The sequence below is a fragment of the Nuphar pumila genome, chromosome 2 (genome assembly GCF_984573655.1).
Source record: "Nuphar pumila chromosome 2, dmNupPumi1.hap1.1, whole genome shotgun sequence".
Taxonomy (NCBI): Eukaryota; Viridiplantae; Streptophyta; class Magnoliopsida; order Nymphaeales; family Nymphaeaceae; genus Nuphar; species Nuphar pumila.
This window is the reverse complement of record NC_143250.1, coordinates 4915000-4987088: the sequence shown is the minus strand read 5'-3', so window position 1 is coordinate 4987088 and position 72089 is coordinate 4915000. Positions and strand designations below refer to the sequence as shown.

The window sequence follows — 72089 nt, the reverse complement described above, 5'->3', positions numbered from 1 at the left end:
AAGAGGTTGGGATGACTACCACACACACACGCTCCCGCTCGCCGTGCCGAGCCGAGCTGAGCCGGGTTCGGGTTCGGGTAATTGGCCCTTTAGGGCCATATCCAATTAAGACCAAAGTACCTTCCACGCTTTGTAACCGTTCGTGGGTTATAAAAGCGTGGTTAGGGCTGGGGTTACGACAGATCGGAGACACTCTAATTTCTGAAGAAGAGTCTGCGATTTTCTATTTTCCTGTTGCTCTCTCTCTCTTTCCTGTGTTATTCCGAAGGGATGTTTTCTGCAACTTCGGTTCGTGGAGGTTGTTTTCGAAGGACGATCCGTCGGAGTGCAGCGGTCTGATCGTCGAGGCTATTGTATCCTGGGGGAAGGATGCCGGACCCTGTTTGCACTATATGTGGGGAAAAATCTTCTCTAAGATGAGTACTTTCGTACGCCTTAGCCGTTTATACAGTATTAACATGCATCTGCTGTTTATATTATGTTCTATGCATATGTTTATTCATTTGCATATGTCTGGATTTTGGTATATGGTGGAACCTGACATGCTTGCTCCTTGTTTATGTTTCGATCTGCTCAAAATCATGATTTGTATTCTACTGCATATTATGATGTATATCATGTTTTATATCATGATTATGATTGTGAAACTGTGTGATTCGAAAATCAGTCCAAAAGAATGGACCTAAAAGGATTGAGCCAATTGACCATGTTGGGAATGTCTATAAGAAATAGTTTGGCATAAGAGCATGCCTTGGGGCATCACTTGGTTGCATCTTGACTGGTATCGGACCATATTTGACCCAACAAAGCCAGGCATGAACCAAAGCTCTTAATGGATTAGAAAGGAAGGATCTTCATCTGAATAATAACCTGGTTCAGGTATCTTTATTCAATTTGCATATGACCTGAGACGTGAAAACTTATTGATTTATATACGACACATGGAGAAGCAGAAATTTAATCCATAATGCTCAAACTGGAAATAGTGACTTTTGAGAATATATCCTAATATGTGAGACACATACATATAGTCATTTGGATATAGACTCAGGGTGCATGTAGATCCGGTTTAGGTTACCCTTTTATTATAAAAGGTAGGTACCTTATGACCCCATCCCTTTTGTCGGTCATCCCCAACGCCTTTCTCTCTTCACAAAAAGATGAAGAGGATGGAGGAGCCAGGGAGGACCCAGCCCCACCTCTCTCTACGAAGAAGAAAAATGAGGAAAAGAAGAAGAAGACGGGGGAGGAGGAGGACCCAACCCTCTTTGTGTGGTCTCTCTCTGACATGTTTGTTGCACCAGGTGCAATGACCCGTTTGTGACATAGGGTGCGATGAACTGTGTTAGATGGTTGATCGTTGATCTGAACTATTGATTTTAGTGAGCATAGAACCATAAAATTTTACCACTTTCCCTTTAAAATTTTCGGGAGAAAGGGCATTCATGGTCAGTTTGCAAATTAATTCAGGATTGCAAGTTTAGATCAAACATTGTATTGACGAGAATTGTTGGTTGCTGAAGTTATGTTGTTCGAGTATAGCATATATCATTCTAAAGTTTGGATAAAAAAAGACTTTTGGAATAATGGTGGCCATAGATGATCAAATGGTGATTTAAAACTAAGCTGCAAATGGTATACTGACACATGAGTAAAAGAAAGGGATTTCAGGGTTAGCCAAGAAATATGGCATGGCTCTGGTATTTAGACCGTTAAAACAATTGATGGACTTGATTCAAAATGCTATTGAGGAGGCACTGAATGATTTTTCTTTGGAACAACTAGCCACACCTTCCTCCTAAAGGAGTTCATAAACGAACAAAAAATTATGTGCTATTCAAAATTTAGAAATTATGAAAACTTATCTTTGATGTATTTAAGTCATCCAGAAATTCCTAGTCCGGTTAATGGGGAGAATCAAACCAAGTGGATGTGTTTACTTACATACATTATGTAGTTGTGCTTCAATATCACCAGTTGTTAAGCTATACTTGGGAAGCAAGCATATGCAACTCTTACCAAGATGGATGTTGAATGGAACACCATCATCAAGATATCATGATTAAATGCGAAATTTGTAAGACGTTTTTGCTTTATTTTTTCTCATATTATAGAAGGGATGCAGAATTAATGTATGCTTTTACCAGAATTTGTAAATGCAATATGTTGGTACCATGTATTGAGGAGCAACACAATTCCCAACTACAACAATTATTTTGTCGAACTAAAAAAGAAAAAAAGAAAAGCTGAATAATTGTTGAAATGACAAGACCATGATTTGGAGTTTGATCAAATATTATGGGAACTTTCTTTTAAGATGCTGACTATGGTACATTATTAGGACCTGTTAACTGATGATACGACAAATGTTGTGAAGGAACTTCTTTCAGAATATGCTGAGGGCGATTTTGCTTCTCTCTTTTCTTGGTCATGGCCATAATTGGCATTAGAATGGTCCTTTATATTATATCGATACACCAAACTTTAAATGCAACTATGAATATTGCAGTATGTATGATTTATTTCATAAAATATTTATCTGTGTTAGACTAGCTGTAATCATTTTTTTCTATTTTCTTGTTATTGTTCCTTATGACAAGGTTTCCCAAATCCTGACATTTTTGGATGCTCTAAGCCATTGTTTTTCGAAGCCTTTAAATGGATAAACCACCAAATGTTTTACTCAATGCATGTATGATGTAGTTCTTTCTTTTCTTTGATGTTTTCGTTCGAGTTCTGGAAATCGTTATTTGATAATTGTATGGCTATTGTATGACTATCAATGCCTTCTTGCTTCTAGTAGGATGAATGCCCGCCTTTATTTGTGCAAGAGATTGCCATGACTATGCTGGAACAAAAGTCAGGTGTGTTGTTGGAGCAATCTACAACTGTACACAACACCTTGTAATTATTTACAAATCTAGAAATTCTAAAAAATCTAGAAAAATCAGAAATTTTAGCATAAATTATAAAAAAAGCATATCACATAAGACAATGATAAATTACGCAGAATACAAGCATGAATTCACATATGATGATGACTATATAATTTAAATTAATAACAAACCATGCAAATGATAATTAATAATGTAAATAAAAGACAACTACATACACAATTAAAGCCTTACATTTAACCAATAAGAGTTCATGATAACTAAAAACAATACATTTAATTAAAGTCTTGCATGTCAATCTTCATCTTTAAAGTTCTAAAGGTCTAAACTATAAAGATCTTAAAACTAAACTATCTTCTAGAGCATATTTGTCAAACATCAGCATAATATTTTCTCAGTTCTCCATTCAACTGGCACTCAATGATCTTTTTATATTGGGCGATTTTTTTTGGCAAGTGGGTCATCATCATCATCTTTAGAATCTGAAATAAAGGTTGGAAGTTCTTCATCTTTGCATTTTTACAAAATTCTTTTTCTTCAATTTTTTTTCAATTTCAGCAATAACATCAGCACAAAAGTTGTAGGAATGGGTTAAGAAACATATGGGTGTACATTTTGTTCTTGACCTACAATATATTGTTCACCTATAATAATAGCACCATAAAACAAATATCTCATATTCAATGGTAACACTAGTCGTGGTACATCATAAATGCTTGTGCAGTATTTTCATGCAGGATCATCTCTAATATAACATGAACGTAAAAATGACATCAAAAGATCTAAAATAAAATAAAACCAATTAAAAAACTCAATAAGAAGCAAAAAATAATAAGCACCAAATACAAATTTTTCCCAAAAACACTCAATAAGAAGCAAAGAATAGATATTTTGTACCTTAATCCACTTTCTTGATTTGAAAAATGGTGAAAATGAACTATTACTTATCAAATCGCAAAAGCCCTCTCTTTTGCACACGAATCAACCCCCAAATCGATCTCATGAAACTTATGATGCATGGTCGGGTTGCCTTCTAACGAACTCTAGACATATGAAGAATTTGGCCCTCAAGAGGCCTTTTAAGCCCAAAATAAAAAAAAATACAACTTTCAGCCTTTTTTAAGTGTACCAATTACTTTTGTATCATATGATACATATTGTATCGTATGAGGTAGTACGATACACACGGTGTGTATCATACCATATTGTATGGTACATGTAACCATGGTCTCATGTATGTTTTGCATTTGTTGACTCAATGAAGCCATGAATTCTGTGTGTGAGTACCAAATAATAGCATGCTTAGTTGCTCATGTTATATCATATTTGGTTATCAAGGCGAAATAGCTACATGTCGTAGTGTTTGGCTGAAAAATTAGAAACTAATAGAGGGGTGATATGTATGTTATGTAAAAGGTGATGTATACATTTTAAGGCTCGTTCAGTGGTTAAAGGTCATAAGCAAAAAGATGGATTGGATTCGAATGAGACCTTTAATCTGGTTGTTAGAATGAAAATTAGTAGATAGATGATTTCATTTTGAGTTAGTTTTGGGTAACATGTATATCAGCTCAATGTTAGAAATGTTTTTGATAAGGTGGTTCACTTGAACAAGGATACATATCCTCAAACAATGGTTGCTTGCTAGAAAAAGTCCACGTATGGATTAGAACAAGTTTCTAGACTGTGGTTTGATATTTTAATAATGAAATTAGAAATTTTAGTTTTTGGAGAAGCCAAACGGATTACCGGTGTGGATGACTGTCATTATAAGCAGCAATGACCATAGAATATAGTATCTCAAGAATTTTTCTTATTATTTGTTCCAAATGCAAGATTTAGGTCAGTTCCAAAATTTCCTTGGCAGTGAAGTGTAGAGAAAACAAGATTGTCATCTCCTAACATAAATATGCTTATGATTTGCTTGAAAGGATTGGTATCTGAGTATAAGCTCTGCACATTTGTTTTGTGGGGACTATATCAAGTGGAGTTGTGAATTCTTTTCATCAATTTTTATTGTTAGATTATTTTATTCCATAATAGTAAACTAGAATTCGTGTATCATTATTGCTTGTTTTCTGCTTTCTCCAGGTATGGGTAGGGGTGGCAAAATCTGACACGACCCGCCAACCCGCTTCTTAGCCGGGTTCGGGTTTGGCTTAAACGGGTTCGTGTCATAAACAGGTCAACCCGCCTAACCCATTTATTAAGTGGGTCGGGTTCGTGTTAGGGGTATGTCAACCCGCCAACCTGTTTGACCCGTTTAATAAATGGGTTAGGCGGGCAGATCAACCTATTTACACGAACCCGCAACCCGTTTACACGAACCCGTCAACCTGCAACCCGCAAAGGGTAAGGCAAACAATCCTACTCTTTTTTAACCACACAATACAATGATACTGTTAATAAGATGGGATTGTTATTTTTGATTGCTAGTCGATATCATGGTTACTTCATGAAATACAAAGAAGTAAGAACTTGTGGCACAATCTAAAACAGCCAAAATCATTTTCTTGTCAATTGTATAATAATATATTATAGTATTGATCTTTTATGATGATCTTCCCTAAATTAGTAGCATTCAACAATGTATTGATCCTGCAAGCAGCATCTCCTACTGGCAAATGGTGCAGCTACTGCCCAAGAAGATTAGATAATTGTCATTCTTATGCATTCCATAAAACTTTCCCATTGACAATGCCATATCCAACGCTCATTTTCACTTTACTTCTAGGTACCATTTTAATTCTCTATGCTTTTTTAGACGGCCAAATAGTTAATATTTCATTCTTACCTTTGGAACCATTTGGCATACATGTGAGTGTCTGTGCATGTATTTGCAGGAGCATGTATATATATATATATATATATATATATATATATATATATATATATATATATAGAGAGAGAGAGAGAGAGAGAGAGCCGAAAGTAATTCAACATTATCACTCATGAAGATCAACAAAATGTTGAACCCATGAACTGAACAAGAACAAAAGCCAAAACAAAAAAAGAAAGCACAAGAGAAAAGAACATTAGACAGATAAAGTGAGCTCACGCCGGAGCCGCTTGCCCAGATTGCGACAAAGGATAGGTAGCATCAGCAGGAGGGAGTGGAAGATCACTAAGATGCATACGCAAGATCGCATAAACATCTACCAAGATTTTATGCACCAGGTTTTGAATGTTAACTCGAATATGACGAAAATGAGCATCATTTCACGCCATCCAAACAAACCACCAAGAAGTAAGCAACCACGTCCGCCAGATGAACCTCCACCTCTTGCTGCGCCTAATACAAACCGGCCCCAAGATCAGATCTAGCGCAAAGGACTCCTCCTTAACAAATACTTTCGGATGCCTCCAGGTACTGCTAAAGATTTCCATAAATATTGGGCAAGACCAGAACAAGTGAAACGTAGATTCTTCTGCAGCTTGACAAAGCACGCACCAACTTGGGAGTTGAATGCCCCACTTCTTTAAATTACTGTGGGTCTGAATCCTATCGTGCAAAATTAACCAAGCCAGGACTCGAGAATAGGGGGAAGGACCCTTCGCCCAAAGCACATCCTCGGGCAACCAATCAGCCCCTGGCGGTAGCAACGATCTATAGACTTTTTTGGTGACAAACTCTCTGCTTGGTGCCAACGCCCACTGCAACCGCTGACCAAAATTTCCAGAGACCTCAAAATGGTCTCTAAAGCAGGCTAAAGCCCTCAACCACGATTTACGCAAGTGCTAGAGCGCCAAACTTCGGGTTCCCAGACGAACCAGAATAAGAGTTGGATCCCCATATTTAGCAAGAAGAAAACTAGCACAAGGGTTATCCGGTTGGTGGGCCAACCAACATTGCTTGGCGACAAGAACAATGCTTCGCAGTCTGGGCACCAGAATGCCTAAACCACCCATACGTCGAGGTAGCACCACCGAACGCCAAACAATCAAGTGACGCTTACCTTTGAGTTTACACCCAGACCATAGAAAGCCTGCCAGCAAGCGCGTCAGCTGCTTCTCTACTCCCACAGGCATCACAAACAGAGACATGAAAAATTCTGGAATAGTTGAAAGAACATGTCTGACTAAGGTTAGACGTCTAGTGCTAGAGAGATAAGACGACTGCCACAAAAGCAATTTGCGCTTCACTTTTTGAAGTGTCGGAGCCCGAGCCGCTGAAGAGAGGGGCTTCACTTGTAACAGCAAGTCAAGGTACATAATAGGCAAGTCAGAAGTAGTGCAATTAAAAATTCTCTTTCCAGCTGCAAGCATATTGGCATTAACATTGAACATGGTAATAAAGCATTTGGTCTCATTTAGAGAAAGCTCAGACATGGAGAGAAAAAGTGAATGATAAGCTTGAACCTAAGCATCTGTTGAACATTTGCACGACCAAAAATGATCATATCATCAGCATAAGTAAGAATATGACCCGGGACGTCGGAAACCTGCAAAGGATCAATGAAACCCAATACAACAGCCCGCTTAAGCAAGACCACAAGACCCTCAGCAACTGCATTGAACAACAAAGGTGATAGGGGGCACCCTTGCCGCAAACCCCACCCTAGCTTGAACCGGTCTCCTCTAATACCATTGATATTTAACATGGCCTGGGCATTTGAGACCAGCTCTCTCACCCAACCAGAAAAACGACGACCAATACCGAAATTTGCTAACATTTGAAATAAGAATAGCCAATGCACAGAGTCAAAAGCTTTATGAAAGTCTAATTTAAGGACAAAGTAAGGTTGACCGCTATGCTGCAAGGAATGAACCACCTCGGACGCTATGATGAACGAGTGTTGGACCCTCCTATTACGGATAAAGGTAATCTGAGAGTCTGAAAAAATCTGGATAGCCACCGATTTCAGCCTATTCGCCAAAACTTTGGCAAACATTCGATAGAGAGCACTCATAACTGAGATTGGTCGGAATCGAGAAATATCATTGGCCTCATCATCTTTCGGAATGAGCAAAATAATAGCAACATGCAAATGATAAGGCAGTCTGGAGTTACGATAAAACTCATCAAACATACTCACCACGTCTGATTTAACACAGTCCCAAAAGATTCTAAAAAAGTCAACATGAAACCCGTCAATGCCAGGCGCTTTCCAACCTGACAGATCCTTAATGGTCGAAAAAATCTCATCTTCAGAGAACCTTTTTTGCATAAATCTGGCTTGCCTTGGCTGAATTGAGCCAACTAGGATATTACCAAAGACACCCTCCGCAGTTAACGAAGTAGAATATAAGTCCTTAAAGTATAGCGAGACTGTCGGATTAACGTGTTGATTGAGATAAGAAACACCCTCAATGGAGATAGAAGGAACAACCTTCCTCCTATGACGATGGGAAGCATATGAGTAAAAAAATTTAGTGTTGCCATTACCAGCCGCAAGCCATTTCACCCTAGACCTTTGCTTTCAACAAATTTCCTCTTTGATCCTCCAGTTTTTCAAAATCATAGTTAATTCTAAGGACCTGGCCTGAAGATTGAGAAGTTGCAAATCAGAAAGAGAGTCAGGAGAAGACATAGACTGATACAACTCAGAAATCTCTTGATCCCATGCGGCTATTTGCTGAAATTTCTCCACCTTACGACTATGAAGCCAAGCTTTGATATCCTTAGCTAGACAAGAAAGCTTATTTTGAACACGTAGCGCGGCCCAATACTCATCAACAGTTTTGTTCCAAGAATTAGTAATAACCGTGAGAAAATCTGGCTCCTGAAGCCACAATTCTTCAAACGCAAAGCTCCTACTGGGTTGAAAGTCATCCCCTCAATGAGTGATGATCTGCCCATGATCTGAGATAGAGGGAGCAAACAACACACACTTAACGTCGGGAATGAGGTCTAATAAATTAGGTGTGACAAAGACCCTATCAAGGACCCTACAGCACGGACAAGACCGCATATTCGACTAAGAGAAGCGCTCCCCGGTTAAAGGAATAGGGTAGAGAAAATGACGGTGAACAAAATCTTGGAAACCTCACATAGAGGGATTAGGAATTACGAGGTTATTAGAGTCATGGATAGATAACAAACAATTGAAATCCCTCATAAGAAGGTGACAATCTGCGCTGAAAACGACAACTTTATCCAAATCATCCCAAAAAGCGGGCCTCATGGCGGTGAGATTAGGTCCATAAACAACATAAATCACTACTCTTCTATCAACTGCCTGCAAATTGAAAGCAACAGACAAAGAGAAAAGACCCACATCCAGCTATGATAAATTTAAAGACTGCTTTCCCAAGATAAGGATACCTCCTGCATGATTTACCGCTGGCTTATAGAAATAGTCAGCTCCCTGTCAGATGCTAGAAACGACCACGAGCGAGATGACCACTATTTTAGTTTCACATAAAGCAAGAAGGTCAGACTTTTGCTCCCTAACCCAATTAGCCAGAAACAGGCGTTTAGTGGGACAATTTAAGCCCCTAACATTCCATATATATATATATATATATATATATATATATATATATATATATATATATATATATATATATAGAGAGAGAGAGAGAGAGAGAGAGAGAGAGAGAACTGAACTTATTAGGCCCTCTTTTCTTGTTCTGCCCATTAGTTATAATAGATCTTAACCGTTAGATGTGTTTAGCATGCTCAATTTAGTGGGAATCGACTCTTCGATCATGTTTTTTAGACGCAAAATGTATTTTTATGAGCCAAGAAAATTTGATGCCTTCATACCCATTGAGTTTGGATCACCGAAAAAACCTATATACAGGCCAGAATATGGTGATCCAAAAGCCGGTTTCCACTTAAAAAACCTATACATCACATATATGGTGTTGGTTGTGAGAAAAAATACGAAAAGCTATGATTTTTTAATGGGCCTAATGGGGCAGAATGGGCCGCACAGCTAATGTGCAGTATCTCAAAGATGGTGGGTGATAAGGTGCTCCAGCACATTAAAAGTGTACAATCACACGACACCTAGGGGGTGTCAATGGGTCGGGTTTGACCGGGACGCATAGGGTCAGGGTTTGGTGATAAAAAAAAGGTCCTATTAGAAACCAGTTTGAACCCAAAAGGTCTGATTAGTATATGGAGTTGGGTATGGTCTGTGAAATTTCATACCAGACCCGGGTCCGACCTCAGGTCCGATTAAGACCCATGATTTTCAATGTAAAAAGATTATATATATATATATATATAATTTTAACAGGTATGGACCGGATCTGGTTCATGTAATCCTTATAGGTATGGTTTTTCTTATAGCAGACCCTGTCCGAATTGGGTCCGGACCTGGTACCCGTGCCTCAAAACAGATCTGGGTTAGGACTTACCAGGGTCCGAACCACATCCTTCCCGTTGACAAACCTAATCGCACCTGACCCTCCCTCCCATGTTGGTGGCTGCTAATCTCTAGATTGGAAAATGGCGATGTTAGAGCATTTCCCCACTGTGATTTGGCAGATTATCTCATCACGTTCATTATCTAGCTATGCATATGCATATTTGTACATGTAATTTCCATGGGTTTCTGCCTATCAAAAAACAAAACAACAAAAAAATCTTCATGGGGTTGCTATGCCCTTGTGGGAGAACAGTGATCCCCATCATTTGAAAATATGATGGGTTCCATCATACATTCAATCATAGGCATCCAATCAATGGCTAAATGGTCCTGTTGGATGGCTAGGATTGAATGTATGTCCAAACTCATCCTACCTGTATGATGAGATCCGTTTCCCTTGTGGAACATTTCTTATCTTCCTTTTCTGTACATCTCTTATGTGTGCTTAGCTGACGTTTTGATGCTCATTATTTATGCATGAATTTATCAGTATGATGCAGATGCTTACTTCCATTCTAGACTTCCATTGGTGGAGATGAGGCTGGCGCAAGAAGGTGTGCGTCTCGCTGCAACTCTCAACAGAATATTCTCACCCTCAATAACGCTTTATTCCACTGTTCAGAACTCGAGCCACATTATATAAATCTCTGGTTGAACCGTTCCGAGTCACAGCCCAACTCAGTTCCAGCAAACCGGGTGAGTCACAACTTGGTTCGGACTGTGCATGTTACCAATCAGTTGCCCATTTGTATATATAACATATCTTATGGACCATCATGCTCAAAGGTCAAATAAGACTTGCCCGAGTTGGCGTGACCGATTCGATTCTGTGATTCAGATCCTGTCATTGCTGTTGAAGAAGGGGTTTCCTGACGATGTATAAAACCTTTCTTCACGCCATGCCCTTCAATAAGTAATTGACAAACCAGTCGTCTAAAGAAAGAAAGAATTCCAAGTATTATCTCATCTGTCCTTGAATCACCTATTATTATATTATATAAGTTTTTTACTTCGGGCTCATCTTCTTAAGAGTGCACCCTTGCTCGGGCTCAGTTAGTGAGCTTGTCATAAGCCGAGCCGATCACAAGGTGACTCATTTAAAAAATATATTTTAAGTGTTTTCAAAGTTTTATAATATATATATATATATATATATATATATATATATATATATATATATATATTACTAGTTAATGAGCTTATACGAGTAGGTCTAACCAAGAGACTTGTTCATGTTGGGCTTGCCACGCCTATTGCATAAGTTCAAATAAGTTCTCTAAAAGCCATATATGAGTCGAGCCAACAGCTATTTGTATTTAAAGGTGTGAACGGGTCGGGTTTGGTTGGGACCCAAGCAGAACCAGATTGAAATCTTACTTGAGATGATGGTATCGGGTCTGGACCCAAGTATAATCGGATTCATCATAAGTGAAACCATACCTAATCCTATTAGGATTACATGAACATACCTGGATTATGCCCCCATAAAATAATATTTTTTTTATCATTTTTACGTTAAAAACTTATGGATCTTAATGGAAACTCGGGTTGAGACCGGTTCTGGTATAAAATTTCTCAAACCATACCTGGCTCCATATATTAATTTGACCATTCAGGTCCGACCTAGACTCTAATCGGGCCTTCTTATTATCACCAAATCCTGACCCTATAGGGTTTGGTATGAGTTGGGTCCCGATCAAACCCCACCCATTGACACCTCTACTTGTGTGGCCTCCCAATCCCACTGGAACCTACCACTAAGTAAAACAAAACTAGGATAGACTCATGGAATTGTGCAAATAATGTATTATAAATACCATTTAGTATGAGAAGTTTTTATATGATAAGCAGGAGATTAGACTAGGGTGATGTGAGCCCATACGCTTACCTGTTTCTGCATTAGACTCTCACTGCATAAGCATGCCAAATTTAGTTACAAGTGGAAGAAGAGATTCCTGAAACTAAAAGCTAGACACTTTTAAAACTTTAAGAAGCAGCAAGACGACTTAGAAGCCAAATATGAATAGTCTCCGAAAGCAACCTAAGAAGCAAACCGAAAGCGACCTAAGAAGCCAGATGGAAACGAAAAAAAATAAAAAGACATTGAAAAAAAGAAGATAAAGTTAGCTTTCCCTAAATAGGAAGCATGTTTTCCCTAAAATTGGGAATGAAAAGCGCGCTTCTCTGCATCATGCTTCCCCTTATGGTATACCACTTCCAGTAATCCTGTTATGCCGTATGTTTACAGTAGGGTGTTAATGAGTGGGCCTCAATATTATTATTTTTTTTCTTGAAAGAGACGTGCCCCCAGTATTGCATTACCCATTTTGAACTAAGGTTTTGGATCCGGATAAAATATATATTCATTACCGGAAACCATATCGTTTTACTTTAGTGTTATTCAATAGTGAGTACTGAGTGGGTAAAGTAATTATAACTGCATGCTTAGATATCAATTCTTAAATGGCAGCACCTTCACCATGAATGTACATAAAATTTCCTGCACAAAAGCTGGTGGAATATGGTACGGCAGGCACTGGACTGGGCCCAAATTTTGAAAATGAAAACTGAATTGGGCCTAAGGAGGTAGGGATCGGATTTTATCCAATATGCAACCGGATCTATTATAATAGGATGCAGATATGGTTTTGATTTTTTTGCTACATGCCAAAGTTGATGGATAGCAAAAAAAACTAGGATTTGGTATGAGCTTTAATTTCACCATCCAAATCCAAGTCCATCTGATTAGTCGGACATAGTATTAACCAAATTCGACCTGAATCTGAATGGTTTATATACATCATTGGATTCCAGTATGGCTGCCAATGCATTCGACCATCATATTGGCAAATGTGGTGAATGTAAAAATGACATCGAAAGATCTAAAATAAAATAAAACCAATTAAAAAACTCAATAAGAAGCAAAAAATAATAAGCACCAAATACAATTTTTTTCCAAAAACACTCAATAAGAAGCAAAGAATAGATATTTTGTACCTTAATCCACTTTCTTGATTTGAAAAATGGTGAAAATGAACTATTACTTATAAAATCGCAAAAGCCCTCTCTTTTGCACACGAATCGACCCCCAAATTGATCTCATGAAACTTACGATGCATGGGTTGCCTTCTAACAAACTCTAGACATATGAAGAATTTGGCCCTCAAGAGGCCTTTTAAGCCCAAAATAAAAAAAGAATACAACTTTCAGCCTTTTTTAAGTGTACCAACTTTGTATCATATGATACATATTGTATCGTACGAGGTAGTACGATACACACAGTGTGTATTATACCATATTGTATGATACAGTATGATACATGTAACCACGGTCTCATGTATGTTTTGCATTTGTTGACTCAATGAAGCCATGAATTTTGTGTGTGAGTACCAAATAATAGCATGCTTAGTTGGTCATGTTATGTCATATTTGGTTATTAAGGCTAAATAGCTACATGTCGTAGTGTTTGGCTAAAAAATTAGAAACTAATAGAGGAGTGATATGTATGTTATATAAAAGGTGATGTATACATTTTAAGGCTCGTTCAGTGGTTAAAGGTCATAAGCAAAAAGATGGATTGGATTCGAATGAGACCTTTAATCTGGTTGTTAGAATGAAAATTAGTAGATAGATGATTTCATTTTGAGTTTGTTTTGGGTAACATGTACATCAGCTCAATGTTAGAAATGTTTTTGATAAGGTGGTTCACTTGAACAAGGATACATATCCTCAAACAATGGTTGCTTGCTTGAAAAAGTCCACGTATGGATTAGAACAAGTTTTTAGATTGTGGTTTGATATTTTAATAATGAAATTAGAAATTTTAGTTTTTGGAGAAGCCAAACGGATTACCGGTGTGGATGACTATCATTATAAGCAGCAATGACCATAGAATATAGTATCTTGAGAATTTTTCTTATTATTTGTTCCAAATGCAAGATTTAGGTCAGTAACAAAATTTCCTTGGCAGTGAAGTGCAGAGAAAACAAGATTGTTATCTCCTGACATAAATATGCTCATGATTTGCTTGAAAGGATTGGTATCTGAGTATAAGCTCTGCACATTTGTTTTGTGGGGACTATATCAAGTGGAGTTGTGAATTCTTTTCATCTATTTTTATTGTTAGATTATTTTATTCCATAATAGTAAACTGGAATTCTTGTATCATTATTGCTTGTTTTCTGCTTTCTTCAGGTATGGGTAGGGGTGGCAAAATCTGACACGACCCGCCAACCCGCTTCTTAGCCAGGTTCGGGTTTGGCTTAAATGGGTTCGTGTCATAAATGGGTCGACCCGCCTAACCCGTTTATTAAGCGGGTCGGGTTCGTGTTAGGGGTATGTCAACCAGCCAACCTGTTTGACCCGTTTAATAAACGGGTTAGGCGGGTGGGTCAACCCGTTTACACGAACCCGTCAACCTGCAACCCGTCAACCCGTCAACCCACAACCCACAACCCTCAACCCGCAACTCGTGTTATCGGGTCGACCCATCTAATAAACGGGTCGCTGTGTCGTGTAATTGTGTCGAGTCGGGTTACCCGTTTAATAAATGGGTCGGGTTCATGTTGAGGTGTTCCGACCTGCCGACCCGACACGATTGCCACCCTTGGGTATGGGATAACATGATTAGGTGTTCTATGACTCCGAACTTACAATAATGACAGAAGGCATCCAAAGGAACATCACGGTAAGTATTTGGGAAAAGTTTCATGCAAAATATAATAAACAAGCACGCCTGACATAAAAAGAGAAGGGTAAGGCAAACAATCCTACTCTTTTTTAACCACACAATGCAATGATACTGTTAATAAGATGGGATTGCTATTTTTTACTGCTAGTGGATATCATTGTTACTTCATGAAATACAAAGAAGTAAGAACTTGTAGCACAATCTAAAACAGCAAAAATCATTTTCTTGTCAATTGTATAATGATATATTATAGTATTGATCTTTTATGATGATCTTCCCTAAATTAGTAGCATTCAACAATGTATTGATCCTGCAAGCAACATCTCCTACTGGCAAATGGTGCAGCTACTGCCCAAGAAGATTAGATAATTGTCATTCTTATGCATTCCATAAAACTTCCCAATTGACAATGCCATATCCAACGCTCATTTTCACCTCCATATATTTGTATGCTAATTACTTCTAGGTACAATTTTACTTCTCTATGCTTTTTTAGAAGGCCAAATAGTTAATATTTCATTCTTACCTTTGGAATTATTTGGCATACATGTGTATATATATATATATATATATATATATATATATATATAGAGAGAGAGAGAGAGAGAGAGAGAGAGAGAGAACTGAACTTATTCGGCCCTCTTTTCTTGTTATGCCCATTAGTTATAATAGATCTGAACCGTTAGATGTGTTTAGCATGCTCGATTTAGTGGGAATCGACTCTTCGATCATGTTTTTTAGACGCAAAATGTATTTTTATGAGCCAAGAAAATTTGATGCCTTCATACCCATTGATTTTGGATCACCGGAAAAACCTATATACAGGCCAGAATCCGGTGATCCAAAAGCCGGTTTCCACTAAAACACCTATAGATCACATATATGGTGTTAGATGTGAGAAAAAATATGAAAAGCTATGATTTTTTAATGGGCCTAATGGGGCAGAATGGGCCGCACAGCTAATGTGCAGTATCTCAAAGATGGTGGGTGATCAGGTGCTCCAGCACATTAAAAGTGTACAATCACATGGCACCTAGGGGGTGTCAATGGGTCGGGTTTGACCCAGACGCATAGGGTCAGGGTTTGGTGATAAAAAGGAGGTCCTATTAGAAACCAGTTTGAACCCAAAAGGTCTGATTAGTATATGGAGCTGGGTATGGTTTGTGAAATTTCATACCAGACCCGGGTCCGACCTCAGTTCTGATTAAGACCCATGATTTTCAATGTAAAAAGATAATATATATATATATATATATATATATATATATATATATATATATATATATATATATAATTTTAACAGGTATGGACCGGATCTGGTTCATGTAATCCTTATAGGTATTGTTTTTCTTATAGCAGACCCTGTCGGAATTGGGTCCCGACCTGGTACCCATGCCTCAAAACAGATCTGGGTTAGGACTTACCAGGGTCCGAACCACATCCTTCCCGTTGACAAACCTAATTGCACCTGACCCTCCCTCCCATGTTGGTGGCAGCTAATCTCTAGAATGGAAAATGGCGATGTTAGAGCATTTCCCCACTGTGATTTGGCAGATTATCTGATCACGTTCATCACTACAAGAAAATCGTGGATTAGCGACCGCCTATATCCATCACTAATCCGTCACTAAAGTGTTTAGCGACGGATTAGCGATGGATAGAGTCCATCGCGAATTTTTGCTCGCTAATTAGTGAAAAAACTTATCTGTCGTTAATTCCGTCGCTAATTTACGACAAATTAGCGACGAACATTATCCGTCGCTAATCTATCGTTAAATTAAAAAAAAATTGATTCATGTCGGGCGGTATTCCGGCAACAATAAGCCAGACTTATACAGCACCCGACAGGCATTGCACCGAACGATCGCGCTGCCTCGTCGCCGGACTTGTATCGTCTTCCATGAACCGGTGCTCTCCGGCATCGCCGTCCTCCGTGAACCGGCGTCGTTGTCCTCCGTGACCTGGCGTCGCCGTCCTCCGTGAACCAGTGCTCTCCGGCGTTGCCGTCCTCCATGAACCGGCACCATCATCTTCCGTGAACCGGCGTCGTCGTCCTCCGTGAACCGGCGCCGACGTCCTCCAGCGATCGCCGACCGTCCTCCAGCGTTGCCGTCCTCCACTCTTATGTACATGCTCTCCAACGCGCTCTTTGACGTCGTTGTCCTCCGAAGAAGTCAGTTTAAATCGAGCGCGATTGATTTAAATTTCGAACGAGGAGAGAGGAAAAATTTCGCGCTCGGTTTAAATCGAAAATTAGCGAGGGAATTTTTTCGTCGCTAATTAGCGACAGAAAAATTTCCTCGCTAAATCCCTCGCTAAAATATTTTTCTTGTATTGAGAATTAGCGACGAAAAAATTGTTATCGTTAATCTGTCGCTAATTAGCGACGGATTAGCTATGAAACAATTTTCATCGCTAATCTGTCGCTACTTAGCGACGGATTCATGAAGAAAGTTTTTTCTGGCTAATCTGTCACAAATTTGCGACGAAAAAAATCCATCGCAAATTTCCGTCGTTAATTAACATTTTTCTTGTAGTGAATGGATCAGAATAAGCTGGACTGAGATCCTATCATTGGATGGATCCTAATGGCTTTGACCCAGGTCCAATCTAATATATATTCTTGTGGGCTAGCCCGAGCCAACTAGATTCATGGGGATTAATGGGCTGGCCTAATGTTGTCAGTATCGGGTGCTTATCGGCATGTATCGGGTAGAAAATCGCATCACCCCTGAATCGGCTATTTTTAATAAATGAAAAATGATTAAAAATTAATTTTAAATTTTTTAATATTAATCTAATAGGTTTAAAACGTGTCACGTTCTGATTGACATGTGATGTTTTATTCTTATTTTTTATCCGATACAAAACAATTCACTTGAGTATCGGTATGGGCCGATACAGCTGAATTCGTTGGTCAAACGATTCAGGGCTGATACCGATACTGACAACACTGGGCGGGCCGCAGTCTGGCTTTCGGAGCCCAAGACTGGCCCAGTCGACCCAGTGCATTTGCAGGTCTGCCCACCCGAAGTTTTTGGTGGGTCACGGATGAGTTGGATCCGTCAGGCGCAAAGGAGCATGGATTCGGACTGGGTTCAGCCGACCTGATGTCCGGTGGGTCCCCTATACCCACTTGAACCCAGTAGTAGATAGTGACAAAAGTAAAAAAACAGCAAAATCTCGACAGCTAAAAACTCGCAAAAAATAACATTTTTTTTTTTGTAAATCTCACATTTTGGGGCAAAATCTCGACAATAAAAAGGTAAAGCACAAGCGATTTTTTACGATAAACAGCCGATAAAAACATAAATATCTTGTTTAAAACATGATGTTTATGTGTCTGATAAAAAATCGCTAGAAATTACTGTTTTGTACTTTCAGGTAATTTCTCGCGATATTTTTATAAATCTCTCTATATTTGTCACTATACCACCGCTTATGGGTTGCGGCCCAGTTGGCAGCCAAAGCAAGATAGACGGGTAGGAACTCCCCACGATATCAATTTTCTCCTCCATCTCCAACCACGTGGAAAATCAAGAATATCATGAACTTATGCTGGTGTCGAAACCAACACTAAGGATGCCACCACGTGTAACTCTAAACAATCTGAGCCGTCGATTAAATTCCCAGATCCCCCTCCTTCTCCCTATATAACGAGAGAGATGCGGACGGCCTTCCCCCAAACGAAAAGCGCGAAAAACATCCCTACCTCTACCGCCGGAAAACGTCGCCGGGAAAGAGAGAGAGAGAGAGAGAGAGAGGATGGTGTTCTTCTGCTGCCTGGTGGACCAGAAGAAGACGGTGGTGGGGAGGAGCAAGCCGGCGGCGGGGATCTGCTCGCGGTGCGGGGCCGGGGCGCGGGTCGCGGACATGAAGACGTCGACCCGGTTCTGCAGCGTCCCCTTCTACTGGCACACCTGGAAGGCCATCGTCTGCTCCTTCTGCGGCGCCACCCTCAAGTCCTATGCATGAAATTGCACAAATCATCTTCGTCTTCTTCTTGATCATCATCTTCCTCCAGCTCGAATTTCATTGGCGATTTCTTCGGTCGCTCTAAGAGAAATTTTGTGGCGATTTTGGAGATGGATCATGTGTAAATATAAGCAGCTCATCTGTGAAGGTTTTTGGGTTTTTTTAATGCAAATATGTTGTTTCAAGGCCGTGCTAAACCTGTTTGCATTTTTAAGAATGTGTGAGTGTTTCTTCATTGTTATTCTTCCTTTTCTTTGTTTTTTTTTATTTTGAATTTTGGATTGTTAGAATTGATCAAACACCATGTTTTGCAAGTTTTTTTTCTTCTTATATATGGTTTTTGGATGCACCAACTTAGCTAGAAATGTAGGACAGGTTGGGAAAGCTGCATTTAGTACAAGAAGTTGAAAGTTTGTATGACATAATAATGCAGTTTCTCAATTTATTTGAACTTTTTCAAGGTAAGTTGATTCATTGATAATGCAGAAATATAAACCATGCAGATGGATGAACTGATAAATGGTAATAATAATAATGGTGAATCGTTTTCCCTTCTTCTTTCTTTCTTTTTGTTCATTCTTTTAATACATATAATTACATGCCCATTTTATAAATTTCCCTTCTTTGGCATGTCTGATCTTCAATTTGAGGCTTTGAGCGAAATTGATTGTACAGAATAATGGATTTTTGGTATGTTCTTGGATCATGCAAGAGGGAGGAACACCAACATTTGAACATCATGATCTCTTTTGTTTGGTAACTGTTGCATTAATGGGAGGATCATATGTTTTCATGATAGAGAACCAAACGTGTCGACAACATGCCGAATTGTCTAATCAAGTTTTGCCGTCATAGTGCACCGAATTGTATTCATTGCGACACTTAAATAGTGGTGACCAAAGTGAGGACAGGTGGAGCAGAGAAAAAAAAAATTATCCTCTTTATTTATTGTGAATGAAACCTCGACCGCAAGCCTACCAGCGAAACTCTTTTTCCCGTGTGCAACTTGCAGGATTCACTCTTTAGTTCAGGCCACAGGTTTTTAGTGTTTCTACATGCTTGGACACAAGGATGGTTGCTGCTTGTCATTAAATTTGTACTCTTTGATGGTTTTTGGAGCTGGGGAGAAGGGTGATGAGTGGGGCATGTGAAGTGAGTAAATGTGGCAGCAGCCATGACTATTTTTTTGTTTTTTTGGATAATCCAACGAAAAACCTTTCGTCATCGTTCGTACATTAATGGTTGGCCTGACCACTGGGTTTTGAATTTGTGACATCCCGTTAACTTGGTGGCATTCATAAGACGCTCCTACCATATGAGTGAAGGTGAGTCTTTACTTTTTTTTGAAAAGCTTAGGCAGGCTCCTACCAGTTATACAATGATACCATTAGGATTTGAACTTGCAACATCCAAACACAAGGTGACGTGAACTAGCTGATCCTGCCAAACAAGCGGAGTGAGTCTCTTATGTCGCAAGAGAAAAGAAGTTGGTCAAAAGAAGGAAATTGGAAAGTGGGGACAAAGATCTGGATGGGAGTTGGGAAAGGGGAAGTTGGGAAATCAAGAGGATGGTTGGTTGGGGAGCTGAGGTGCAAACGGGTTGGATATGCTTGATCCAAATCGAATCTGAATAAAACCATTGGTCCCAGTAGGATGCAAGTGAGTCAGATTTGGGTCGGATATCTGTCCCAAGTAAAGGTATTTTGAGAGGACAATGCCTGTTTTCTACACAGGATAGACTTGAAACAGATAAAGACAGACTTAATCGAATTCTGGTCATAATCAAGTAAATAAGTAGGTTGAGAAACAGGTCTAACCTAACTCGTTTTATCGTGTCAGATTTGGATTTAAAATTGGTTCCATTCATTTAAAGTCTGATCTAGTTAACTGTGACCTTACCCATATCCTACCGATTTCCTAGGTCTAAGTATGACAGCACCCTCATAAGATCTCATAATTAACTTAGAGTTCAATTCGGATCATAACTTGATTTCCCAATACTGGATCTATTAATAAAAGAAGTTGGAAACAAACTTTTTTGCATGAAAATAGTGAAAATAGATAGGTTTTGATCTGGATCGACATAGATAGGAAAGAGAGCATTGAGTCTTAAAAAAAGGAAAGTTTGATTAAATAAGTGCCTAATCTGAATACACATTTCAATCATAATTTTAAGGTCCACATCAAAGAACAAGGTGTTTGGATTTGAGGTTAGACTGTAGCTCATCCATTCGCACATATATTTGGGACACATGGGGGAAATGGAAATAGTTTGGAGCTGCCTGGTTTTGTCTAAACAGTTGGAAGATCCATGTTGACCCGTTGGGTCAAGGAAGTATGCTTGCCAGCAGTGGGTCTGGTTCAGCTGCTGGAGTCCATGAATATAAGAATTCATGGACCAATCAACATGGCTGCAAACCAGCGGTGCATGGTAGCCATGCGGGCCCCACACGGCTGCCATGATGTGGGATCCGATTGGCCTTGATCCGACCCAGGCCAAAACTCCAAACATGCGATGTGTTCAAGCATATCAGGGTAGTGGGAGTCAGTAGTTTGGTTTGGAAGTGCTTATCAAAACATAACTTTGATGGCATACTACACTGCACCTGACAATAATTGATGTCATTTTCAAGATATATGTATCACTGTGGTGCATGATTACGAGAAGGATGACCTTTTTTTTTATGACGAGGAACCTTTATATGGACACGGGTAACTTAATGGGCTTGCTCCTATACAAAATAAACCCCTGGCATATTGACAAATATTGAGATATGTATTAAAAATCTTGCCATAGCATTGCGAGAATTATGAAAATCTCACAATAATCTCACGAAAAATTATCTGAAAGTTAAAAGTAGCAATTTCTTGAATCAAAACATAAATATCATGATTTAAACACCGTATTTACATTTTTAATGGCTATTTATCATGAAAAGACTGTGTAGTTTTTATTTTCAAATATTTTTGTTCATATTTCTTATAAAAATTAATTTTCATAACTTGAATTTTATTTTATTACAGAGATTTTGCCAAAAAACATGAGACTTTCGAAAAAAATTCACATTCCAACGAGTTTTTGACTGCCTATATATATTTTGCCGTTTATAACTTTTGTCACCGATAACCCTGAGTACTCCACTGACCCTCTTGACTAATGGGGATTGATCAGAAAAAAAAAAGCAATGGGGGTACATCTTGAAAGCAATAAGATTTAATCTGGCATCCTTTTTATATTGAGTGTCTTCACACACCCTTTACTAGCCAGGTTCTCTCAACACATGCCTTGAGAAAGATGACATCATTGTTATTGCTAAACTGATGTAGGAGTCCGGGTTTACTTTATTTATTGGATCATTATTATTTAGTTTAGATATTTTAATATTCAGATCATTTTGTGATGAATCTTAGATCTGATATTCATATTTAATTAGATTAGAATAATTAATATGTTTTTTTATTTTTTTTAAAGTTTATTAAATTAAGTAGTTTACTTGGATTGAAAGTTGATAGACATTATCTATAAAAAATATGAGAGCAGTAGAATAGACAGTTGATAATTGATATGAGAATCTCATATACTTGCTTAAGTTATCTGTTATTTCATTAATTTTTAATTATTTCTTATTTTTTTCAGCAATTTTCTTGAGTTTTTCATATTTCTAGATCTATTTTTTGTCTTTTCTAAATAATTCATAGTTTGAGTAGTTTTATCATAAATCAAGCTCTTTCAATTTACATCAATTGGTATCATAGCGCTCTCTCGTAAATAAAGTTCTTTCGATTTACATCAGTTTGTATCAGACTGAAATCTTGATCGTGTTTGTATATTGAACGTACGCTTCACAAAATCAAGGGCAGCCCTTGATGAAGTGATGATCCTTATGATGCAACATTTTTTTGGATATGTCATGCCTACAAGGATATTGACGCAGACCTGTAAATCAAAAAACGACAACAACTATTCCCATGCCTCGTGGAGGTGAGTTGCTGGGTTGATTGGTAGACAGGCTACCACTTGCCCGATGTGTTTCAGGAAACCCTCCTATAATTTCCTAAAATAAGTGGGGCACCCTATGAAACAGTGGGGTGAACTGGTTCTTATAACCGGTTCGTCTCTTGAATCAATACCCAACCCAGTTATCCATCAGAGAACCCAGTTTCGATCTTTTTGGGTTCGGATTCGAGTTGGTTTGACTCGTGTTCAATATGAAGTTCCACCTGGTTATGTGCTACTCCAACCATCAGTTGATGTGATCTTCATTCTACATGTGTTCAAAGATTTTTTGAATCGGATCACACTAGTGTCCGTGGATTTATGCCTTTCAAAAGTTTCAACAGTTCATTATTTCGTCAGATTATAGCGCAACTTTGGGTCGACTTCATTTATTGGATCATTAGAGATCTATATTATTTAGTTTAGATATTTTTACTATTTAGATTATTTTGTAATGGATCTTGGATCCAATATTCAGATTTAATTAGACTAGAATAATTAAGATGAGTTTTATCTTTTTAAGAGTTGATCGAATTAGGTAATTTACTTGGATTGAAAGTTGAAACCATATCTATAAAAGGATAAGAGCCCTAAGTAGAATAAATAATTGATATGAGAATCCTAGCTACTTTCTTAAGTTTCTAGTTATTTCGTTAATTTACAATTACTTCTTGCTTTTCTAAGCAATTTCCTTAAGTTTTTCGTATTTCTAGATTTATTTCCTATCTTTTCTAAATAATTGATTGGATGTTTTTTTTCATAAATTAAGCCCCTTTGATTTACATCATAAACTCATATAAATTTTATATTGTTGTGTTTATTTCTTCTTCTTTTTTAAGAGGAGATCAGGTCAAAGGCCCCCGTCGGAGGTGCTTTGGATGTTGTTCATCCATGTGATGAGCGGCAGTCAGAATACCATCACTTTTGCTTTATTTTCAGCCATTCATTCTTTGCACTGTAGATACCGCTCATCTAAAACATCAAGTGCTCTGAAACAAAATTTGTGGGACCCATTTAAAGAATAAGATATCGATTGTTGAATGCCTGGTTGCCATGAACCACCAGAGTGAGTTGCCTCTCACCTGACCCGCTCTCTTTTAAATTTTGTTCTTTTCATGTAAAGTCCACCAAGAACGATAGATTCTCAAACGCAGAGATTGAAAGCATCAAATCATGCAGCATAGTCGGTGGTTAACTCCTATATGAACTATTAGTTAGGTGATATATCATTTTTTTTTTATCATCTGTTAGTGTATTTATTATTAATGTTTTTTATGATCAAGAAGTAATGAAAACCCCGGGTGGAGCCCAACGACTATAGCAACAAAAGTTTAAAACGTCAAAATCTCGAGAGATTTTGAAAATTTTCATAAATCTCGCATATTTTGGCAAAATCTTGGCAATAATAAATAAATTAAAATATATATAAAAAAATATTTTTTTATAGAAAATTATAAATAAAATACATTTAAAAATGAAAATCTCGTGATAAATACATGCTAAAATGGTAAATATTGTGATATTTGTCACGGATTGAAAATCTCGTGAGAAATTGCATTTTAAACTTTTAGGCAATTTCTTGTGATATTATCGCGAGCTTTTTATAAATCTCGCAGAGCCCACGACCACACTGTCTTGCATTGAGTATTTATTATGATTTTGTGGTGGTGGTGATATGGATATATTTTGCATTCATTCTTTGTGCGTGTTCGTTTATTAAGGTGTTAAAGTTAAAGGATGTAAAACAATTTGATATTTGGAAGACGAAGCCTACGAGAAGTTATCGTTATCCTCCAAAGGCAAAGGGAGCACTCATGCAGGTTTACACTGCTGACACAAAAACAGGACCATGGTCAATGTGGTGGTATATATATCTCCATTATTAAAGAAATACCTTATTCGACTAATCAGATGTTAGCTAAATCGGTTAGAATTTGGATTCGGATTCTAATGGTGAAAAGCTCATACCAGATTCACTTTTTTACATGTAAACGAATTTGAATATCCATCCAATATATATATATATATATATATATTTGTTGGATTCAGTAGCAAAAAATCAAAACCATATCTAGCATTAGATTATAGTCAATTATGGTTTTCTTAATGCAACTAAATGCAAAGTAATTTAATCAGGTATCAAATAAAATCCCACCCCTATTCCCTAGACTCAGATTTCTTAAGTTCAAACTCCCTTAACTTTTGTTTTTTGATAAGAAATCTTTCTGAACTTTGGTCCCAGAGGATGAGCAGGTGAAACCAAAAATAGGCTGTGTTTCTCCCTAGCCCATAGACTCTACATATATACGGGATGGGCGATGGGTCAGCTGCACCTGATCCATCCCATCTTCTATTGAGCCCCACAGCTAACAGGCTGTACCCCAGAGATGAAAGGCGGGTCAAGCAGCGGCACACTCAAAGTGTACAATGTCATTGCACCTGATTCGCTTTGTATTGGATGTGCCTAAGTTTTGGGAACATGTGGTAGGCAGGCAACTAATATATCCCTGTAATTGACAAGAGAACATCCGTTAACCTGCTAAATCACTGTAGGAAAATGCCCTAACATCCGTGTCGTCCATTGATCTCATCTAACTGTCCTTAAGCAATTGGTGGGCCCATCATAAAGGTGCTGAAGAGTCTCATCATTGGCAGCCATCATAGTGACAGTTGATCACAATAATGGACGATGGGGTGTTTGGACTATCATAAGAGAAACCATACCCGAATTTTATATGGATTACATGAACCAGGATCATACCCGATAAAACAACATTTTTTAATCTTTTTTACATTGAAAATTTATGGATCTTAGTTGAAACTCGGGTCGGGCCTGGGTCTGGTATGGAATTTCACAAACCATACCAGGCTCCATATTTTAGTTGGACTCTTCACATCTGACCCGAATTCTAATCAGACCTTATTTATCACCAAGCCCTGACCCTACAGGGTTTGGTATGGGTTGGGTCCAGGTCAAACCTGACCTGTTGACATCCCTGGTTACCAACTCAGCATTTACGAAACTTTACATGTATGGATTATTTTAGAATTTCCATTGGATTGATCTCAGTGTTCTGAATTGGCTCTTTGTTTAGATCCAGATCTAACCCAATCTGTTTTGCAGTTTTTACATGTAATAACTTTGATTTTGGTGTTATTCTACTGGATCCAGTATGTCCATATGTAGATTTGGATCTGGATTCAACATTACACCATCGGGTCATATTTGGATCTGGACTCAAAATCTAGTATACAAAAATTAGATTTAGATTGAGATCAGGCATATGAATTGGCCTGTATCCTATCAGTTTGCACCCCTACTGCTGAAGGATTGTGAAATACTTACTGGCTACAGAGAAAAAAGACTATTTCTACTATAGCACTGAAATGGATGTTCGTGGCTCTGTAGGGAGTAAAAAATCTCTAAACTTCTCGAGGGTGTGTTTGGCAGTATCCCACAACTTGTCAGCACTAAATTAAATATATCATGATTTTATCACAATATGCTCATAAGAAGATGAGCTCTTGATAAATTTGTCATATCTCAAAATATCACTTTTTCACAAATATCATGATAAAATTTTCATATATCTCTTTATGTTTTTATATATTCTTTTTTAAATTTTAGATACACCATTTTTTTTTTTTTTTGTAAATTTATCACAAGCCTGGATGACAAAATGCCCATACTGGGGATCTGCGACATTGGTTCGGTATCAGGTGACATAACTAAGTTTGTGAGTTCTAATGAGATCTCAGAGTTCACAAAGAGCCCCTTTTATTATGGCATGGTTGCGGATGGATTAGGGTCTATCTTGATCCAATTTGACCATGGTCCATGGGGAATGCCCACAGTGATAAATTTCATCACAGGTACTTTCATATCTTGAAAGCGAGTTTCCCAAAGCTTCCCCTTCTCTTGAAAAAGCGAAGAGTTTTCTGCTTTTGAAGCCAGCTTTCGAGGAAACGAGTTTCTCCATGTAGCAAAAAGCTTCTGGTAACTATGGACCTACCCAAGGAATTGATCAATTTTGACTTGAACGTACCATGTCCAAATGGACCCTTAAGTTTAGGGCTCTCTAAAGGATCTATATCCAATGGTAACAGGGTGGTGATATGCGGTCTCCAGGAAACATATGATGATTTTGAATTATTAGTGATTTTGTTGTGATATTTCCAAAGGCAGATATAGTCTTTGTAAATTTTGATACTTTCAAATTATTGCTATTTTGAAAATATCATGATTTTATCACGATATTAGCACAATTTGAACATTTTTTCTTATACTTCTACATTTTAGATTTTCCTTATATAATTTTATGTTAATGGCATCATTTTTTTGGAAGGAAGCTAATATCATCATTTTATCACATTATCACAATAAAGTCACTTTTTATGCATTTCTATGTCTTATTTTTGTTCTTACAATAATATATATCTTTGTTTTATTTTTCATATGTTCTGATATTTTTGACTAATAATAGCTGGGTTTTGATGCATGCTTGGCCCGGCTTCATCCAGATAATAGTTTCATACTTTCATGTAGGAATGAAAACAATATGGGTTTGGATCAGACATTGGATCAAACCTCAGTCTGCTTAGTCGGGTGCAATTAAGAGAATCAATATCATAAATCTCATATCAGATTTTCTCAAAGTAAAATTTGGCTAGAACTTTTTTTTTCTTTTCTTTTTTTTTAATGAAAAATTCTTGGGAACATATCAGTAAGCGTAAAATAAAAAAATTATAGAAATACCATGAAAGAAAAAGTACATAAAAAAAATTAAAAAGTAACTTTTATCTGTACATGTTGGGTTGACATCGCGATATTAAAAAAAGTTTTAGGAGTTATTTTAAACAATATCATTGTATTTTGTGACTTGGAGATTCGATTCGATTAGTTATTTCTATCTGAATCGGTTTTGTTTTACCACCAAGATCCCTCTAAATCTGTTTCCAAATACGTGCAAGTATAGCTCCAAGGATTAAAGAGATCTGTATTTGTTACGGGCTTTCTCCATCCAGATCCAAGTCCAGACTCGGGTCAGATTAGGTTAAATCCAGTTATATTCGACCTGAATCGGACCCATTTCTGCTTTCATGCAAGCTGAAAGCCTGGCCAGGCCAACTAGTGATGTAAACAGTTCCGATTCGGATCAGATGTGGCCAATACCAGATTGGTCTAATCAATATTGCACAAATGGATTCAAATTGGATTGGGGGATTCAGATTCAGACTCGGATGGTGAAAAGTTCATACAGAATCCGTTTTTTTACATGTAACCTGATTCGGATATCCATGAGATTTGGATATTCGTACGATAGCAAAAAATCAAAATCATATCCACATGCGATATAATCGGACATGATTTCCACTTACCAAATCCGACTAAACAAAGTCGGATTCGGTAAAATCCGATCCATTGACATCCCTGGCTATGGCCAGCTAACGGGCGGCAGTGGATCTAACCCAATCCAGACCCGATGTCCACCCCAAATTCCTCACACGACAACATCTCCCTAAAAGTTTAGGGTTTAGGGTTTTAACGCCCAAACCATTGGGCAAGCGAGTAGTAAGAGAAAAACCCTTTCCCTATACAACGCCCTCAGAGACATGAATCCTCCTCTCTCTAGACCACCACCACCTTTCTCTCTCATTGCCTACCGACGATGGCCGGACTCCCTTCTGCCTTCAAGGCCAGTTTCCGAGAGCCCAACATCTCACAATCAGATCCTTCCGACGTACTGAACCTGTCTACTGGTCGTCTCTCCCCTCCCCTAACCGAGCATTTTCCCGATTTCGACGTTATCGACGAGTGGATCCTGGAACCAGACTCCTCTGGCATGCCGTCCGACGGAAACCCTCCCGCAGTCGTCGAAAACCTGATTGCAGCGAACCCCATTTCAGGTTCTGGAGTTAACTGCACTCCGGCAGGCGAATACCATCACGAATGCGCCCGAAACCCGTTTTCTGAGGACCCAATTTCGGGTTTTGGTGTCACCGGCGAGCTGGCAGGCGAAAGCCCTCATTTTGTGGCTGAAAACCCAGTTGCAGAGAAGCTGATTTTTGGTTCTGGAGTTGGGGATGGAGGTGGTGGGGACAACTTTGGGGTGGTGTTGAGAGCTGATGAGGTTGACGGGTTTTTGAGGAGGATGAAGATTGAAGACGACGCTGAATCGGGTAGAGGTGGTGAGGTTTTGGTTCGCGTGAAGGAAGAGGCGATTGAAGAGGATGGTGGTGGTGGTGATGGGGTTGGGGTTGGGGGTGGTTTCATTTCAGTGGGTGGAGATGTGAAGAATCGCGTTGTTGAGTGTAGTGATGATGGGGTTGGGGGTGGTCTCATTTCAGTGGGTGGCGATATGGAGAATCGCGTTGTTGAGTGTAGTGATCACGGATCATCATCATCGTCGTCTAGTTCGCATACGTCGAGCAGCGATAAAGAAGAAGGAGAAGTTGCTTCATCATCCACAACATCTGTTGAGGATGAGGATGAAGAGGATATAGAAGTTGAAGAGGGTGAAATCAGGGATTCCAAAGCAGAGAAGAGGGGGGAGATGTTTGGGGACAGCGACATCGACGAGGAGGAAGAGATGATGAAAGAACCAATTAAGTCCAAGAATGAACTCGCGCCCGAGGTAATTTTCGTTTGGTTTTTCTTTTATGCCTTTGATTTTATTTCAAATTGCGGGCTGGCATTGCATAGATGGGTTGCTCTCGATTGAAGAAATGATCACTGGAAGATTAAATAAACAGTGAGACTACTAATTCATAGGTTTCAGTTTCAATTTTTCACCTGCCCCTCCGTGGCTCTGCTCATGTGGAAAAGATATGCTAATGCACAAGCTGTGTACAACTAAAATCTAGCTCTTCTTTTTTAAGTTGTTTTTTGGATGCAGCTAGTCATGTCGATGAAAGTATGACACGTTGGATAAATCAATTTTTCCCAAACACATTGATGTGTTTCTGTTTCCTAGTTTTCTTTTTCTACGGGTCACAGATTTTTGGATAATTTAAACAACATAATCAGGGTTAAAGGAAAAAGTGAAAGATGACTTCTAAGAATTTCACAGAAACCCGAAGTTTAAACAAAATCCTTGGCTTTTTATTTTAAAGCTCCATTATCTTGGATTTTTCCATGATCCCAGCTGGATATCCATCAAGTTTAATTGAAAAGGCTGCTCCTTAGACTTTGGAATTGTTCCCTTAGCACTCAGCATCTGTCTTTGCAGAATGCTGATTAATTTCAATGATTTTCATGGTATCACGTGATACCGCTGTAACAAATAATTTATTTTTGTGGTCGTTAACTGAAATGCTGAATTCTGATTCATGTATTGGCCGCATGTTTTTTTTTTTCGCACGCATCTGTATCGAGCTTTATCATTATACTGCAGAGTCTGAGTGCAAGCTTAGTTTAGCTTATAGCCTTATTTATCTCTATGTTGATGAAAATTTCTCCTGTTCTCTCAATTAGTAAGATGTCTAATAGACAGGCTCTTTTCCTCTCGTAAAAAAGTTATTATCACCATGCAGTAAAATTAGCAGTTATTTATGGAAAAACTTTTCTTTCTTTGCAGAATCTTCCTCCTGTACCACCAGTGAATGTTGTCTTGGAACTGCAACATAGCACTTCGCCTGTTGGTGTGGTTTTATCAGTAAGTATCCATCAAGTTGTAACATTAAAACCCCTTTGTATGGCTGAATATACATTGCATACGGGGGTAGGCATGGGTCAGGTAGGGCTGGTCTTGGATGCCTAGGCCCAGGACCACCAGAATGTAGCCCAAAACTCGGGTTGAAGCCTGGACTGGCCTGATGTCCACATTTAATCGCATGTTATATAATACCCAGGAACTTCTGAGGATGCAAGAATGTAATTTAAGTACTTTTTCCTTTCTTGGTAGACAGTATGCATTTCACTGCTTAGAAGAATATACGACACATAGTTTAGGTAATGTGATATGAGGGTTCATGCTGTGGTTCTCTGGACCATCTATTCACAACAGGCATTCAGGCTATTTTTGTGTGTTATTTATGGTTACATCTCATTTGCCTTTGTGAGCACAAATAAAATCTCGATCCGACATTTCCAAATTTGGCATTCTTAGTTTTGTTTAGAGTAGTATATATTATGGTAAAGTCTCATGCTTACACCACCTGATATTTTTTGCATTTATTCTTTTTTTTTAATCATACTCTGCACAGTTATGGTGACATGAGTTAACATGATTTATGTTCCTCTTTTTCACATTCAAATGGAGCAGATAATTGACAACAAAGTAATTGTCGAGGGGTCAGATAAGCATAACCCATTGACTGAGGGCTCCATCCTTTGGATTACAAATACAAGGTCACCACTTGGACTGATCGACGAGATATTTGGACCTGTAAAAAATCCTTACTATGTAGTCCGATACAACACAAGCAAAGAAGTTCCCCCTGGAATCCAGGAAGGAACCACCATCTCTTTTGTTCCAGAGTTTGCAAACTATGTCCTTAATAACAAGGACATCTACAAGAAAGGCTATGATGCTTCTGGAGAGAATGATGAAGAGATCTTAGATGAGGTTGAGTTCTCAGATGATGAAAAGGAAGCAGAGGTTAAGAAATCTCAACAGCGGAAGATGAAGAGACAAACAAATGATAAGAAATGTAAACAACGGGAATTTATGGATAGAAAGAAGGTGCAAAACAGAGGTGGATTCTCAAATAGAAATAGACCAGCCGAGTCAGCTGACCACCAAGCTTCGGCACCACAGGCTTTGCCTACAGTTCCACCTCGTGTTCCTGACCACCAGCAGATGCCTCCTCTGGCTAGCCAATTTGGTTATGGCAACTCTTTATGTTCAGCCAGCCAACCACCTTTGCCATCATCAGCAGCCCCTGTATACACACCTCATATCGCCAACAGCCAGCAGATGCCAAATGCTTCTATCCAATTTGGATGTGTGGGCTCTTCATTTACTCCTACCCTGGGACCTTTTGCCACATGTGTGTCTGTGACAAATAATTTTGATCCTCATGGTCTGCGTGTACCAATTACTCATGGGGTGCAACAGTCTGGTTATTCTGGAAACCCACAAAACTTTATGCAGCAATCAACTCCAGTATGGACAAATATACCATCATGTCCACCAGTATTTGGTGGTATGCAAAACAGTCCCTGGAGATGTGAATCAGCAGGTCAGCCACAGCTCGGTTTGCTTGGAAATCCTTTTCAGGGTTCACAAAATTTCATATTGCCTGGTGGATTGCAACACCAGCCAGGGCCGCAGATATCTGGATGCATGAATTGGCAAGGATTCACAAGCCAGGCAAGTTTGAATGGAGTCCCTTTTCCCGGAGGCCACATGCATGGCTATCATGCTGGAAATGCTGGACAGCAGGTGAATGCAATCGGTGGATTGAATACTGAACAGGGTGGACAACTTAATGGTAACCAGAGTTTTGGGCAGTTTGTGCAAGGAATTGGTGGCAACTTTCCAACCCCACAGCAATTTAATCAGGTCAATGCACCAGATAACAGAAGAAGGCAGCCTCCAAAGGGAGGTAAATTCCATGGGAAAAGGGGGCATTGGCAGCGACCTAGGCAGTGAAATCTCTCTCTCTCTCTCTCTCGTTAATGTATAATTTTCGTGTTATGCTGTTCCATAGACTATTGAAACCGATGCATGTTATGGTGACTCAAATTTTAAGTTCTTTTTCTTATTTGTTCTTCCTGATATTGAATCATTTAGAACTTTTGTGACATTGAGGGTGGAATTATTAGAGATCAGAACTATGGTTACTGTGTTCTTTAGTTTGGACAGCGAATGGCAGGCCATGACCCAGCCTTCTGAGAGTACCTGACTCCTTTTTATTTCAAATGCGTGCTACACCATGAAAACTGAGGTTTTTGGGCCTTTGCCAGTTGCCACCTATTATGTGTAGCAAGTGAACCTGATGCCCATGATAAAAAAGCATATAGGAACTAGAGAGACCAACTTAGAAGGGACTCTGTAAGGATCCAGAGTCACTGGGTTATGCAGATGTATTTGCAGAATGACTTGGACTCACCTCAATTTTGCAAGTTTACATCTCAGCCTCTAAAGATGCCAACCTTCTGGTGTCTAGCAAGTAACTTTGAGTTTCATGTTGCACATGGATCTTATGGAGTTGGTGAAAGTTGGTTTTTCCACAGGGGTACCCTTTTAGCTGTCTACTGCGCATAACCCTCATGTTCCCATCTTATCCTTTTAACTCAGTCTTTATCTCATGGAGAAATAAATTAGTGCCTGAAGTGAATGCACTTTCTAGCACAATTCATGTAGTTGCATATTGTTGGATGGAAATAACATCTGCTATTCTTGTTCATTCTACTGAAGAATTGAATGTGATTACATTAATACATGAATACAGCCATACATGGTGAATATAGTACTGTCGAGTTTTGTTCAAGCATGATGTATATCATGTTTAAGATTCTGTTCAGGTTTCTGCTGACTCATTGTGGTGAGTGCCAAACACGTGGTTCAGGGTCATGGCTAACCTCACACCACCTTGAGCTATTCTTTTCTTGATAATAGGTAAACGACTTGTGAAATACTCATCTGAAAACAGAAGAAACTGGTTGATAACGTTCTTGGAAGTCTTAAAATATTTCTTCATATTGTGCATGAGAAAGAAATATAACCTGCCAGGGTCACTCCATCTGTGACATCTTTGTACCCCCATTTGCATGCTAGGCTGATGCTCTCTTCAGCATACCTGGCAGCATAAAATTGAGGAAAATCCATTAAAAATATCGTGTTTCTATGAATAATTATTATGTCTAACATTATCCTTGCTCAGTGGCTAGATTGTATTTAAGTTTCTGATTAATTTTTACTCACTTGTTTGGGCAAGTTGGCCTTCACAGTCCTCCCATGATTGCACATCATCTGTCCATGTGCCCTGTTTCACAAAATGCAATAAATTTGCAATTCAAAACTGATCAGGTATCTTGTGCTCATCCTCTTACATCACTGATATTTATCTATATGTCTTGAAGGAAAGCCTCCATGTCTTGCCCATACATCTCTTTGGCTGCTGTTAGAATTATCTCCGTCCCAAACCTAATGATCAAAGGAACAAGAATAGTCAAGTCTTCCCTTCTTTTACAAAGTTCTTTAACATCATCACAGTGCCCCAACTTTTACAACCTGTTTTTCCCCTCTTGTCACTCACCCACAGGCATATAAACTGTTACCATGTCAAGCTTACGGATGAGGAAAGTGTCAGAAACATTGTTGTATCATTTGGCAGATCGTGGTTTTGTTTCTCTTGGCAGGTTCATTAGTTGGGTTTCGTTAGACGTGGATGCAGATGACAGATAACAAGATAATGCTAGGATGATGACTCAGGCCGTGCACAAGCCTAGGTTGAGCAGCCTAACCTGGGCTGTTCAAGCTTGGCTCGTCACATGTGAGCAGGTCTGGGTCAGCGTCAGTTTTTTATTGTTTTGCCAACGTATATTATATAAGCATAAGATATGAATACACGCATCGAGAGAGAGAGAGAGCACAAACCAGCTTGATCAAGCGTAAGCTTAAGCTTAGCTTAAACTTCACTCGCATAGCTAATTGAGCTCTGCTTGTTTATTTAGCAAACTGAGCTCAAGCCAGGCTTAAACTTTTCATGGGCTCTAATTAAGATTAACCAGATCTGGCACTTACGTGATCAAGATTGGATGTCTAAACCAGTTTAAGTTTATTGTGTTCCCGCCCTCATCGCTTGTGAATCCAACATGCAGAGGCTGTGCAAAGAAAGAAAGAATTACATATTGTTGGAGAATTCCGATCTATATCTTTATTGTATTGTTTCATTAAGGAATTACCTGATGGATATCCCCCATGAAGTGAGACAAGAATAGCAATGCTTCAGTGAGGTTATCTGCCAACAGAGAAAATTCAAGGGGAAAACAGCAAGCAGGGTGTTCTGAATTTGGTTGAAAGACTATATTCCTTACATCTGCGGTTGGAGGACCCTTCATTGTAGTATGATAGCTGAGAAGTGACGTTTTGAATCGCACCGGCAACACACGTCCTTGTCTCCATGTTGGTCATGGCAATCCCCTATTTTCAATTCAGTTTTTCATGAAACTTCAAGCTTATGGTAAAGTTTGATCATGGTTATTAAGAAATTCTCATTGCTACTTCTATCTATTTCTTGATCCATAACTAATTGAGCAAAACCCAAAGCAGAACCAATTGAATCAGTTGGGGTTTAGGTAATAATGACCAAGGATTTATTAGGATGAACAACCACAAAGATAGTATCATAATATGGAACCATACTTGAGTAGTCGTAGGTGCAAGCTTTATCTGGTGTATCTATGAAGTGAAGAGAACTGGTCCAACGATGCTTGTACCAATGCCTGATCTGATCTGGCCATGTGCAAAGGGCTGATAGGTCGCCATCAACGTAATCCGGCAATAAGTTCCGGACAACATGAGAAGCCTCTCCGTTCAGAAGTTTCTGTAAATTCATTTATAGTATACATATCAGATATCATTCACCGCTAAATAGGTAGAGCACAATACTGTATATTGTGTAGGTAAGATCAGGTGTTTTGGGGACTGTTACCAACAACCAGACTACCTCACAAGGAGAGAACCATCTGGGGTTCAGAGCAAAACTCAGATGAGAAGAGATGCCAAAACACCGAGAGTGGATCAGGTCCATGGAACACTGAACCGAAAACCATCCAAGACACCCTGGATGCCGCTCATCATCAAGATGAATGGCACAGAAAACTTTCCAAAAGTTTCATGTTTGAACTATGTTTAGCTGCCCATTTTTCAGCTGATGACGACATTCATCTAGAAATTGAACGGCATCACAAATTCCTGTGGGGCCCATCTAGATGTGGACCTGTATTTTTTTATAAGTTTCGGGTGCCGTTTATCTTGATGATGAATGGCATCCAAGGTGTCTTGGACGGATTTCTTGGACCTGATCCACTCTCCCAAAATACTCATTGCTAAATTCCAATCAGCATCTCAGCATCAGAAAATCAATGGTCTACAAAGTAATTTGTCAATTGTAAGCCAGAGAGAGAGAGAGAGACAGACAGAGAGAGAGAGAGAGAGAGAGAGAGAGAGAGAGAGAGAGAGAGAGAGAGAGAGAAAGAGAGGACCGGATGGTGCTGAACCCCTTAGAAGTTGGGTCTTTGAAGGCAGATTTGGCGATTTAATCTTTTAGTGGATCTTGTAAGTTGGATCTAATCAATTCCTCTACAGTTAATTCAATTAAGTTAAGTAAATTCTATACTGGATCGAGGGCCTCATCCAAATGCATTTGATATGAGATCCTCTGTTTTCAAAAGAAGACATTAGACCAGCACCTGTAGGATCCAAACCCGCTCAGATTTAGGCCAAATTTGTAAGCTCAAAGAGGCTATGTATAAGGATTTACAGTAGTCATCCAATTAGGTTTAACCCAGGTGTGCCCAATTGGATGTGATTTGGCTAACTGGATTCAGTCTAATCCAGGCACAGTTGGGCAAGGTGTTGGAGCTGGACATGGAGATTGACCGAGTACCAGTCAGACAAATATTGACCTGGCAAAGCATGGCTGGACATAGTTTAACCATTAAGTTGATTGCCTTACAAGGGAGGGTCCTAAGGAAACACCATCACCTACTGAACCTTTCCTTAGGAGAAGGATAAAGTCCAAGAAAGAAGCGCAAGATCCAAAAGGAAGATCATCTGCTTTTTATACATCAACCATACGGACACGACACCGTATGTTGGACACACCAACAATACTCGTCACTTGTAGTGCGAGCAAATGAGTAGAGCTTCCCTTGTTCAAGTTCGTTTATTTTGGCTAAACATAAGCTTGTGCTAAACCAAGCTCAATCGTTTAAATGGAAAACATCCTAAGAGGGATAAGGAGAAGAAAAACAATTTATTTTGCACTCCTCTGCACGTGCACACACACACACACACACACACACACACACACACACACATATATATATATATATATATATATATATATATATATATATATATAGCAAGCAGTATTGGGCCCTAAAGGGGTTTGGCTTAGTGAGATGGGGCTTAGGCCACTAGGCAGGCGGTCTAGGTTCAAATCCCATGGGCGTCATCCCTTGCACAAGTAAGCATAGCGACTCCCCAGGGCAAAGGGTAAGCAAACAAAGTTTTATGTTGTCAGGACAGTGATTGTAAGTATGGGAGGTAGAGCCAGTGCTGCTAGGTCTCTGAGCCTGGGGGTGGTTTTTTCCATATAAATAAAAGAAAAAAACTGTGTTTGGGTTGCCAATTAAGAGTCCAAACGAGCCAGACAAACCCACAATCAATTTATTTACCAGCCTCAACCACTCGATTGAATAGTAATCAACCTTCAGCTATTTCAAGAGTTTGTTGAGCTTCTTGCACATCAATGTCACTACCCTTCTCAGCATCATTTACTAATATGATGATTTCATTATTGCTTATTTTGGCTCACGATACTTGTACCACTACAAAAAAAGCATTAATTAGCTACAGAAATTTGTGAAGAATTATTTTCGTCGTAAATTTACGACGAATAAGCTAGAGAAAACAAGTCATCCCTAAAACTGGAATTAGCGATGTATTCGGAGATGGAAAATTTACGTCGATAATCCATCTTTAATTAGCGTCCGCTGCTAATTAGCTACGGATTAACGACATAATTTTTCTCTCTCAAAGTACGTCACTAATTTTTTATTTAAACCGACCCATCTAAGCCACAAAATTCTCCCTCCCTCGCCTCTTTCCCTTCCCCATCTGCAGTCTCGCTGGAGTCGGGCTGTCGTCGACTGCCGTTGGCCGACGCCATCTCTCCCTCCTTCCTTCTTCCCTCACTCCATCTCTGTCGCCGCCCTGTGCTGCTGCCGTAAACCTCGTCTGCGGTGCCACCTCCTCCCTCTTCTCTTTTTCCTTTCCCCGTCTGTGGCCTCGCCGGAGCAGCGTTGTCACAGACACCCCCAACCGACCCGTCTCCTCACCTTCTTCTCTTTCCCTTTCATCCGAACGTCTGCCATCACCGACGCCCCTCCTCTTCTCATCTTCCTCACCTTCTTTTTCTTCTTCCCCTTCTTTCTTCTTCTCCCGTCTTTGATCTGTCGCCGCGTTCCCCCCTCTTTGTTAGTTATAATTGTTTCTTTACTGTCCCCTGACACACCTGAAAAGTAAGCCCCCTTCAGGCATTGTCATGTGCACTTGCATGCATGTTTATGTCATGATATCCTTGACATGGTATCTAAATGTAAGCTCTCATGATCTCTTCCTCTCTGTTTTTTAGTTGTTTTGCATACTATTGCTTCATGGCTAAGTGTTTTTTGTTTTTGCTTTTATACTCACCCTCTCTCATGCTTTTGTATCTCAATGTATACATCTGTCCTTATGGTGGAAGGGATATGGGGTCATCTAATCATTCCCTGCTGATTCCAAGATTCGAACTTACTGGTCATTATCTATCCCAAGAAAGTGGAAGAGGAGCTGAGCAATGAACTTGAGTTGCAGATCCAAGGTGCAGAAAAGCCCTTCATATGGAAACTTATTGGTGCTCGATTTATCCTGTTCCCTTATACCCTGGGCAAGGTTAATAGTGATATTGAGTAAAATTCCTGTACATATAAGCTTTTTCTTCTCAATCCTTTTCCAGCCTGAATTTCTTCAGCTTTATGCATGTATACTTGGTGAATTCAAATATGCTAAAAGCATTCAAAGTCTTAATGCTAAGAACTGCAAAGTGTCTCTTTTTTTTTTTTTCCAGCTTCTATTCTGGAGGGCTTGCTGGTTTTGGAGGTACCAGATAAAAAGGGCTGCCTACTCCTGGGATGATGCTTGTTGACTCAAACATGCCTGAAAGTGCCTGTAGTTGTGTGGAGGAATATGGGTAATTTTTTTGCTTATTTCTTTTTCTTTGTTCATGTTCAGGCAAGAGGTTTATCTGCTGTATATGTAGTCAATTGCAAACTAGGCAGTGGCACCTATAAATTGGGGCCAGCCTTTCGATTAATCCACCCCAGATTAGTTGGTTAGTAAGTATTCAGGTCACATTTGGTTGTCAAAGTAGACTTGTCCATATGAGAAAAGGACAGAAATCTCATGAGGAAAACCTATGCTTCAAAATCAAATTTATCATAGATTTTGTCAAAATTGGAAAATCTTTTCAAATAACCTTCTCTTGGTTTGAGAGTCTACTCAAGGTTGTAATCATGCATTTGTTTGTCTAACGAGTGGCTGGAGAACAAGACTGCTTCTCCACTCCTTGAATGCCCAATTCTTAGGCCTAGCAGAAAGCACTCATCCTTTCAGCCTGAAACTGGCAAGATCTTTAAAAAAATCCAAATGTTTCATTTCATGCCATATTCATGAACTGTTGAGCAAAAAATGCAGTCCCTTGAGAAAAGGGAACACTGCTTTCATCTTTCATATTGATTGTGTTACGGCAATCACAATTCTTGTGGTTACAATTAGTGAATATCATGTGTAGATTGCTAATCATTGTGAGCATAGACATAGGTGCAAGGTTAAACCCTGAAATGAAGTTCTGAAAACACTAAAGGGAGAGAAATAAAAACAAGAAAAAGGAAGAAGAAAAAACAGATGGACCAGTGTGCCAGGTATATATCCCACCATAGCTGATGCTGATGCAAAGATGCAAAGATGCAAACAGACTGAAAAAGTTTGTTTTAATGCATTTGAAAGCCACCGACTATAAGTGTTGTCAAGTTTGCAAATGCATGCAAAAACATATTATTTTTATTTCTGGTAAAAGATCTACTCTTGATTGCTCAGGACCACTTTATGAAGCAATAAAATTTTCTGGTGTGAATGGATTTCTGTGGTTACTTTTGTGCTCGTACAACTGCTTCGTGAAGTTAATTCCATTTTCCTGTATCTCATCTAGTTGAATCAACCCTAATTTTGTGGAATCTTAGATGAGCTAATAGTGCATCACACATATTGGTCCTATCTTTATATTTGAAGTTCCAAGACTGGCAACATTGTTGACAACTGCAAACTATTTGGATACTTTATGGGAAATTGTCAATCTGAAAGGAAATCTGCATTTTGGACTGACACATTGCCTCGATTGGCTGTTGTGCTCATCTTATGCATTTGATGTTTTGCTGCTGGACTCTTCTATGCTCATTTAAAACCTAAGTAAAAAGGAAGATATTGAATTTTGAAGTAAAGGAAGAACATATTTATTTTTATGCCGTTTCTTGCATTTCCATCTGTGTGCATGTGTGCACACATGTGATGCACTACTCTTCTGATTAATATTAGAAAATGCAGGTCCTCACCAAAGCGAAACAAAAATCAAAATATAAAGCCACCAATGAAAGAATGGTCCTTTGTGATGGACTTATATTAAGCAATAAATTGCGCATGACTTTTGATGGTCATAATGAAGATAGTTACAATTCATAAACATAATGCAGTAATGATATTTAATCATATAACCATTAAAGACTAGGAAAAAGGTCCAGCCAAAATAAAGCAAAAATAATTGCTGCAATACAGGATGTGTCGATATGGCGTCGTGATGCACCCTATGTTATCATTTGAGGGGTTGTATCATATCTCATGAACCAATGATACATTGATAAATCATTGTATCATATACGGTGTGTTTCATAATCATTGTTAAAAGGAATTAGCAATTCATGTTAAGGGTATATTTACTAGAGAGAAATTATTTATGCACAGTGCAGCTATTTTGAAGGACTCTGATAATAAGGAAGTTGACAGGGCAGAATGCCAATTCACCACAATAGGGACAATTCTTGACACTGGGACAGGTTTGTTTTTTGAAGCATTATATATCTTGAAATCATACATCAACTTCATATTAAATTTACTTTGCAATTGGTTTAATTGACTGCTAAGAAGATATTGATAACAAAAGAGAGTTATCATCCCTTATGTATATAATATACCCAGATCCCTTCCGAAATTAACTCTGGTCAAGAAGGCTTTTTTGGAGAAGTTAAAAGCTTGTGGCATTCAATCTGGGATAACCTGGTTGGCTTTTTCACTGGAAAGACATGCAGGTACTAAATCCTGGACATCACGTCTTTCATTATGCTTGATCTGCTACTTCATTTGGTCTTTTGTCTATTTAGTTACCTTTTCTCGTGGTCTTCTTGCGTTTCCGGCGTTTCCCTATCACGGCCAGAAGATTCCGGCGACTCCCTGTTACGACCAGAAGATTCCGGCGAGGAGAGGGTTGAACGACACTCCGAGGGTTTTTCGGAAGAGAGAGAGGAAAGAGAGAGAGAGAGAGAGGGTTTCGTTTTTTAAGAAAAACGAAAAGGTGTGAAAATGAAGTGAAACGATGCCTTTTTTTTTTTAAAAAAACGAGTGTTAAAAAATCCAAGGGGTATCAGGTCCCTTCAGTTAAAATTTAAAAAAAAAATTAGTCGACTAAAATTTTATCGGTCGACTAAGAATGTGCGACTCATTCTAATTTTTTTTTAAAACATCAATCGACTAGAAATATATCGGTCGACTAATATGGTGTGATTCATTCTAAAATTTTAAAGCATCAGTCGACTAAAATTTTATTGGTCGACTAATATAGTGCGATTTTGAGATTTTGTTCAAAAATCAATATTTTTATAAATAAAAAAACGAGCAAATACCTAGTTCTCTCCTAATTCTCATAAAATCTTCATTTTTAAGAGGTTTAGTGAAGATATCGGCATGTTGTTCTTTAGTGAAAATAAAATTTAACGAAATATCTCCTTTTAACACATGATCTCTTAAGAAATGATGTCTAACTTCAATATGCTTAGTTCTTGAGTGCTGAACAGGATTTTTCGAAAGATTTATAGCACTAGTGTTATCACAATAAATAGTTGTTGTGAAGTAATTCAAACCAAAATCTTTTAGGGTCTGTTTCATCCATAGTACTTGTGAACACGTTAAACTAGCTGTTATATATTCTGTTTCAGTTGTTGAGAGTGACACTGAATTTTGCTTTTTACTAAACCAAGAGACTAAGGAATTTCCTAAAAAATGACAAGTTCCGCTAGTACTCTTGCGATCAGATTTACTTCCTGCAAAATCTGCATCACTATATGAAACTAAATCAAAGGAAGATGATTTTGGGTAAAACAAACCGAAATCTGAAGTATCTTTCAAATAACGAAGAATTTGTTTTACCGCAGTTAAATGAGATTCTTTTGGATTAGCTTGAAATCTTGCACACATACAAACACTAAACATAATATCAGGTCGACTAGCAGTTAAGTATAATAGAGATCCGATCATACCTCTATAGAGCTTAGTATCTACATTTTTACCATTTTCATCTTTATCAAGAGAAGTAGTTGTACTCATAGGATTCCTTCTTGATTTTGATGAGTCCATCCCAAATCTCTTGAGAAGTTCTTTTGTATACTTAGCCTGATTGATGAAGATTCCTTCTTCAGTTTGCTTTATTTGAAGTCCAAGGAAGTAGTTTAATTCGCCCATCAAACTCATTTCAAACTCTTCCTGCATAGCTTTAGCAAATTCTTTACAAAGAGAATCATTAGTAGAACCAAATATTATGTAATCAACATAAATTTACACAATAAGAATATCTGAATTAAGATTTTTAATAAATAAAGTGGAGTCTACCCAACCAATGGAAAAACCAGATTGTTCTAGAAAATTTCGTAGTCTTTCATACCACGCTCTTGGTGCTTGTTTAAGTCCATACAAAGCTCTTTTCAATTTGTAGATTTTTTCTGGATATTTCTCATTTTCAAAGCCTGGAGGTTGCTCTACATAAACTTCTTCATTGATGTGTCCATTTAAGAATGCACTTTTAACATCAATTTGATATAACTTGAAGTTCATGTAACTAGCAAAAGCAAGCATCATTCGAATTGACTCCAATCGAGCCACTGGTGCATAGGTTTCATCAAAATCTATGCCTTCTTCTTGATTATAGCCTTGTACTACTAGCCTTGCTTTGTTTCGAATGACTTCGCCATTTTCGTCCAGCTTATTTCGAAAGACCCATCTTGTTCCAATTACCGGATGATCCTTTGGTCTATCAATTAGATCCCAAACATCATTCCTAATAAATTGATTAAGTTCTTCAGACATGGCCAAAAGCCAAAATTCATCATCACAAGCCTCATTGATATTCTTTGGTTCTATTTTATATATGAAAGCAACATTTGCAATATATTTTTCTAATTGCCTTCTAGTTTGGACACCACTTTTTATTTCTCCAATAACTTGTTCATGTGGATGATTGAGAACTTCTTTTCAAACCGGTTGAAGAATATTTTCTTGAGAAGTATTCGCTATCAAGGGTTCTTCTTGAAGTATTACTTCTCCTTCGCTTAGAGGTATAATCTACTTACAATTCTCATCAAATGCAACATGTAAAGATTCTTCGATGCAAGATGTTCTTTTATTAAAAATACGATAAGCTTTACTTTTAGAGGAATATCCAAGAAATATTGATTCATCTGATTTTGAATCAAACTTATCAAGATTATCTTTGGTATTTAACAAGAAACATTTACTACCAAAAATTTTGAAATATGAGATCTTTGGTATACGATCATAATACAATTCAAAACATGTTTTATGTAAGATTGGTCGAATAAGAACACGGTTTAAAACATAACATGTTGTATTTATTGCTTCAGCTCAAAAGTATTTTGGTAAATTTTTATCTTGAAGCATAACTCCGCCTGTGTATAACTGTTTAGTTATACACTGCCGGTCCCAAGCCCGGATAAAGGAGGAGGGTTGCGGTAGGCCTGTGACAGCCAGCATAAAAACTTAGTCATACCCTATGAAAATGAACCAATATGAGCGACGCGCTGTACTCTCTAGGCTCGGAGGCAGTGATAAATGGGCAAGGGTTGCTAGGTTGTCGCCCAGAAGCGACGCATCACACGGGCGCCCGGGTGTGGTGTCAAATAGGCAAGGGTTCCCTCACTTTGTTGGACGGGTGGGGGTAAAGAAGTTAGTCCAAGACCATAAAATTAGGTTAGCCACTTGGAATATAGGGTCTTTAACTGGTAAGTTGGTAGAGCTAGTAGATGTTATGTGTAGGAGAAAGATTGATATTTTATGTCTACAAGAGACCAAATGGGTAGGTGAGAAAGCAAAAGTGATAGAACCTTGGGGATATAAGATTTGGTATACAGGAATAAATAGGAATAGGAATGGAGTAGGGATTGTTATGAGCCGTCAGTTTATAGATAATGTAGTTGAGGTCCGTAGGAAGGGTGATAGAATTTTACTTATTAAATTAGTATTAGGTACGGATATTATTAATATTATTAGTGTTTATGCACCTCAAGTAGGTTTAGATGATTCCATTAAGCATCAATTTTGGGAAGATTTAGATGGAGTAGTACAAGGGATATCTTATGGAGAAAAGCTTTTCATCGGCGGTGACCTTAATGGACATGTAGGCATTAGTAGGGATGGATTTGAGAGTATCCATGGAGGCTATGGTATAGGAGAAAGAAATGAAAGTGGAGAAAGGATTTTAGATTTTTGTTTGTCCTATGATATGATCTTAGCAAACACTTGGTTTAGGAAGAGGGAGTCTCACCTAGTAACATTTAAAAGTGGGGTTAATACGAGTCAGATAGATTTTTTCCTACTTAGAAAGAGAGATAGGGGTTGTTGCATCGATTGTAGGGTTATACCGGGAGAAAGTGTAGCTACACAACATAGAGTCTTAATTTTAGATCTTAGAATTAGACAATGCCGCACAAGGGATAGACATAGGATAGATCCTAGAATTAAGTGGTGGGCACTGAAAGGAGCTAAACAAGGAATGTTTGTAGAGCAGGTAGTTAAAGAAGTTGATTGGTGTCTCGAGGAGGATTCAGAATCAATGTGGAATAAGATAGCAGGTGGCATGAGAAAAGTGGCTAAGGAGGTATTGGGTGAGTCTAAAGGCGGTGCACTACTAGGTAAGGATACATCATGGTGGAACGAGGATGTCAAATTAGCTATTAAGGTTAAAAGAGAGTGTTATAGAAATCTAAGTAAGAGTCGTGATAATGAGAATTTGGAGAAGTATACGATAGCAAAGAAGGAAGCTAAAAAAGTAGTTCGAAACGCGAGGGCTAAGGTATATAAGGAGGTTTATGACAAGTTGGATACCAAAGAAGGCGAGAAGGATATTTATAGGCTTGCAAAGATGAGAGATAGGAAATCGAGGGATTTGGGTATGGTTAGATGTATCAAAGATGAAACGCAAAGGGTTTTAGTCAAAGATGAGGAGATTAAGGAGAGATGAAAAGATTATTTTGATAAGCTATTTAATGATAGTCATGCTCAAGATCTTGGAGACTTCTTCATTCCTTTTCATGAGATAAATTGTGACTTCATGCACAAGATTCAAAAGAAAGAAATTGCAGAGGCTTTGAAGAAAATGAAATCAAGAAGGGCAGTTGGCCCAGATGGTATACCTATCGAGGCTTGGAAATGCTTGGGAGAGAAAGGTTTAGAATGGTTGACAAATCTTTTTAACTTGATTTGGCGAACAAATAAGATGCCTAGTGAGTGGAAAAAAAGTACTTTGGTGCCTTTATATAAGAATAAGGGTGATATACATGATTGCACAAACTATAGTGGTATAAAACTCATGAGTCATACTATGAAACTTTGGGAGAGGGTGATTGAGTCTAGGTTGAGAAAGGTTGTCATGATACCAGAGAATCAATTTGGTTTTATGCCTGGAAGATCAACTATGGAAGCTATACATCTTCTTAGACAACTTATTGAAAGATATAGAGAGAGGAACAAAGATTTGCATATGGTTTTTATTGATTTAGAGAAGGCATACGATAGAGTACCTAGGGACGTTCTCTGGTGGACAATGATGACGAAAGGTGTTTCTCTCAAGTACATTAGTATAATTAAAGATATGTATGAAGTAGTAACCAATGTCCGCACTTGTGGAGGGGTAACAACCAATTTTCCGATAACGGTTGGGTTACATCAAGGATCAGCTTTAAGTCCTTTTCTATTTGCGATAGTGATGGATGAGCTTACGAGATCAATTCAAGAAAATGTACCGTGGTGTATGTTGTTTGTTGATGATATTGTTTTGATTGATGAGTCTAGAGCTGGGGTTAATGCTAAGTTAGAATTATGGAGACAGACATTGGAAGGTAGAGGTTTTAAGTTGAGTAAGAGTAAGACTGAATATATGGAATGTCGGTTTAGTAAGCAACGAAGTAGTGATGGGAGTGTAGTGAAGCTTGGTGAGCAAGAAATACCGGTGAATGATTATTTCAAATATTTGGGATCTATCATTCAAAAGTATGGAGAAATTGATGGAGATGTAAATCATAGGATAAAGGTTGGGTAGATGAAATGGAAAAGTGCAACTGGAGTGTTGTGCGATCGTAGAATGCCATTGCAGTTGAAGGAAAAGTTTTATAGGACGACTATTAGGCCCGCTTTACTATATGGTACGAAATGTTGGGCTGCCAAGAGACATCATATTCAAAAAATGAGTGTAGCTTAGATGCGGATGCTTAGATGGATGTGTGGAAATACAATAAAAGATAAGATTCAGAACGAGGAGATACGTAAGAAGGTAGGTGTTGCACCCATTGAAAATAAGATGCGAGAGAATCGTTTACGATGGTTTGGACATATTCGGCGAAGGCCTAATGATGCTCTAGTTAGAAGGTTGGAGAAATGGGAAAATATATTAGTTAAAAGAGGTCGGGGTAAGCCTAGGAAGACTTGGATGGAGATGATAGGAAAGGATATGAATGCTTTGAACCTCACCGAGGACATGGCATTGGATAGAAATGATTGGAGGAAAAGGATTCATGTGGAAGACCCAAAATGAATTTCTTTTTTGGTTCATATCGCTGACCCCAATTGTTTTGGGATGAAGGCGTAGTTGTTGTTGTTGTTGTTTTATCTTGAAGCATGGTTCTAGCACATTCTTGCAAAGTTCTATTCTTTCTTTCAACAACTCTATTTTATGGAGCCTCTCTAGGAAAAGCAAAGTTGTGAGATATACCATGTAAATCACAGAACTTTAGAAAAGATTAATTTTCAAATTCACCACTATGATCACTACGAATTTTAATAATAGATGTAGATTTTTCATTTGTAATTCTTTTACAAAGTTTGGAAAATTCAGAAAAAGCATCATTTTTGCTTTTTAGAAAAATCACCCATGTAAACCGAGAATAATCATCTACTATAACAAAAGCATACTTGCTACCATTCAAACTTTGAATTCTAGATGATCCGAATAGATCTAAATGTAAAAGTTCATGAGGACGTTTTGTTGAAACTATATCTTTTGCTTTAAAAGAACTCTTGATTTGTTTACCCCTTTGGCAAGCATCACATAAGTGATCTTTCTTATATGGTATTCTAGGTAGGCCTCTTACAAGATCATTCTTGGATAACTTGAAAATAATTTTAAAGTTGACATGTCCAAGTCTCTTGTGCTATAACCATTGAATTTCATTTGAAACAATAAGACATTTTTCATTAAAAGTGGGTAACTCATCTATTATAGTTCATACACATTGTTCCTTCTTTTACCTTTAAAAATGATCTTTTTAGATTGAAAATCAGAAATTAAGCATAAATCATTTTCAAAAGAAACATGAAAACCTTTATCACATAATTGACTAATAGATATTAAATTATGCATTAAACCATCTACTAAAAGAACATTTTCTATCAAGAGAAATTTTGGATTACCAATATTACCAATACCTATTACTTTTCCCTTGTTATTGTCACCAAAGGTGACAGTTCTTCCATCCTTATTTTGGAGGGTGGAAAATAACTCCGGCCTTCCAGTCATATGTTTGGAACAACCGTTGTCCAATATCCATTTGCTCCTTATTTTGTGTACTTACAACAAAATTAGAAGACAAAGCATTTGACCCCTTTCTATTTTTGGGTCCATGAGAGTTAGTGTTAGGAATCCATATCCATTTGGATTTTGGTTTCCTTTGATAATAAATATTATTTCTATAAAAAGATTTAGTGTTTCTAGAGTAATCATGTCTAGGCTTATAAGCATTATAAGTTCCATGATTAGATGCATTTCTATTAGAACTAGAAAGTTTAGTTCTATGAACAAATAGTTGAGAATAATGCCTTTGATTCTTTACCACATAGTTTGGTCTATTTTGAGTATCAAAGAAGTTATATCCCAATCCAGTTTTATTAACCGAGCATCTTTGAGAACCAAAAAGTCTTTCTAGATTCTCTTGACCATTTGTGAATTTGGTCACTATAGAAAGAAGATCCTTTGTTTTTTCTTTTAGACTAGATATTTCTTTTTGTAAGAGATTGGTTCTAATTCCAATTTATTTTATCTCAAATGTTTGGCAAGAGTTTTTCTTCTTGAGATCTTCTATCTCTTGAAGTAACACTTTATTTTGAGAGTCAAGAGTTAAATTTTCAGTTTTTAACTCTTTGTTTTTAGAACTTAGACTCTTAAATTTAGCATATAAATCATTAAATGCTTCTAATAACTCATCATAGTCAAATTGACTTACCGAATCTTCTTATGCTACAAAACACATGTTGGCGACTTCTTCATTTGATTCTTCATCGGAAAAAGAGTCACTATCATCCCAACATTCTTGAAAAGTCTTTTTCTTCTTGAATTGGTCCTTGGGCTTGATTTTGAGAAGAGGACAATCTTTCTTGATATGTCCAGTCTTTTTGCAATTAAAACACTTGACTTCATTGGGATTGGAAGAATCTGCTTTCTTTACCTTTCTTTGAAATCTTCATTTTTTAATAAATCTTCTGAATTGCCTTGTAATGAGGGCAATATCTTCATTTTCATCTTTTTCTGAATTTTCAAAGTCAGAAGTAGCCTTAAAAGCAAGAGATTTCTTCTTGGGTTTTTCTTCTTGTCTGTCTTGAAGTTGGACTTCATATGCCATTAGGTTACCAACCAAATCTTTAAGAGTGAGAGTATTAAGATCATTTGCCTCTTCAATAGTTGTGGTTTTTCTCTCCCATTCAGGAGTTAAACACCATAGGATCTTTCTGACTAAATCCACTTGTGAATATTCTTTTCCAAGGGATTTCAGAGTGTTAGTTATATCGGTCATTCTTGTTACCATGTCCGATATAGATTCATTTTGCTTCATTTTAAACAATTCAAATTTATGAACCAAAGAAGCAATTTTGGATTCCTTTACCTTTGACGTACCTTCGCGAGTCACGAGAAGAGTATGCCAAATTTCATTTGCTGTAGAGCATTGAGAGAGGCGATTGAACTCTACCTTGTCAACGACACAATACAATGCATTCATCGCCTTGGCATTCAGTGAAGCGGTCTTCTTTTCTTCATCGGTCCATTAGCTGAAATCAGTTGATGGAGTTTGGTATTTTTCTGAAACAACTCTCCAAATATCGAGATCCATGGATTGCAAGAATATTGTCATTCTCACTTTCCAGTATCCATAGTTTGTTCCGTCAAAGTGAGGAGGACGAATAGAGGAACATCCTTCTTTGTGCTGAGATGTTGTAGTTGTCATGCTAGATGATGATCAAATCAAAATAATAGCAAACCTTGCTCTGATACCAAATAAAAGTGCAGTAGGATCGAGGCAACGAGCACTAGAGGGGGGGTGAATAGTGCTTTTATAAATTATCTGCAGAATATTAACGGATATTGCAATTTGAAAAACAATCACACAAAAAAACACAAGAATTTATCCTGGTTCGGTCTTTCCCGACCTACATCCAGTCCCCAAGCAAAACCCGCTTGAGATTTCCACTATCAACCTTGTGTAACTACAATATCATACAGACCAAATCCGGTCCCACTTCCAGTAACACACCTACTGAAAGCAAACAACTCTTTTAGACAAAGGAGTCCTTCCTTTTACAGAAAATTGAAACAAGTAACAACTTACAATACAACCTATGAGCCCTTCTTTTGAATGCAAATAAGATGCAATTGGCTTTTGAGATTGTTGAAATACTCTACTCACGAATTCACTATCTCTCAAAGGAATTTGAGTAAAAAACTAAAGTGAAAAAATATCACGTGAGTGAGAAAATGAATATGAGTGAAAACAAAGAGTAATTGATTCAAATTGATTGAATTGAAGTTATTTTGAGTGTAAAATGCACTCATATTTATAGTTGAAAGTTTTCATACGTTGAGGGTATGAAAGGGTGTCAAAACAGTCCATTTTGAACGATCAAAACGTTTGAAAAATGAAAAGACACACCTTTTTTAAAGTTTCAGGAAAAACAACAAAATTAGTCGACTAGAACAGTAGTTAGTCGACTAATAGTTAGTTATTAGTAGACTGACAGTTATCGTCGGTCGACTGATCTGTTAATCGAGCCGTTTGAAAATCTGAACTTTTGAAACTTAGTCGACTAGAGAAAAGTTAGTCGACTGATAATATTATCAGTATACTGAAAAAACCTTTCAGTCAATTGCTGCTAAAATCTTCTGAAAAATATACATTCTGTCCGGTCGACTGATAAAAGCATTAGTCGACTGCTGCTAAATTTTTCAGAAAACACATGTTCTGTCAAGTCGATTGATAAAATCATTAGTCGACTGCTGCTAAATTTCCAGAAAACAGACATTCTGTCTAGTCGACTGATAAAACCTTCGGTCGACTAATTTGACAAAAATGACTTTTTAGAAAATATGGCGTGAAAGGATTAGTCGACTAGTGAGTCTATTGGTCGAATAAACACGAAAATTTAAGAAAAGAGTTTTCTAAAAAGATTTTCATGAGGGGTTCTTTTAGAAAAGTTTTTCTAAAGATTTTTTTAGGTAAAATGCAACCTAAATATGCACTCTAAGTAAGGCTCTTACAAGAATCTAAGACTTTTAATGAATTTAACATTTGCACACTAGTCTTCAAAGATTCTTCATCGAATTCTTCAATGTCTTCATTGCCTTAGCTGAAATGAAGTTGATTTACTTGCTCATCATCAAAACCTTGTTCTTGAAGTATCATGTAAGGATTCATTGTCGTAACACGATCTTCCTCCAAATTCTGGTTGCTTTCAATAAGCTCGCCCATTGCATCTTGACTGATGTGTACACAATTCTACGCCTCTCTTCCCATGTTATCCACCTCCTTCAGCCGCCTTCTCTTCCTTGAGACCCTGGCCAATCTCTATGTTCTTTTATTTTTATGTTTTGCCTTCGTGCTTTTGGCTCTTTGTTTTGTGTTTGTTGTTGTTTTTTTGTTTTCGCAGACTCAACTTTTTGTTGATCCCCTGCCTTAGTAATGTTGATGTTTCTTTAGGCTCTTTCTCTCATGAGGTATGCAACCATGCATTATATACTAGTTTTTAATAACCCAGCAGGGAGACAGCCCCTTATAGATTGCCCTAAGCGTGTTTCCTTTGGCCTATAGGTATGCATCATTCTTGATCTTCCATCCATGGTGAAGGGATGCTGGCTCTCTTTCCTTGATATCAAACATGCATACATGCACACAGGCATGGATGCACATAGACAAAAAAACATGAAAAACACATGCAGTTTATGCATGTGCATGTGACACAGTCTGCTCTAGTATGACCATAGTAATAAAGGGAGAAAACCCTGAGCGATCCGGCAGGTTAATTATAACATGGCCTTCTTTACTCCATGACAGAGCTCCAGGGGCAGACACAATTAGGATCCCAAACAGCAAACCAATCACCCACTTAACCATACATAACAGAATTCCAACTTTCTTCATCTTTACCAACATTCTCCTTTCACCACATGCACCCCAAAGACCCCAAGACAGTTTATTATATACAAAACAATAGAACCCACATGTGGTACAAGTTTCAAATTTTGGTAAACATAACCACACGCATTCAGGAGGCCTCATCTCATGAGCATATATTGACAAATGACCATGCTGTCACTTATCAAATGACAAAAATGGCCTCCCAACTAGAACCAATTTTATTTTTTGGCCAAATAAGAGACCAGGTCAAGGGATTTTTTGAAATCTGGGGGCTATATATTCAGTTGAACTTTTAGAAGACAGAATATCGTCATCTTTGAAGAGGTTGGTAATTTTCATTAAGAACTAGGAATTGGTGGAAGTAAGGTGATTCAAGGACAGATGAGATAATACTTGGCATTCTTTCTTTCCTAAGACGACTGGTTTGTCACTTACTTATAAAAGGGCATGGCGTGAAGCAAGGTTTTATACAGCGTCAGGGAAACCCCTTCTTCAACAATAATGATAGGATCGGAATCACAGAATCGAATCGGTCTTATTTGACATTTGAGCATGATGGTCCAGAATCTAGATGATACGTTATATATACAAATGGGCAACTGATTGGTAACATGGTGCACAGCCTGAACCAAGTTGTGACTCACCCGGTTTGCTGGAACTGAGTTGGGCTATGACTTGGCTCGGTTCAACCAGAGATTTATATAATGTGGCTTGAGTTCTGGAGAGTGGAATAAAGCATGATTGAGGGTGAGAATATTCTGTTGAGAGTTGCAGCAACACGCACACCTCCTAGCGCTAGCCTCCAAAACGTCAGCTAAGCACACATAAGAGATGTACAGAAAAGGAAGATAAGTACTGTCCCACAAGGGAAACGGATCTCATCATACAGATAGGATGAGTTTCGACATACATTCAATCCTAGCCATCCAGCAGAACCATTTAGCCATGGCTATGATTGAATGTATGATGGAACCCATCATATTTTCAAATGATGGGATCCGTGTTCTCCCACAAGAGCATAGCAACCCCAAGAAGATTTTTTTTTTGATAGGCAGAAACCCCATGAAAATTACATCTACAAATATGCATAGCTAGATTATTAACGTGATCAAATAATCTGCCAAATCACAGTGGGGCTGTCACATGGGTGCGGGTGCGGGAGCGGGTGCGGGTGCGGGTGCGGGGATTCGGCACTTTCAAAAAACCCGGGTGCGGGGGTGTGGCAGGGGCAAAAATGTAAAAAAAAAATTATATATATATATATATAATTTTGAAGTTTTAACAGTTTAACATTTAACAGTAAACATTGTCATAAACTCATAAATCATAATATGATTCATCATGCATGCAGTATATCAACCTAAATATCAAATTATCAATCAAATAAGTAAAGCAATTACATAAATCGACCTAAATATCAATCAAATAAGTAAAGCAATTACCCAGAGGGTGAGAACCCAAGCCTGAAAGAACAAACTGCAACACTAACCCATCAAGAATAGAACAAAGTGGTGAAGAAGAAAATGTGGGATATCCCCAAATCTAAAATCCAGTGAGTATGATGACCGCACCATCTGGTAGAGGAGCACCTTCCATTCCCTACAATCACATGTTTCATCGCGAGAGCCCGAAGCCATGGATGAAGTGCCTTTACTTCTAGAAGGGAAGAAAAAAAATGCAGAGATTTTACAACACCCACATTGAGAATGAGAGCAATGGTGGCTTCAGCACAGCATTGCTAAGGGCAATGTCCAAGACCACCACTATTGATCCATCTTTCACACTCACACACAGCTGATATTGGAAGCTTAGGTTCATGTTTTGCTCTCAATTATTATTATTTGTCTTAAACGTTAAATTTATTCTCAAAAGGCACGTTTGATGGTTTCACTTTCACCTAAGCATCAAAGTTTGCTTATGAACAAGTGATGTTCTCTCATTCTCGCAGTCGGATCTGTGAAAGAGAGAGATTGCCAATATGACCTCAAAAACTTTTCATTTTCCTGACAGAAGTATATATAAAATTTCAAAATGAAGCCACCAATATGGTATTCATGATTTCACAAGCACAAACAACCAACAAGGGTCCCATCAATTCCTGAACAGACACCACTACAGGAACTTTTGTCTCACGTTTCCAGATTTATTAAACAAATGGATAATGGAAATCAGCACCAACTATACACACAAAAGCAAAGGGAGGTCACCGTTTCCTTTCCTTTCTTCCCAAAAGAATGAGATAATTCAACCGCCAATCAGGTCATATATGCATAAAAAAACAAATGCAGTGAAACCAAAATGGGTGATGTATAATGTACCAACCAAGAGCGAACCGTTACCGCAACGGAACCGAGACTGTCAACTATACGGGCATGGCATGTCTCGAAACAGAAGGTCCGTAACCACCACCGCAGATGCGAGCCAGCGACGAGGCCTTCCGTCTCGCCCGGGACGTACCGGAGTAGAGCAGCGACTGCAGGGAGCGAGGCAGCAACGGCGCCCTCACCACCCTCTCCAGGGCGTCCGGCCCGCCGTGCTTGCACAACTCGAGCAGGGCAGCCACTGCGTGTTCCTTCGCCTTTGCCGAACCGGTTCGCAGCACCCAGACGAGGGCCGAGATTCCCGCTGGCAACGCACTCACGGCGGCTACCCCGTCGGCGTGCCTCGTCAGCACCACCACCACGGCCGCGGCCTCCTCCGCCACCCCGCCGTCCACCTCCCGCAGCAGCTCCACAAGTAAAGCAATTACATAAATCGACCTAGAGGTAGATGGGGGAGGGGCTCGGCCCCTCTTGTGCCGAAAAACGAGGGAGCAGGGGGGGCTCAGCCCCTCCCCTGCCGACCCAACAAGAGACCGAGAGAGGGGGGGAGGGGGGTGCTCGGCCCCTCCCCAGCCGACCCAAGAAGAGAGTGAGACATACCTGCGAGCCGAGAGGAGGAGCCGAGAGGAGGAGTCTGGGAGGCGGAGCTGGGGGCGGCGGAGCTGGGGCGACGATGGGAGAGCTTGAGCTCAGGGGGAGAGAGAGAGGAGAGATTAGGGCAAAAAAAATTTTTTGCCCTAATTCTCCTCCTTTTCATCGGGGGAGGGGGATTTTTTTTTTCGCCCAAAAATGTGGACAAAAATGACCCTGGGTGCGTTGACCGCACCCAGGGTCGTGTTGACCGCACCCGCACGCGATCCCGCGTCGCATCGCGTCGACGCAGGTGCGGCATCTGTTTTGCCGAGTCCCTGTGACATAGAGTGGGGAAATGCTCTCACATCGCCATTTTCCATTCTAGAGATTAGCAGCCACCAAGATGGGAGGGAGGATCAGGTGCGATTAGAGGTACCAACGGGTAGGATCTGGTTCAGACCCAGGTGAGTCCTAACCCCGAACTGTTTTGAGGCACGGGTACCAGGTCCGGACCCGATTCCTATTGGGTCTGCTATAAGAAAAACCATACCCTATAAGGATTACATGAACCAGACCTGGTCCATACACGATAAAATAATATATATATTTTTTATCTTTTTACATTGAAAATCATGGGTCTAAATCGAAACTCAGGTAGGACCCGGGTCTGGTATGAAATTTCACAAACCATACCCAGCTCAATATACTAATTGGACCTTTTGGGTTCAACCTGTTTTCTAATAGGACCTCCTTTTTATCACCAAACCCTGACCCTATGGGATTTGGTAAGGTTCAGGTTCGGGTCAAACCCGACTCATTGACACTCCTAGGTGCCATGTGACTGCACACTTTTAGTGTGCTGCTGCACCCACCCATCTTTGAGATACAGCACATCAGCTGTGCGACCCATTCTGCCCTATTAAGCCCATTAAAAAATCATAGTTTTTTGTATTTTTTCTCACATCTAACACCATATATGTGATCTATAGGTTTTTTTAGTGGAAACCGGCTTTTGGATCACCGGAATGTATATAGGTTTTTCCGATGATCCAAAATCAATGGGTATGAAGGCATCAAATTTTTCTGGCTAATAAAATACATTTTGCGACGAAAAAACATGATCCAAGAGTTGATTTCCACTAAATCGAGCATGCTAAACACATCTAACGGTTCAGATCTATCATAATTAATGGGCAGAACGAGAAAGGAGCGCCGAATAAGTTCAATTCTCTCTCTCTATCTATCTATATATATATATATATGCTCGTGCAAATATATGCACATATACAAACATAAATTCACATGTATGCCAAATGATTCCAAAGATAAAAATGAAATATTAACTATTTGGCCTTCTACAAAAGCATAGAGAATTAAAATGGTACCTAGAAGTAATCAGCATACCTGATAACACACTTCCTGGTGTGGCATTTCTATATGCAAATTTGCATGCCATGCTGATGCTTACCTGAGGGAAAATTTTATTCATATTAATTCCATGCTAGCCCTACAAACAATAGCATACTATCCACTTTTCTATTTTGGTTTGACTAGGAACTTATGCTTGAGTAATTTTAGCTGAATGCTCCACTCTTAGATGACTCAAAACAGTCTTTGCCAGGTCTTTCCCATCTTGAATTCACTCTCATTAATAGTTCATTGTAATGTAGAACACTGAGTAGGCTAGAACTATTTTAAACTGAGAATGAAAGGGCCTGAAGTGAGAGAAACTCCATGAATATATTCTAATAATAGAAAACTCATCTTGTTTGATGGTGTACAGATAAGCGATTCTCAGACAGTATCCATGCTTAACAGCTGCATTGGCTGTGCTTGCACAAACTTTTTGCTCTTTTGGGTATATGCACGTGAAACAAGGTGTGTGCAAAGCCAACAGATCAGATACTCAGTATGGTGGGTATTACAAGTTTGTATTTCAAGAATCAGTGGCATGAGAAAAATGCTAGGTCCCCTTTTTAGCTTTTTTACTTTTCTATATGTGCATCACTCTTCAAAATAAGAGTTTGAGCTGACAAGCACACATACAGCTAAAAGATTGATCTAAGGACTTCACAAATTGCAAAGGTAATAAGACTTACATGTCTGGACAAACCATAGTATCTGAAATATAGTTGTCCCAAGAAGAAAGAAGCATCAGCAGACCAGTTGTCCTGTAAATAAAAAGAAAGACATGAGCTAGTGACAGAAATATTGATTTAGTTATAATTGAGAATATGAATAAAGTTATTAGCAGGTTCATAATGGTGACTATTTTAAGACTCACAGTGGCCAAACTCCAAAGTAATATTTCATGAGGACGGATCATCTGGTGGTGAGTATGCACTAGAATCTATGGCACACATACAAATATATGGAGGTGAAAAGGAGCGTTGGATATGGCATTGTCAATTGGGAAGTTTTATGGAATGAATAAGAATGCCAATTATCTAATCTTCTGGGGCAGTAGCTGCACCATTTGTTAGTAGGAGATGCTGCTTGCAGGATCAACACATTGTTGGATGTTACTAATTTAGGGAAGATCATCATAAAAGATTAATACTATAATATATCATTATACAATTGACAAGAAAATGATTTTTTGCTGTTTTACAGTGTGCTTTTTGCAATAAAATAATCTATGACTGAGCTGTTTTACAGTGTGCTGCTACAAGTTCTTCTTTGTATAGCAACCAAAAATAGCAATCCCATCTTCTTAACAGTTAACATTATCATTGCATTGTGTGGTTAAAAAAGAGTAGGATTGTTTGCCTTACCCTTCTCTTTTCATGTCAGACTTGCTTGTTTATTGTATTTTGCATGATTTTTTTCCCTATTACTTACCGTGATGTTTCTTTGGATGCCTTGTGCCATTATTGTAAGCTCAGAGTCATAGAACTCCTTTAAAGCAGTTTCAATAATCATGTTATCCCATGACTGGAGAAAGGAGAAAACAAGCAATAATGATACAAGAATTCCAGTTTACTATTATGAAATAAAATAATCTACAATAAAAATAGATGAGCTGTCTGAAATTTATAAAAGAATTCATAACTCCACTTGATATAATCCCCACAAAATAAATGTGCAGAGCTTATACTAATATACCAATCCTTTCAAACAGATCAGAAGCATATTTATGTTAGGAGAAGACAATCTTGTTTTCTCTACACTGCACTGCCAAGGAAATTTTGGAACTGACCTAAATCTTGCAATTGGAACCCATCATGCAAAAAATTCTCGAGATACCATATTCGATGTTCACTACTGCTTATAATGACAGTCATCCACACCAGTAATCTGTTTGGCTTCTCCAAAAGCTAAAATTTCTAATTCCATTATTAAAATATCAAACCACAATCTAGAAACTTGTTCTAATCCATACATGGATTTTTCTAGCAAGCAACCATTGTTTGAGGATTACCTTAAAAAAAATGTGTGCCTACTCCATGTATACTTGTTCAAGAGAACCACCTTATCAAAAACATTTCTAACATTGAGATGATGTACATGTTACCCAAAACTAACTCAAAATGAAATCATTCTACTAATTCTCATTCTAACAACCCGATTAAAGGGCTCATTGAAACCCGATCCATGTTCTTGCTTATGACATTTAACCACTAAACGATCCTTAAATAACATACATATCACGTCTATTAGTTTCTAATTTTAAAGCCAAACACTACGACATGTAGCTATTTAGCCTTGATAACCAAATATGACATAACATGATCAACTAAGCATGCTATTATTTGGTAATCACACAAAATTCATGACTTGATTGAGTCAACAAATGCAAAAAGTATATGAGACCATGGTTATATTGTACCATATCGTATGATACAGTATGATACACATTGTTACTTTTGTATTTTGCGATACAATATACTCTCGTATCACGATACGAGTATGTATCATATATGTATCGGATGTATTGGACGATGCACCCATGTATCATATTACATCGTATAATACAATATGCATCGTATGATATAGTGTTGGCGCACTTAAAAAAGGCTGAAAGTTGTATTTTTTTTTCATTTGAGGCTTAAAAGGCTTCTTGAGGGCCAAGTTCTCCATATGTGTAGAGTCCTATGTCACATGGGTGCGGGTGCAGGGGTGCGGCACTTTAAAAAAGCTTGGGTGCAGGGGTGCGACACAAATATAAAAAGTATATGAGACCATGGTTATATTGTACCATATCGTATGATACAGTATGATACACATTGTTACTTTTGTATTTTGCGATACAATATACTCTCGTATCACGATACGAGTATGTATCATATATGTATCAGATGTATTGGATGATGCACCCATGTATCATGTTACATCGTATAATACAATATGCATCGTATGATATAGTGTTGGCGCACTTAAAAAAGGCTGAAAGTTGTATTTTTTTTTTCATTTGAGACTTAAAAGGCTTCTTGAGGGCCAAGTTCTCCATATGTGTAGAGTCTTATGTCACATGGGTGCGGGTGCAGGGGTGCGGCACTTTAAAAAAGCTTGGGTGCAGGGGTGCGACACAAATATAAAAAGTATATGAGACCATGGTTATATTGTACCATATCGTATGATACAGTATGATACACATTGTTACTTTTGTATTTTGCGATACAATATACTCTCGTATCACGATACAAGCATGTATCATATATGTATCGGATGTATTGGACGATGCACCCATGTATCATATTACATCGTATAATACAATATGCATCGTATGATACAATGTTGGCGCACTTAAAAAAGGCTGAAAGTTGTATTTCTTTTTCATTTGAGGCTTAAAAGGCTTCTTGAGGGCCAAGTTCTCCATATGTGTAGAGTCCTATGTCACATGGGTGCGGGTGCAGGGGTGCGGCACTTTAAAAAAGCTTGGGTGCGACACAAATATAAATATATATATATATATATATATATAGTCCAAAAGTTGGACATAAATGACCCTAGGTGCATTGACTGCACCCAAGGTCAGGTTGACCGCATCAGGTGCGGGTGCGACACCTAGTTGGAGATTCCTTGTGACATATAGGGCAATTTTTTTTCTTGGCAGCCATTTAGATCGAGCGATTTTTTTTAAGTCCAAAAATTGGACCAAAATGACCCTGAGTGCGTTGACCGCACCGGGTGCTCACCCACACGTGCATCCGCGTTGCGTCACGTCGACGCGGGTGCAACACCTGGTTTGCCGAATCCCTGAGACTTAGAGTCTGTTAGACGACAACTCATACACCCTAAGTTTCATGGGATCGATTTGGGGGTCGATTCGTATGCAAGCGAGAGGGATTTTGCGATTTTATAAGAGTGCATTTCACTATTTTTTAAATCAAGAAAGTGGATTAAGGTACAAAATCTCTATTCTTTGCTTTTTATTGAGTGTTTTTGGAGAAATATGTGGTTGATGCTTCTTATTTTTTGCTTCATATTGAGTTTTTTAATTTAATTTAATTTAATTTATATCTTTCTATATCATCTTCACGTTTATGTCATATTAGAGATGATCATGTATGGCAATACTACATAAGCATTAATGATGTACCATGACTAGGGTTACCATTGAATTTGAAATGTTTGTTTTATGGTGCTATTATTAATGGTAATTTGAATAGATTTAATCAACATATTATAGGTCAAAGACAAAATGTACGCCCACATGATTCTTCACCTATTCTTGCAACATTTCGTTTTGATGTTATTGCTGAAATAGAAGAAATTCAAAGAAAAACAATTTGCAAAAATGCAAAGATGAAGGACTTCCAACCATTATTTCAGATACTAATGATGATGATGACCCACTTGCAAAAAAAAAATGGCCTAATATAAATAGATCATCGAGCGATAGTTGGATGCAGGACTGGGGAAATACTCTCTTGATGTTTGACAAATAGGCTCTAGAAGATAGTTTAGTTTTAGGATCTTTATAGTTTAAACCTTTAGAACTTTAAAGATGAAGATTGGCACATAAGACATTGATTAAATGTATTATTTTTAGTTATCATGAAGTCTTATTAGTTAAATGTAAGACTTTAATTGTGTATGTAGTTTTCTTTTATTTACATTGTTAGTTATCAATTTAAATTATTTAGTTGCCTTGATATATGAATTTATGATTGTATTTTGTGTAATTCATCATTGTTTTATTTGATATGATTCTTTTATAATTTATGTTAAAATTTTCTGATTTTTCTAGATCTTTTAGAATTTTTGGAATTTTTCATAATTACAAGATGTTGTGTATAGTTGTAGATTGCTCCAACAACACACCTGTCTTTAGTTTCAGTATAGTCATGGCAATCTCCTGCACAGATGAAGGCAAACATTCATCCTACTAGAAGCAAGAAGGCTTTGATAGTCGCACAATGGTCATACAATCAAATAACGATTACCAGTGCTCGGATGAAAACATCAAAGAAAAGAAAGAACTGCATCACACATGCATTGAGTAAAACATTAGGTAGTTTATCCATCTAAAGCTTTTGAAAAACAATGGCTCAGAACATCCAAAAATGCTGGGATTTGGGAAACCTTGTCATGAGGAACAATAACAAGAAAATAGAAAAAAACGATTATAGCTAGACTAACCCAAGTAAACATTCCATGAAATAAATCATACATACTGCAGTATTCATAGTTGCATTTAAAGTCTGGTGTATCGATATAATGTAGAGGACCAGTCCAATGCCAGTTATGGTCATGACTAATTTCATCCAGCAAAGAATAGAGAGAACCAAGATAGCCATCAACATATTATGGAAGAAGTTCCTCAAGAGAACCAAGAGAACCAATGCCAGTTATAGTTTACAAAATATTTCATTTACAAATTCTGGTAAAAGCATAGATTAATTATGCATCCCTTCAACATCAGAAAAAATAAAGCAAAAACATCTTACAGCTTTCACATTTAATCATGACATCTAGATGATGGTGTTCCATTCAAAATCCATCTTCGTAGGAGTTGAATATGCTTGCTTCCCAAGTGTAGCTTGACAACAGGTGAGATTGAAGCACAACTGTATAATGTATGCAAGTAAACACATCCACTTGGTTTGATTCTTCTTATTAACCAGACTAGGCTTTTTTGGATGACTTAAATACATAAAAAATAACAAGTTCTCATAATTTCTAAATTTTGAAAAGCCCATAATTTTCCGTTTGTTTACGAATTACACCTTTAGCAGGAAGGTTTGGCTAGTTGTTCCAAAAGAAACCCATTCAGTGGCGCCACAATAGCATTTTGAATCAAGTCGATCAATTGTTTTAACGGTCTAAATACCAGAGTCATGCCATATTTCTTGACTAACCCTGAAATTCCCTTCTTTTAGTCATGTTTCGGTATATCATTCACAACTTTAGTTTTAAATCACCATTTGATCATCTATCACCACCGTTATTCCAAAAGCCCTTTTTTTTTATCCAACTTTAGAACGATATAAGTTATACTCGAACAACATAACTTCAGCAACCAACAATTCTCGTCAATACAATGTTTGATCTAAACTCACAATCCTGAATTAATTTACAAACTGACCATGAATGCCATTTCTCCCCTAATTTTCAAAGGAAAAGAAGTAAAATTTTATGGTTCTATGCTCACTAAAATCAATAGATGAGATAAACCATCTAACACAATTCATCGCACCCTATGTCACAGGGACTTGGCAAAAGGGTCATTGCACCTGGTGCGGCAAACACGTCAGAGAGAGACCACACAAAGAGGGTTGGGTCGTCCTCCTCCTTCGTCTTCTCGCAGAGAGACGTGGGGTTGGGTCCTCCCTGGCTCCTCCAACTTCTTCGTCTTTTTGTGAAGAGAGAAAGGCGTTGGAAATGACCGATAAAAGGGATGAGGTCATGAGGTACCTACCTTTTATAATAAAAGGGTAACCAAAACCGGATCTACATGCACCCTGAGTGAATCCAAATGATTATACGTATGTGTCTTAAATATTAGGATATATTTCAAAAGTCAACCTGAGTCCGACCCATTTACTATATCCAGCTTGAGCGTTATGGATTAAATTTCTGCCTCTCCATGTGTCACATATAAATGAATTAGTTTTAATGTCTTCGGTCATGTGCAAATTGAATAAAGATACCTGAACCAGATTATGATTCAGATGAAGATCCTTCCTGTCTAATCCATTAGGAGCCTTGGTTCATGCATGACTTTGTTGGGTCAAATCTGATCCGATACCAGTCAAGATCCAACCAAGTGACGCTCTGGGCACATGATCCTATGCCAAACTATTTCTTACAGACATGCCCAACATGGTCAATTGGCTTAATCCTTTTAGGTCCATTCTGGACTAATCCATCTTGAGGGCAGCTTCATAAGGATGCAAACTATTCATATCTGGTAAGATCCAGAACAACTAAAAATTGCAAAACTTTTATCCTATATCTGACCCATTTGCATCTCGACTGCTTCAGTTGTCCATATTTTATGCATTTTCAGTGGACAGATACTAATCAGATTTAGATATTGGTTTGGATGTGAGAATCTAAATCCGAACCTGACTTATTAGGTTATTGGATTTGGAATGTTTTACTGTATCTGACTGAATGATAATCAGTATGTAGGATATCCTAATCAAACCCTATCCAATTGGCATCCCCACATGGCTACACTACCAATGCTCTCACCAACCGTTCAATGATTCCATATTCAACCATGGAAAGAACAAAAAAAAAACACTCCAAATTATTGAAAGAAAAACCTTGAAAAAATCACCACAAGTTTTTTTATTATTTCAAAACAAACAAAAAGAATCAAACAATCAATTCCCTACCATTCCTGCATCATCATACCTATGAAAGCAACTAAAAATTTATGTATATAAGTCCTGTTGCCATACACTGACATGGAAAAGGATGGCCCGTAACTGGGCTTGTTATGAGTCTTTTGGCTTAAGTAAGATTCAGGCGTGGGTCTGCCTTGACTCAGCGACCCGAGTCAAAGCAAACCCAGGTTTGAATCAATCTCGGCTTTGAGTCTTTTGAAAGTATATATATATATATATATATATATATATATATATATATATATATATATATATATATATATATACCATCTCGCTGCACTCAAGTTTTTTTTAAAGTACTGCATCACCATACTCGCACCCGCACCTAGTGACATATATCACACCCTTCTTCCAATTTAAAACCTTATTTAGTTTTGGCATTCAATCACAATAAATTCAAGCATCACAGGAGGCAAAAACAAAAACAGAAACACACATTTACTTGAACAAATCAAATTCACATTTTCAGATTCTCACAAACTCAAATCACCAACTTGAGATTAAACTCAATCAAACTAATTACTCATACAAATTCTGGCCTAAATTCTCGAAGAATGAAGATATTTTTTGGCCATACATTGCCACATTTCGATCATTGCGGAAAATCCATTTATTTTCTTTAAAGACGCATTCTTTCTTTCGTTGCGCTTAGTAAGACAATAAAGCGCTTTCTCTTACCATGCACAACTAGCAAGAAAAACGAGTTTCTAGTGCACAAGCAAGCACAACCAACATGCCACACAACTACTCTTTTTTTAGCTACTGATTGCGATGCAAAAGCAAGCCACTGGTACCAAGTGACTAAGCTGTAAAGCACTTTCGTTGGCGAACAGAGAGATTTTGCCTTTTTTTTTTTAATTCTATATGCTCAGGGGTGATCTCTCGAGAATTTCACAAACGCAGAATCGGATCATACTTTTGCAAATAGGTAATTTTTTCATCAACGCGCAATAGAAAAATATAAAAAATTTACGAAATCATGAACATTTTCATGAAATCAAAGGAGAATTTACCTTTGTAGCTCTGGGATTGTAAGTCTCTCACTACTGGGTCGGTACAACAAAAAATTATAGAAGTTCCATAGGCATCCGATCCATTTACATCCCTAGTTCAGGGGATATGAAAATTATGGTGAATCTCAGATCCAAGGATCTCTAGCCCACTCGGCTCAGTCAGGCTGTGTCAGATATTCAGCAAAAATCATGGCCCAAATGTGACCCAGATGCTAACATTCAAGTTGGTATTCTTTACACCAATACCCGAACATCCATGTTCAATACGGGTCAATTAGTCGAGACAAACCCAACCGATGAACCCTACAAGGGTTTACAAAAACACGAAAAAAAATTAAATTCCTATATATGTGGTTGACAGAGCAGCATAGAAAATAGTTGGATCCAGGTTGGGACAGGAATCTTATTGGCTCAGCACAAGGAGTAACCAGATTTCACCAGCCTTTTGGATCATGTTATATTGGATCATTTATTTGTTGACATAAGGATTCAAGTTCAAAACACACATGAGTGGCACCCCTTGCCACAAGGTTGAAGCTGGGTGTACTCTCCATGGGCAGGGACAACCTCAAGGGTTTTACCAACCGGAGGCCAGAGGTCGGTGATGAGAGTTTTTGCCTTAGATTATCCAATAAAAAAAAAAAGATTGCTAAACCCAACTAGCCTTTAAAACAAAAAAAAAAACTCTTGGTGTTCTTTCTATATCTACTTGAGAGGCCCTGTACTGGTAGAGTCATTTTAGAGCCAAAGTGAAAAGATCAGGTTCCATATGATCGCACAAATATTTATGAATTAAGCAGTCCATTTTGGGGATAGGGCTCAGTTGTTGAGCCCAAGGGCTGATGGAGCGTGATCAGGATGCTTAATGCACAAATTTTGTGCCTTGTTATTGCACGGGATCCGGACTCTCTCTCTCTCTCTCTCTCTCTCTAAGCAGAGGAACACCAACGGTTTACCCACAAACAGAAGTTTTAACACAAAAAAATATCTTCTAACCTGTTTACCGCACAAGGAAAAGGTTTACTGACGTGAAAAAAACTGCCTCACTCTCCCTCTCTTAGCTACTAAAGGTACTCTCTTTTTGTTGCCTTTTTTATTTTGTTTTCTTTTATTAAGGTGATTTCTTTACAAATATATGTTCTTAGTATTATTTTTTTTCAAAATCATTATTTTGATATAACATCTGTTTCAAACCCACAACATCATGCATGAATTGACGTTGTAAGAAATGGCATAGGGATTCAAGAGACTTTTGGAAATAGGAATAGGGGTCCAACTGAATAAAGTTTGGTCTGACATTTGTTCCAAATTAATCTGATATTTTATTTCAACTCTGATTCTTCCAACAAGATTTTATTTGAATGTACATTCAAGGATTATATTTGGTCTAAGTTGGTGTTTTGCATACGCTTTGGCACAAACTTTATTTATTGGAATCATGCTTCTCCCAAATGCAGCCATAACACTATCATGAGCATAAATATCGGCTCAAACGATACCCCTTCAAGATATTTAAACAGGGATTTTGGTTGATTAAATCAGATGCAAAGGGTGGGGTAATGAGATCCCTTAACAGATCTGGATCTAATTAGCTGGTGATTATGATCAAATCAAGCCTCAACCTACAACAAATTTGTGTGCGTAGGCTCAAAATGTTAGATGGTAAAAACTATGTGCTTTACATACCGATCGACGATTACCAACCCACTTGGTCAATATACTTAGGGCGACTCGTGCTGAAAGGATGGATTCTCACATACTCAAGTGACTCATGTAATTAAGTTCTAAAACTGGCCATGTAGCCAGGGTCATCAAACACTTATGAGACCCAAGCCAATGGAGTTGCTCAGTGAGGACTGGTTCCTGATCATGTGGGAAACAAGCCACTTAGCAACTCTAATGAGAATCTTCTGCCAAAAAACAGAAAACGGTGCATCATCAAATAGCACAAGTATCACTGACATATTGTGCTAATATGTTCATGCACAAGTCCCTTCATAATAAGTTTCACCACCAACCACCACATGAATCTATAGTCACAAGAGGCAACACTAACTTTTTTTTTTTTTACATCTAAAAATGGTGGATCCTAAATGGAACCTGGATCTGGTATGAAATTTCACAAACCATATCTGGCTCCATATACTAATTGGACTGTTTGGGTTCGACACAAATCCCAATTAGGCTCCCTTTATCACCAAACCCTAACCCAATAGAGTTTGGTATAGGAAAGATTCGAGTGAAACCCAACCCATTGAGTGCCCTATTCATATTACTGTTTGCAAGCTTGCTTATTTGAGAGACTTTTGCTGTAGTAAACTTTTTGAATAGGTAAGTAGCAGAGGATGGAAAATGGCTTGGGTGCGGTATTCGGCAAGGTTGCCCTTTCTTCCTTTTGTTATTTAATGTCATCGCTGAGGGTCTCATGATGTTGTTCAAGAGGACAGTGGATAAAGGCATAATCGATCACATCGGCATCCAGAAACTCCCCCATCATATTCTAACCTATGCTGACGACATGATCCTTTTCGACCACGCTTCTATGCAACAGATGCTGAGATTCAAGCTCATCCTTCAATTTTTCCTCTCTCTTTCAGGTTTATCCCTTAATGATAGTAAATGCTACTTGTCCATGTTCAATGCCCCATCTTCCTTGTTGGCTGCCGAACAATAGATTTTTGGTTGTGCAACTTCAGATTTACCTATTTCCTATTTGGGTCTTCATTTACAAATAAAGCGCATCCCCTCAGCCGCTTGGACTGCCACTATCCAAAAAGTCCAGACAAAAATTCCTTCTTGGCAGGCATCCTACCTATCCATCGTCGGTCGGCTTACCCTTATTAGGCACGTCTTGTCCTCTATCCCAAAATTTTTTATGTCCATGTTTTTGATGCCCAAGGGTGTGGAAAAGAAGTTCTCCAGTTTGATGGCAGATTTTCTTTGGTCTGGTTGCCACCTTCGAATGACGCGCCACCTGGTTGGTTAAAACTCCTTGGTGTTACCAAGGCATATGGCCGATCTGGGGATCTTCGCTCTCAGACTAAGGAGTATTGCTCTCGGTGTGAAACAATGTTGGATGGCGCATCGTCCAGGCAATCCGTGTGCTCCTCTGCTCCATGCTAAGTACGGTTCTCTTGAGTCGATCCATTATATCCGTCGTCCCTACAGGCTACATATCTCGCATTTGCGTTGCATGTGGCTTAAGGCCATGTCTTTCGTTCTCATGCAAGATGGTGATCCCGGTCCTGATGCACAGTTTTTACAATGGGCAATTACGCCTAGCAGTATTTTGTGCACCAAAACTCTGTATCGGTCTCTTCTTCCTCCTGGGGCTGACTGGCTTCCTGAGCGTCTTTTATGGGTGAATGGGCCAACTCCCTGCTCTCGGTTCTTAGCCTAGTTAATTTTATACGATAGGGTACAGACAGACAACTTCTTTAAGAAGGTGGGTTTTCAGTATCTGAGTAGGTGCAGCCTTTGCCAAGCAGCGAAAGAATCAACCTACCATCTGTTTTGAGCCTACCCAATCTTTATGGATCTCTTTAAAAGTATATGAAATCAACCTAAAGTAATCGTGAGACAGGAATCCTTCACGCTCGACCACTACAAGAAAATTGCTAATTAGCGACGGATAGTAGCGACGGCTTAGCGACCGTCACTAATCCGTCGCTACGTTTCGTGATATTCGCAGATGTAGCGATGGAAAATGATCCGTCGCTAAGCCGTCGCTAAGTAGCGACGGCTTAGCGACGGACCAGTTTTGTCGCAACAACATGCTGCGGTTAGCGACAGATGAGGCGACGATATTTTTCCGTCGCTACTTAGCGACGCCGTGAGCGACAAACATATTCCGTCGCTAAGGAGTTGTATATATTTGCGTCGGCTTAGCGACGGAATAATTCCGTCGCTAATTTTTGCGTAAATCTGATCAGAACCCTTTTCCCTCTTTTCCTGTTTCCTCTCTTCCGCCCTCCCTACGCAGCCCGACGCCTTCCGCCGCCGCCCGCCGCCCCGCGTTCCGCCCGAGCTGTCGCCCCGCCGACCGACCGTCGCCTCGCTGGAGACAGGTTCGCCCTACGCGTTTCAAGAAGGGGATAAACCCCCTGCCTTTCCGGTATGGGAGGTCGACCCCCTGCCGGAAAGGCAGGGGGTTTAACCCCCTGCCGTGCTTTCCGGCATGGGGGGTTGACCCCCTGCCTTTCCGGCATGGGGGGTCGACCCCCTGCCGGAAAGGCAGGGGGTTTAACCCCCTGCCGTGCTTTCCGGCATGAAGGGTTGACCCCCTGCCGTGTCGGAAAGGCAGGGAGGTCGACCCCCTGCCGCGCTGTAAAGGGATGACAACACGGCAGGGGGTCGACCCCCTGCGTTTCCAGCAGGGGGGGTCGACCCCCTGCCGGAAACGCAGATGGGTTAACCCCTGCGTTTCCAGCAGGTCGACCCCGGCAGGGGGGGTTGACCCCCTACCAGAAAGGCAGGGGGTTAAACCCCCTGCCATGCCGGAAAGACAGGGGGGTCGACCCCCTGTCGTGCCGTTGCCGTAAAGGGATGACGGCACGGTAGGGGGTTTAAACCCCCCTCGTTTCTGGCAGGGGGGGTCGACCCCCTGCCTGAAACACAGTTGGTTTAACCCCTGTGTTTCCAGCAGGGGTTAAACCCCCTGCCATAAAGGCAGGGGGTTTAACCCTCTTCCGTGCCAGAAACGCAGGGGTTTAACCCTTACGTTTCCGGCATGGGGGGTCGACCCCCTGCCTTTCCGGCAGGGGGTTAACCCCATGCCGGAACAGGCAGGGGGTTAACCCCATGACAGAACAGGCAGGGGGTTAACCCCTTGCGTTTCTGGCAGGGGGTCGACCCCCTGCCTTTCCGGCAGGTCGACCCCGGCAGGGGGTCGACTCACTGGCGTAAAGGCTGGGGGTCAGTTAACCCCCTATCTTTCGTAAGGGGGTTGACCCTCTACCGGAACAGCAGGGGAGTCGACCCATTGCCGGAATAGCTTCCTTTTTTTTGTGGCGAGTTTTTTTTAAAACTGCATTTTTTTGTGCAGATTTTTCAACGGAACCAACTCGTGCTCAGCCACCTATGGTAAGTAAATGACAAAAACAATGCAAATCGGGTAAATACCCGTGGTGAGTAAGTGATGCAAGCGTATCACATGTTATTTAATTTATTAGATGTAACACTTTATTGTTCACACACTCACTTAGTTGTTGATATTTAGGGTTGCTTTGTTGGAGTTCGGAGATCATGCTGAGCATGATTTTAATGTAGGAATATGGAAGTGTTCTTATTTTTGGAGTACGGAGTCCATGCTAAGCATGGTAGTAGTTAGTGAGATATTGAAGTGTGTTTGCTGCAGGTACATGTTTGCCATTTGTTTGATATGAATGATTATGATGTATTGCAATGTTTGATGTAATTGTATTCATGCTTGCATGTAGTTACTTTCAATTTGATTTTGACTTCCATGTGAAATTTTATAATAAAAGCATGCTTCAAATGATTGTATCGTGTCATTAATAGTTTGCACATGAAAATATTAAGTTATCAATGCATGCATCAAAATTCTTGTTATTGTTTGACATAGTATATTGCATGATAAATTTGATATTTTCTTCATCGTAGCATTCTGATTGTTTTTTTTTTAATTCGTTAGGATACTATTCGTAACATCATACGACAGAATGACTGCAAACCGTGAATGAATGTACCGTAGGATAGTGGACAATGAGTTATCGCATGAATATATGGATGGTGTTGACAGTTTTATTGAATTTGCAACGGCAAGTGTCAGTACAATAGATCCCACAGGTAGGATTAGGTGTCCCTGCAAGATTTGTAAGAATAATCGATTTGTAGAACCTCATGGCGTTAGACATCACCTATACAGGAAGGGTTTTGTGAGTGATTATCAGAACTGGATGTTTCATGGAGAAGAATTTAGAAACGATTTTGATGCACGGGTGAATGTGGTGCACGATAATCCATATACGAATTTGATATTTGATGCCGCAGGAACAGAACTGGGTTCTGCTATGAGTTCTAGTGATGTAAGAACTGCCATAAATGAAGAATCACCAAACGATGCAGCTAGTAGATTTTATGATTTACTTAGAGATGCTGATGAGCCACTTTGGAACGGTTGTGAGAGTCACACTATCTTGTCTGCAGTTCTTCAACTAATGAATTTGAAGTCCGAGTATAATTTGAGTCAATCATGTTTTGACCGTTTGTGCATGATTGTGAAGAGTATGTTGCCTAAAGATGAGAAATTGCCACAAAATTTCTATCGTGCGAAAGTTATGGTCAACGCTCTAGGTATGGGTTACAAAAAGATTGATGTTTGTCCAAATCACTGCATGTTGTATTTCAAGGAGCAGGAAAATGACATATCATGCCCGTCATGTGGGCATCCTTGGTTCAAGCCAAAGACAAGAGGCAATGGTAGCACGAGATCAAAGGAAGTTTCATACAAGTCGCTCCGCTACTTTTCTATCACTCCTAGATTGTAGCGACTGTATATGTCTTCAAGGACAGCTAAACACATGAGATGGCATGCAAATAAAGTTCGACACGATGAAAACAAGATCACGCATCCTGTTGACGCTGAAGCTTGGAAGCACTTTGATCGTACTCATCAGAACTTCACAATGGAAGTGTGAAATGTTAGACTCGGTCTATGTACAGATGGATTTAATCCATTTGGGGTTAGATCAACTCCATACTCATGCTGGCCAGTATTTGTAACTCCATACAACCTTCCACCAAGCTTGTGTATGAAACGTCCAAATCTTTTCTTGTTTCTGTTGATCCCTGGTCCGACCTCACCTGGCCAAAATCTTGATGTATATCTAAGGCCATTGATTGATGAATTAAAAGTACTGTGGGATGACGGTGTTACCACGTATGATGCCCAAAAAAAACAAAATTTCAACATGAAGGTCGTTGTTCTATGGACAATCAGTGACTTCCCTGCATATGGTATGTTATATGGTTGGAGCACACATGGGAGGTTGGCTTGTCCGTACTGCATGGAGGATTCCAAAGCTTTTAGATTGAGGCATGGAAGGAAGCCTTGCTGGTTTTAGTGCCATCGTCGATTTCTACCCAGCGATCATCCGTTTCGACGTCAAAAGAATGCATTTAAAGCAGGCACAACTGAAACGGAAGGTCCATCCTCAAGATTGTCCGGCATAGAGATTCTAAGAAGATTGCGATACTTTCCAGATGTATTAACAGATGCCCGCAGTCCTACACCCTTCCGTGGATTTGGAAAGGATCACAATTGGACGAAAAAATCTATTTTTTGGGAACTACCGTATTGGCCGACCCTATTGATACGACATAATTTGGATGTGATGCATGTAGAGAAAAATGTGTTTGATAATGTGTTCAATACAGTAATGAATATTAAAGGAAAAATGAAGGATAATCCGAAGGCCCGTATGAATTTAAAATTAATATATAAAAGACCAAAATTGGAACTCAAAGAGTATAATGGCAAAGTACTGAAACCAAAGGCAAAGTACGTGCTCGGACCTGATCAAATAAAACATGTATGTCAATGGTTGAGACAACTGAGATTTCCAGATGGATATGTCTCTAACATTGCTCGGGCTGTGAAGATTGACGATGGACTGTTATATGGGTTAAAGAGCCATGATTGTCATATCTTTATGCAACGATTGATACCCCTAGCATTCCATGATATGTTAGACAAACCTATATGGGGGGTATTGTCTGAGTTGAGCGGATTTTTCAGAACATTGTGCGCATCGGAGGT

At 38.8% G+C, this 72089-nt stretch overlaps 2 protein-coding genes and 1 pseudogene across 2 annotated transcripts; 2 read left to right on the top strand and 1 right to left on the bottom strand.

The window, feature by feature from the left end:
* The first annotated feature begins 18668 nt into the window (after window positions 1–18668).
* Window positions 18669–18878, top strand: LOC149844554 (uncharacterized). The gene has a single exon (XM_089997735.1). It carries the CDS (start codon window positions 18669–18671, stop codon window positions 18876–18878), a length of 210 nt encoding a protein of 69 aa, XP_089853861.1.
* Window positions 18879–28431: 9553 nt separating this feature from the next.
* LOC149844553 (uncharacterized) lies at window positions 28432–32579 on the top strand. The gene is made up of 3 exons (XM_089994773.1): window positions 28432–29510; window positions 30453–30530; window positions 31140–32579. Exons 1-3 carry the CDS (start codon window positions 28545–28547, stop codon window positions 32469–32471), a joined length of 2376 nt encoding a protein of 791 aa, XP_089850899.1. The 5' UTR covers window positions 28432–28544; the 3' UTR covers window positions 32472–32579.
* Window positions 32580–33342: 763 nt separating this feature from the next.
* Window positions 33343–62299, bottom strand: LOC149844552 (endonuclease 1-like; annotated as a pseudogene).
* Between the last annotated feature and the right edge of the window lie 9790 nt (window positions 62300–72089).

What these genes read in the sequence shown, in the direction of transcription:
- LOC149844554 (XM_089997735.1), top strand. Translation starts at nt 18,669, where the DNA reads ATGGTGTTCTTCTGCTGCCTGGTGGACCAGAAGAAGACGGTGGTGGGG.
- LOC149844553 (XM_089994773.1), top strand. Translation starts at nt 28,545, where the DNA reads ATGGCCGGACTCCCTTCTGCCTTCAAGGCCAGTTTCCGAGAGCCCAAC. An exon ending in AGAATGAACTCGCGCCCGAG is followed by an intron (nt 29,511 to 30,452) that starts GTAATTTTCGTT and finishes CTTTCTTTGCAG; the next exon opens with AATCTTCCTCCTGTACCACC. An exon ending in CTGTTGGTGTGGTTTTATCA is followed by an intron (nt 30,531 to 31,139) that starts GTAAGTATCCAT and finishes CAAATGGAGCAG; the next exon opens with ATAATTGACAACAAAGTAAT.